The sequence below is a fragment of the Mangifera indica genome, chromosome 9 (genome assembly GCF_011075055.1).
Source record: "Mangifera indica cultivar Alphonso chromosome 9, CATAS_Mindica_2.1, whole genome shotgun sequence".
In the NCBI taxonomy this organism is placed as follows: domain Eukaryota; kingdom Viridiplantae; phylum Streptophyta; class Magnoliopsida; order Sapindales; family Anacardiaceae; genus Mangifera; species Mangifera indica.
The window spans coordinates 10,414,177-10,475,988 of NC_058145.1; the positions used below are offsets into that span (position 1 = coordinate 10,414,177).

General features: G+C 31.7%; 5 protein-coding genes and 1 pseudogene across 6 annotated transcripts; 2 read left to right on the forward strand and 4 right to left on the reverse strand.

The window, feature by feature from the left end:
* Positions 1 to 4,817: 4,817 nt before the first annotated feature.
* On the reverse strand, positions 4,818 to 7,031 carry LOC123226386 (IRK-interacting protein-like). Its single transcript, XM_044650898.1, has 2 exons — positions 6,516 to 7,031; positions 4,818 to 6,406 (listed from the first exon to the last, which is right to left on the reverse strand). The coding sequence occupies exons 1-2, from the start codon at positions 6,744 to 6,746 to the stop codon at positions 4,898 to 4,900; spliced, it is 1,740 nt and encodes a 579-aa protein (XP_044506833.1). The 5' UTR covers positions 6,747 to 7,031; the 3' UTR covers positions 4,818 to 4,897.
* A 12,634-nt stretch (positions 7,032 to 19,665) lies between these two features.
* LOC123226236 lies at positions 19,666 to 25,310 on the reverse strand (annotated as a pseudogene).
* Positions 25,311 to 29,961: 4,651 nt separating this feature from the next.
* On the forward strand, positions 29,962 to 30,766 carry LOC123226141 (histone H3.2). The gene has a single exon (XM_044650631.1). The coding sequence runs from the start codon at positions 30,033 to 30,035 to the stop codon at positions 30,441 to 30,443; it is 411 nt and encodes a 136-aa protein (XP_044506566.1). The 5' UTR covers positions 29,962 to 30,032; the 3' UTR covers positions 30,444 to 30,766.
* A 2,994-nt stretch (positions 30,767 to 33,760) lies between these two features.
* On the reverse strand, positions 33,761 to 37,131 carry LOC123226237. Its single transcript, XM_044650767.1, has 3 exons — positions 36,954 to 37,131; positions 34,603 to 34,869; positions 33,761 to 34,488 (listed from the first exon to the last, which is right to left on the reverse strand). The coding sequence occupies exons 1-3, from the start codon at positions 37,129 to 37,131 to the stop codon at positions 33,761 to 33,763; spliced, it is 1,173 nt and encodes a 390-aa protein (XP_044506702.1).
* Positions 37,132 to 40,718: 3,587 nt separating this feature from the next.
* Positions 40,719 to 42,978, reverse strand: LOC123226140 (F-box/kelch-repeat protein At1g57790-like). 2 transcript variants are annotated; one of them, XM_044650629.1, is made up of 3 exons: positions 42,737 to 42,978; positions 41,158 to 42,320; positions 40,719 to 41,017 (listed from the first exon to the last, which is right to left on the reverse strand). In XM_044650629.1, exons 1-2 carry the CDS (start codon positions 42,759 to 42,761, stop codon positions 41,194 to 41,196), a joined length of 1,152 nt encoding a protein of 383 aa, XP_044506564.1. In that variant the 5' UTR covers positions 42,762 to 42,978; the 3' UTR covers positions 40,719 to 41,017; positions 41,158 to 41,193. The 2 variants fall into 2 exon arrangements, with proteins under 2 accessions (XP_044506564.1, XP_044506563.1); XM_044650628.1 differs by lacking the exon at positions 40,719 to 41,017 and having other exon boundaries at positions 41,041 to 42,320; positions 42,737 to 42,977.
* A 17,054-nt stretch (positions 42,979 to 60,032) lies between these two features.
* LOC123226238 lies at positions 60,033 to 60,941 on the forward strand. Its single transcript, XM_044650769.1, has one exon. The coding sequence runs from the start codon at positions 60,033 to 60,035 to the stop codon at positions 60,939 to 60,941; it is 909 nt and encodes a 302-aa protein (XP_044506704.1).
* Positions 60,942 to 61,812: the final 871 nt, after the last annotated feature.

Below are 61,812 nucleotides of genomic sequence, written 5' to 3' on the forward strand. Positions count from 1 at the left end.
TGTCACTTATCGATGAAAGTTTATTTTTATGACTGTTTTGTTATCGATTAATTCATTTTATATATTCGTATAAGGTCTTTCTTATGAAGGCCTTTTGGTCGAATCTCTGGTTGTTTCAAATCCTCCACTTGGGGTATGAAAATTATTGTAGATATTATATTTTATATGAAATATCATTTACTATTTTGTCCTTTTTCATGCATATAGGGAACCCGCATTGAGATATTATTGATCAAGGGCTCTCCCCAAACACCTTCCCTAGAAGTTGAGGTTATGTTTTTTTAAGAAATGTTATTGATCGATTTGTCTTTCCAATTATAATGTTTATTTAATGATGTTTTGTCTCTTTTTGAGGATGAGGGACTATGGTTATTTGTTGATATCCCAAGCTCGAGCAAAAGGAGGATGTTTATTTAAGAAGTTAAGGACAGTGGATATTAGTTCACAGGAGGAGGACTTCCCAAAAGACGTTTTTGAGGCCATCCACATTGAGATATCGAGTATTTATAATTAGTATATAAATATGCATATATATTGGTCACAAATGAACAAAATTACAATTTTGCAGTCTGTCGAGGGAGCACGCACTATGGACTTGACTCTGATTTAGGATTCTCCAGCCAAACTTCCTCCTACATACATGGAGAAGGTAATATTAATCGATTAATGTCTAATTGTTACATAGGATGAAATAATGAATTATTAGTTTTTGGAACTTACAGTTGATTCGTACAGCACGCGGTCGGATCGTTCGAAAACGTCAACTGGTTCATACTCTGTATACAAATCCACTCAGAGGGAGGGCAAAATGGTAACTTAGGACCATTCCATCCTCTACCTTAGAGCGTGAGGAATCTTTCCTCATGTGGTACACTAGAGCTGCGGCTTCCGACGCGTATGATGTTTACTTCATCGAGTCGAAGTCGAAAGATAGGTTTTTGCAGCTTGTGGTAGAATTGCACAAATGGCTAACCGACAATGTAAGTTGTCTATACCATATAATTCAATTAAAAGTTTGATATATTTGCCAATAACTAACACATGTGAACTTGTTTATACCATTTTAGCATGTGGATTCCTTTTTGGCTATATTACGTTGACACCAGGATGATCACCGTGTGACTGTTTCACAACGTTGGATGATTGCCCACACATTCTTCGAATGTCATATTGAGATGGCCTAGAAGAGTTGGCAGACCACATCGTATGAGGAGTTTGAGTTTTCGAGGCTCTTTATGAGGATGGTTGAGACAGTGTACACCCTGGGGTTGTTTTACAAACCATGGGGGATGGTCGATAAGGTATAGTAAATATGTATTTTCATTAAATTTAACGTTGAATTAGTTTATAATCAACTTTAATTTGTCACTGTTTATAAGTTTACATCCCTATAAACTTCGACTACACGCATTGGGTGGTCAGAGTTATAGATTTTCGTGAGTGGTTGATTACAGTGTACGATTCGGAGGTATCATATTTGAGAAATATGGGGTCTCTCAAGCGACGGATGCGACCGTACATGACATTCATACCCACATTATTAGAGGCGACGAGTTTTTGGACAACTTCTGGACAAACTCCACGACGTGATTCATTCGCTTTACATCGAGCGATGGATGTCCCTCAACAAGGGGAGGGCTCCAGTGACTGTGGCGTGTTTATGTTATGTTTTTTTTAGTGTTTGGCGTTGTCATGGAGTGCCTATTTTCCTCGAGAGTCATCTACCTCTATACGACGATGTTTAGCGTCGCAGTTGTATTTCCACTATATTGAATAACTCACGGGTGTATATTTAGTTAGCTCATTGTTTATTTATCATTCTTCATATGTTCTTATGTATATATTTATTGTATGTGCGTATGTGTATGATGTACTTTATCTGTGATTATATATGGATATGTGTTGTATTTGATTTCATTTTTTAAATAATCTTGTCACGGAAATAATTATATGTGATTTGAGTGATGTTACTATCAAACGTTAGATGAAATAACTATTTCTTCATGAAACAATAATAAAAATAAAGAAATACTCAAACAACTCATTCTAACAAATATAAAATGAAGAAATTATTTACACTAAAATTATTACATCACATGTCAATATAATTACACATTTGAAACAATAATAAAAATACATCGACTATATATAACTAAAGTACAACAATGATGAATCATATAACTAACAAAACTGATTATAAACATGTCAAGATCTCATTCCTTTGCTTTTTTTAGATGAATGTTGCGAGGCGGAGCTCAGTACGGGTGTTGGGCTTTTACATTGGGTTCGTACATGTCCTGGTTCATGGCAATGACTGCAAATCCTAGGTGTAATATTTTCTCCTTGGGAAGGATGTTGATTTCTGTTGGAGAGGTGACCTAGACGACTTGTATCAATGATAGGGGGCAGAATAACTATTTCTTCAGGTGAGTGCAACCAATCAGATTGGTTTCTAAGAAGATTGACAAGTTCCTGATATATTGCATGTTAGATATCGATGCGGAAGAATGGATGAACCCATGCATTGACATTTGTGAGCCTCATATGTCGTGCAACAGCAATGGCATGCTTGCGCAGAATACGTGAAAGCTGAAACTTTCTACACATGCAAGACATTTCACCAAAGTCCACAATACTCATGTATGCACCAAAACCGATAACCTGATATCGAGTAGGTGTAATTGGTCAAACCTTCAAGCGTGCAGACTTGGACAGACGATTATTGATCTTCTCCTTTGCCCAAGGGGTGACAAAGTTAGGATATTCATCTGTAATTTGAAAAAATATTAACAACACATTTGGTAATAACTAAAACTAAAGGGAAAAAGTACATGAGAAATTTTTTTTAATTATTAACGATTTGATACTTATTTGCATGGTTTCTCCTTTCGTAAAACCATTGCCATATAGTACCACAAATAAACTCGATGAGCATTGTGATAGGTAGGCCCTGTGCATGTCTGACAAGAGTGTTAAATGACTCTGCAATATTAGTGGTTATGATATTGTATCGATATCCTGGAAAGTAACCTTTACTCCAACACTCAAATCCGACATCACGTAGATAAGCTTCAGCTTGAGGGTTCATCGAATCAAGAGATTGCATCATCGCCCCAAATTCTGCTTATGTGTATGATTTTACAGTTTTTCAATATGCACCCGTAACTTGTAAGGTGGTAAAAAATAAGAAAAATTATTATAATCTAAAAGTATAAAAAAGATAAACTTTTACAAATTTTAATATTTGTTTAAACATTATACCTTTGAGTCTCGTTTATACTTTGTTCGCATGTTACATAAAAGATGATGACAACATCTATGGTGGACATCTGGAAAGACTTCAGCCATTACCAAGGATATAGCATGATGTCGATCCAAGATTATTGCCAGCTCGGAGAGGTCATGGATGCATTCTTTAATCCTCGTGAGGAACCAACACCATGTGTCGTGATCTTCTTTTTTGTTGACACTGAAACCAATGGGATATATCTGGTTATTACCATCAAGAGCCACCGTAAAAACTTCGCCGTCTCTGATCATGTTAGCTCTCTCTCCTCGCTTAACTCTCATTTTCAATCACATCCCAACCACCGATGAAATATATTTCCTCTAACGAAGACAAAATTATTTTCATCCGAGATGAAGACAACTATCAAAGGTCTTAGACGACCACATTGTCTTCGTCTGAGACCTCTGACAGTGGTCTTCGTCTCGGACAAAGATGAAATCATCTTCGTTTGAGACAAAGATACTCTAATGAAGACAATTTCATTTTCGTCAAAGGAAATAAGTTTCGTCAGTGATTGGGATATGATCGACAGAGAGATTTAAGCCAGACAAGATAGAAGAAGACCTTTGGAAAGATGACTGTCTTCTCAAACAAAGATGACAACTTCATCTTCGTCTGGGAGGACAAAGAGCTTCGTCTTCCACCGCTCCTCCGACGTCGATCAGGCGTCCAAATGAGAGGAGAGAGACCGTCGGAGGAAGAGGATGTTTTGGGAGGGAGAGGTCGTCGGCAATGGAGCCTGAGATGATGCCGGAGATTTCAAAACAAAACCTTAGGGTGAAACGATCATTTTTTAAAACTTAGACTAGAGAAAACTTTTAGTTTTTAAAGTTTAGGGGGGTAAAAAGAGATTATATTTTTTGTTTATTTTTAATATTATAGAGAAAATGACGATTTTACTCTTATTATCGTTAATTTTAACTACTCATAAATAGGTATTTAGAATTATCAAAGTTAAAGGGAAAAACCTTGGGATTGCAGCATACCTTGGGTGGGAGATAGTCTTTTGTCATATAATATAAGGTTGAATTTGTCATTAAAAAAAAAACATAAATTAAAATTGAGGGTTAAAAAATAGTACGGCTGAAAATAACTTTCCTTAGCTCTTTCCTATATAAAAATTGAGTACTGTAAGATATACAATTTATTTATCCACAGTAGCCATATATGGTTGCAATGAAATCTCCTCTAGTTTTTTTCAGGTATTTTTATTTTAAAATTATTTAATTATTTTAAAACGGATTAATTTGAATAAGAAAACTTTATATATGTCATTATAGAGCAACAATAGCCAAAACTAAGTTTAAGAAAAGGAATTCTATGGATGTTGAGTTGATTAGGTGGGTTAGTTCACATCCCTTGTCCAAACCCAAATATAATATTAACTAAATAAAAAAAAAAAAAATTAAATCTCTTTTGCAAGATAGGATTCCAATTATGTCACCTAAACCTCCAACTACCAATTAGCCCTTCAATTACAAAAATTAACTTAAAATTCTTAAAATAAGATTAAATTAAAAACCCACCTGAAATAATTATTAAAACAACATCAATTTGATAATTACTATTTACTAGCATAATATTCTAAATGAAATTTAAGCTGCCGATTTATACTTTGCAAAGTACCTTACATCTCAATACTCTATCCTGCACATAAAATCCTGGCATCACCATTATTTTAACCCTGCTTGCCCCCAGTGATTTCTGCCTTTCCATGAACAAATCCTCCATGTAATGTCCATCAAAGCTCCTGTTTTCTTCCACCCTCAAAATCCCCAATGGCGGACTGAATGAAAACGCGAGTAAATGAAGTAGCCATATGCATTTTGCAGCCACAAAAAATGCCTGCAGAAGTTGTTCTGGCCATGGCCTAGTCCAATTTAGAGTTGTGATTATGCAGCTCATTTTTTGGTCACAGAATTTGCTGAATTCTTCACCATAATATTTAGTCCCTTTCCTTAATACTTCATTCCAGCTCAGATTTCTCAGCGAAACAAAGGATGAAAACTGTGCCTGCCGATCTTGTTGACGATCTAGATGCTTTGGTTTACCATTTTTCTGAAACACACAATTCTCAAAATCCATGTAGAGTGTTTGGTTTATTATTGCTTCCAAATGGCATGAAAACGCCTTTGAGAATTTTGAAGTTAGTGATAATTTGTAAGGTTGAAGAAGGGAATTCAACATCAGAGATTGATCCGTGTCTTCTATTTGCGCGATGAGCGTCTTGCAGAATTGTTTTACAGATAGTCTTGCCTCGGAAACTATCTGCAAGAAGCCTTCCACCATTACTTCTTCACTCACAGGCGTCAAATTTTCCGAATTCCCACCAATGGACTTGCCTCTCCAGGGAAAATTTCCAGGATTTTCAGGAAACTGGGAGCCCTTTAAATTTGTTGCTTGTCTCAAAGCTTTCTTCAGCTCTTCACAGTAGGATTCCAAGTACTCCAGTCTTTGTTTCAGCTCCTCAAAGGAAGATTTCATTTCAGAAACTTCATTTAACGCCGCGTCCCGACTCTCATTCGCCTTGATCAATTCTCTCTTCAATGTTTCAACTGATAATATACCCAAGTCCTTGAAAATCTGTGAAACTTCTTCGGATTTTGTCCGGTTTGGGGAATTCTCCCACTTGTGCTTCTTCTTCAACCTCGGAAACAACCATGAAATCACTCCCCGATTTTTCGATTGTGATCGAGCAGATGAATGTGAATCTGTCAATGGGACAACAATGTTAGACTTCTTGATGTTCCTGGTGATATTTTCAGGCTCAGTGGTGATGGTTGCAGGTTTGCATCTATTGCAAGATGACACTGATTTGAAGTCTCCCAAGCTGCTTCCCCTTCTCAATTTGTAGAATTCTGTTGCTCCTGGAGAGTTTTGAAGAACTTTGATGTGCTTAGAGGTTGGACCAGTGACAGATTTTCGGTCCTCAGTAGGACAAGTATGTGACTCTAATGTGGCAAAATCTGAAGGATATCCTTTCTGTGAAGTTGAGTTCTCCTTCTTGTAATCCAAAAAACCAGTCTCATTCCCTTCAAGTCCACAATCATCCCAGGTTCTAGAAGGATTCTTTGATAAGATTGGATGACACCCAGGTGCTGGTTCGTCGTCATAACTCTTCAAAAACCCCAAAAGTCATTAAAATACATCAAAATAGCCGTTAAATTACAGAAAAATGAAGAAAGAGAAAATCTCATTATAACGAAAATGGAAACTTGCAACTTACAGGAGTGAAAACAGGGTAATCTTGAGCGCAGAACTGAGAGACAGGGAGAGAACCAGGGGGACTAGAAGGGCATCGAGAATTGGCGGGGCTGTTGCCTTTCATTAAAGCGGCATGAAGAGCTCTCAATTCGACTGCTTCAGCAATGGCGGCTTGAATTTCGTGCCTGCTAACTGAAGTATTAGTATTATGATTTTGAAATATTTGAGAAGAAGCAGTGGTGGCAGCAGCCATGAGCAGGGGAAGAAACAGGATAATAAGACCAAAAAAGGGAACAAAGAAAGGAATGAAAGAGAGAGTCACAGCAATTGTGTTCAATGGAGGAAAATAACAAAGGGAATTGAGAAGGTGGAATCTAATGGATGGATTTGGCGTTGGAAGATTAACATGACATTTATCTTGTCTACAATCTTGGACGAGAATCAGAAGATATTGAGAGAGAGAAAGAGAAATTTGAAGTAGGTTTGTGAGGTATCTTGGAGTCCATGAAGTTTTGTGTTTGTTGTGAATGGAATTGAGAGCAAGTGAATCAGATAGAAAAGAAGAGAAAGAGAGAGAAGGGAGTTTATATTAATAGAAGGAGAGGCCATGTGAATTGACGGTAGTTGAGAAAGAAGAGAAAAGAAAGAGAATCAATGAGTATGATTTTACCAAAATGCCCATTTTACCGTAAATGATGATTATTCCATGCTTAATTCAAATGGTAGGTATAATTGTTCATTTTCCAATTGAGGATATATTTTTTATAATTTTTATTTCTTTCAAAAATAGGTTTTTGGGTAAATATATATAAAATTCATTAAAAAGAACATATAAAATTAAGAAAATGACCATGCATAAACATGTTTTCAAAATTCCTATAAACCTAAATGGTAAATTTTCAAATCTACTTATAATTTTTTCAAACTTAGATTAGTAGGTGTTCAATTTTATTTTTATTTTATTATTAGTATAATTATTAATTTGTAAAATGACTCATCATAAAATGGATCCACCATACAGCCAACAGTATTTCCATAATTACATATTTTTTTAGAGCAATACTATATATATTATTTTGAGTATATAAATACGTATACATTTATATATCTCATCATATAATTAGGTATTATTTTATTCTTAATTCAAAATCACTCAATTATGTGATGAAACATATAAGTATATACATATTTGTGTATCTAAAATAGATATAAATAGTTTTATTATTTTTTTAATTTATTTTGTTAGGAGTGTTGTCCTTATTATGGTACTATTATAATACTTGTAATTTTCATAAATTTATCAAATATGTGCATTATAAGGGTCTGCTTAGACCCACATGTTCACTTTTATTTTGGTGTGAATTGTATCTACACACCATCTACTTTGTTCCCTTATTTGAATAGGCCAAAGGACTACTTCCCACCCAAGGTATGCTTTTTTTCCAAATTCCCCCAACACCCCCCCGGTTAACTTTGAAGGCCGTTAAAATTAACTGAGTCCATTAGTCATATCATTTCCCCTCCCCCCCCCCCCCCCCCCCCCCCCAAACCCTAAAAACTAACAATTTTTTCTCAACCCAAGTTTTCAAAAACTGTATTTTTCCTCTAAGGTTTCCAAACCTTCAGATCCAAATTTTCTGAGGACGACCGGCGATCTCCAAGCACCTACTATTTCTCTCCTTTTGACCGTATATTTTTCGACGCTGTGTGGCATCGTCATCGACGAAGACGCTTAGCAGGGAAAGATGTCACACAGTCGAAAAGAGGAGATGTCAGGGAGGAAGAGATGTCACTTGAAGATTGTCGATCGTTTTTGAAAAATTCAATCCGAAAGTTTGGAAACCCAAGGGGGAAAATATTGTTTTTGAAAAATTGGGTTAAGAAAAAATTATTAGTTTTTAAGGTTTGAGAGAAAAATAAAATAAAATTTAAATTTATTTTTAATATTATAGATAAAATAATGATTCTACCCTTGAAACCGTTTTTTTAACAGTCTATGGATAAATAAATGAGATTTTCAAAGTTAACGGGGGAAAATTTAGAGAAAAAAAACATGCCTTGGGTGGGAAATAGTCCTTTGGCCATTTGAATATTTCAAAGGTTTGATGTGCTACCAGCTCAAAAAAATCACCCAACTACAGACATGAACAAATTGTTTAACATTAAAACATATTAAAGGGATGTTTGGCTCTGAAGCTTTAAAAATTATTTTGGTAATATATCTTTTATTATTTATATTACTTTGTTTAGTTTATTAGTAATAAAATATTATGATAATTTTCTATTACTAATGGTGATATAACATGTAATATAGGTGGTAATCTGATTACCACATTCACCTTAGATATTAAAAGTATATCAAGGTAATTTTGATTTTTAAGATAAAAATTAAGTTATTTGTAATTAAAATAATAAATAATATAAAAAAATTTAAAAATACATATATCTAAGGGTATTTAAGTAAAATAATTTATTAGTATTTTTTTATTATCTTTAACCAAATACAATAATTATTTATACTTATCCATTTTATTAAACATAATAATCATTTATATCCAGTAATCTTCTAAGTAATCTATCTTTAAAGTTATCTTTTTATTTTGGTAATAAAACATTATTCAAATCAAACACCCCATAAGAGTAAAATCTTCAATTAAATTACATATTTGTACAGTATGAAGGGTAAAACAGTCCAAGGAAAAATACAAATGTGCCCAGAAGCAGAAGCATATTTGGCCGAAGGGGGGATGAGGAATATATCCAAAGCCTTCGAAAGAGTCAAATACTCCTCGTCTCTCTTTTGTTTCTTCAACAGTGAATCCTGTGAGGGAGGATAATACTGCCACAGTGGGGACCAAATTGTACAATTTTAAAACTTAATTACTTAAAGAGAAACAACATGAGCTGCAGATTTTCAAGGAATCAACATGTACTTTACAGGAAACAAAACAGGGTTTAATTTCTTTGTTTGTTTATTCCAAATAGAATTAATGTTAGTTAGTATTCCCAGGAAGCACTTTTGTTAGATGATTATACTATTGAAAAATATTCATAAACTTTCTAAATATTAACTAAACACCCCATCAAAAAGCAGGTAAGATTTTGTCAACCTAAACATGCAAAAAAACTGCTTTTTTTCTTGTTTAATCAACAAGAAAATTAGAGATTAAGGAGACTGATTAATTTAATTATGTCTAATTAGCTATGATTCCGGCAAGTAAATTTAATTAATTAAGATTAAATGAAGATTAGGTTTCATTGTTTTGACATTAACAAGCAAAGTCAAGAAACAAAATTTGTGCCTTGTAGTTAGGTGAGACTTTGATTAAGAACGTATTAACTGTGAAAGCTTTTGAAATAAAATAAAATTATATGTATAAATAATGATTTGTTATCATATGATTAATTGTTGTTTTATCTTTAATTTTTAACTAACAAATCATATGATGACACATTATTGTTTGTGTATAAAAGTTATATGTAATCAACTCAAGAACAGTTGATCATATAGGATAGGCCAAAAGACTTCTTCCCACCGAAGGTTTGATGTAATCTCAAAGTTTTATTAGTCAATTTTCAAAAACTCAAACACTCATTTATGAGTCAATTTCTATTAAAAATTTCAGTTAAAGTTAAAGGTAAAATCATCATTTAATAAAAAATTTAAAAAACTAAAGTTTTATCACATCTTCTCTCCTAGGTTTAAAAATTTATTATTCCCCCCATCTAAAGTTTGAAAAATGAACATTTCCCCCTGGAGTTTGTAGTTTTCCCTTGCTGCTATATCAGCGCTCTTTCCTTTCTTGGACAATGATGAATCGTTAGCTAACCAAAGTTGAGTCGATGATTCGTTGGCACGAAGATGAAGCAAATTTGTGCATCACACATATCTATTTTGGTAGACACATAGGTCGATCGAAAGAAGAATCAATTCTAATTTTCAAACCATAGGTCAGGGGGGGGGGGGAATGATAGATTTTTAAACCTAGGGGAAAATGTAATAAACTTTAGTTTTTTAAAATTTTTTATTGAATGATAGTTTTATCTCTAATCATAATTAAAATTTTTAACAGAAATTTACTCATAGATGGATGTTTGGGTTTTTAAAAATTGATAGATGAGACTTTGCGAATATATCAAACCTTGAGTGGGAATAAGCCTTTTGGCTTATAGTATATATTTAAGTTTCAAAGAATCCCATCAACGATGAATATATGGTAATAATAAATTATTAAAATACATATTTTTGTGTTATAGTGGGCTATGACTTGCAAAGAAAGATTTAAAATCTAAGAACCCTTCACAATAAAGGAAGTCAAGAACCAACGTTTGGTGGGTGAAAATAGTCTATTAACATTAATAAGTTATACTATGAAAAACATTTGTTTAATGTTGACTAGTTAATTAAGTTGTGGAAATAATTAAAACTTTTACAATAAAACTATGTTATCTATTTTGAGTACACAAATAGATACACATTTAATGTATGTCATCAAGTGATTTGATAATTTTTAATTAAAGATAAAATAACACTTAATCATATAATAACATATCGTGTATACTTATTTATGTATCAAAAAATGGGTATGTATAACATAACTTAAAGTTTTATCCAATTAGAAGAGTTAAACAAAAGCCTTGAGAGAAACTGAAACTGTTAAGTGTTCGGGGTTTCAGTTTTGATTTATACCAAATAGTAGCTTATCCCATGTAGGTTTTTTATTCTGATTTTTGTGTAACCCAAAGTATCCATATTGGTTGTGGTTTCAACCCTCTAAGAAGCCAAAATCAATCCAAAACAAATTTTCGGTACCTTTTTTTGAAATTTTGTTATAATAAAAGGACATAGCTTTGTTACAACATATAAATCACCACAACCCTACACCTGGTTTGCTTGACTTCCCGCTAACCCTAAAATTAATTGCTCTACAAACCCTCCTTGCTTTTCTAATAGCTTCATCTGATCTCAAATTCAATAAATCAGTTATGAACTTAAAACTCTTGTTGAATGGCCAGAGAGTTTACCTTCTTTCCTCATGTCAAAGCCTCAAGGTGTTTACTTTTTGTTTGGTTGGTGAGAAATTGAGGGAAAAGGAAAGGCTAAGATCCAAGAGATGAATGTTTATGTTGAGTTATGATGCCATTTTTGTAATTTATTATGAAGTCTATAATAATAAAATTAATTTGTTTGAGTGAATAGTACGTGAAAAAATCGAAATCAAAACTAATCAGTTTTATTTTAGATAAAAATTTGTCTTTATTAATTTTGACCATAGTTTATAATCTTATGAACTGATCAGTTTTCGTTTAAAATCTTGGGTTTATTTTTATAATAGCATACCCGACCCTTCTGTCATATGTATCACAATATGAAAATTTGGAATATGTTCCATTTACGGTGCCCTAAAATTTATGACATAATATTTCAATTTAGAAAATAGATATTATACATTTTAAAGTAAATGTTTAACATATTTATTTACTAAATTTATTACAGATTCCTTTCAATGTTACCCTTATCTGTCTAATCAAATCTTATAAGTTAGTTTAGACCTTTTTTTTTCCCTTTAAATGTATGTGACACACTCTATAGTATCTCGAGTGGATTTTATTCGATTTGAATTTTAAAACAAACTTTTCTTCTACTCATAATTACTTTTATACATTGGTTACTTCATATTTGTCCCCTTTTTTATTGGGTATAAGTCCATTCATAACGAATTGATTTAATCCGATTACAATAATTACTAATATACAGTTATTCATAGTTAAAGCGATAAATGGAGTCATTTAAATATACCCCATCTCCTACCACAAATAAGAGAAAAATGACGCATATTTACAAAGAAAAGTTTTTCCCTCTTTTCACAAAAATCAAAAACACAAAATATATAGTCTCTCAAATATACAAAATGGAATAGTAGGGCATGAGTGCAAATGATATCATGAAAATAACTTACGTCAAACCTCGAATCGCTTAAGGATTACATTCATCATCAACATTAAGAGAATTAGAATCCAAGTACACCGACTTTATTGTTACAAAATTTCAAGGTTACAGAATTGGCATATTTGTTTTTTTTTTTTTTTTTAAATCCATCACTTTTATATACCTAGTAATATCTCCCTCATCAGGTCCAACTAAGTCCATATCTTTGCTTGTGACTCCTCCTAGATCAACATTCATAAAAAAGAAGAAGAAAACAAATATTTCCATTAATAAAAGAATATATCTTGTGATAAATCATTATTTCAATGAAAAAGTAGTCAAAATCACTCATGAATCCATGGCTATATCTTGATGGCTTTCATGCAACACATGTAAAGGCAATGATAATGCATCTCCCAAAATGGTCCCTAATAAGCATAAGAGACCAAAGGCTACCACATGCACACTCACTCATAATTTATTATTCCTATTATTATCGTACTTGAAGAAGAGCTCCCTAAAATCTAAAAGTCATCTCCAACTTTTGGTTGATGTGATGAAATTATTTTCCGCTTCAATATAAAAGAGAATATTTATATCTACTTGGTTTTACCTTTATACATGTGTACATATATTCTGTCCCCTCTAGCATTCGTTTTCGTTAACACATTTGCCTGATAGAAAAAACAGAGAGATGGCTTTAGTAATTGACTATTTCCCCACACTCATGAAGGGATATATTCTCACCAAGTTAAGAAAACAAAATTTTCCAATTTTTTTAATTATTATAATAAAGATGTATTTAAGTGTTATTTTGTTCTAAAAGATAAAAATATTATAATAACACTCCTGTTGGCTCATTTGTGAATAATATTATAGATGTATAAATGTCATTTTCCTAACCTTACTAAAGACAAATGAATATTCTCATCTAATCTTGTTTTATAAATTATCATTTTCACCCTAAATATTTTGAAAAAGCAACTATAACCCAAATGGGTATAAATAACATTTATACCCCTAAAATGTGTGTTATCTATAATTTCTTGGGGGTGTAATTGTCATTTTTTTAATTAGTAATGGGCATTTTGAAATTTCAACCCCTCAGGGGTAGCATCAATGATAATGGTGGGGGTTTCATATCTAAGATGATTTGAATTTAGATCTCTTCTTATGATATATTAAGATTAGACTGATTTATCTAATTTAGTATTTTTAAGGTCGATTATTGAATATAAGGTTTTACTTGCTTAATATAGTTGATTCGGCCTTGAAGGACAATTCGAATAGGATGAAATTTCTCATTACAAACAAATTTTAAATTGTAAAAATTTTAAAAACACCTCTAAACATTTTTAATTTCAAAATCCCCTCGAAAATTTTATTACCACTGATAAAATTTTCAAAAACTATCATTTACCCTCAAAAGATACAATTATACGTTATTAAAACTTCAATCAATGTATGTACCATAAATTTATTTTATCATTTTTAATTAAAATTAATATAAATTAGGGTATAAAAATTATTCAAAACATTTTTGGGGGCAAAGTGCAATTAGTTTGAGGACTTTTTTATCTTTTTAATAATTTTATAAAAAATTTTAACATATTTTGTTAACAAATTTAGTTTTTTCAAAATTAAATTACATTAACCCTTAAGCAAGAAAAAGTCATTTGGGCCTTTTTCTACCCTCAAAAAAATTAGCAATGAACGTCCAAGTATCAATAATACACTAATAATATTATGTATATTCATTTTATATACATAAATAGTAATATATTTTTTGTATCATCATATGATTAGATATTATTTTATTTATAATTTATTTTTATTTATCATATAATAACATATATTAAATATATATTTATTTATATATTTAAAATAAATATACATAATTTTATTGATAAGCCAAACTTGTTTGCTTCTGTTCCTCTCTGTAATAATTATCAACAAAATAAAACAACGTGTATATCAATATATTCGAAGAACCAGAGGGGAATGATAGTAACCCAAACTTTAAGGGGTTAGAGGCAATTTCCGCTATAATTATCACTTTGTGGTGATAAGTCGAATTTATTTATTGTTTTGAAAGTATAAATACAAAGAATAGACACTCTTGCTGGTTCTCCTCGTATTATGTTTTGATTTTTGTCTTGTTTTTGATCGTTCCATCTTTGAAGAGGAGGATTCCAATTATCATAAGCTTTAACCACCATTTATCCCTTATTGAAAAAAATAATAATAATGTCTATGCTAATTATGAAACTTTATCATAATTTTATCTTGAATTAATCAATCTCACATGTCTTGTCATATTTGTCCTACATGAAACTATGAAAGTTTGAAATGAAAATAATAAGCCAAATGATTTAATTTGTCATATTTGTGATGGCACTTGACCATTTCTTGCACAAGGGACAAGTAAATAATACAAATTGCATGTGTTTACACTTAAATTATTGCCTAATTTACTAGTTAAGAGATGGGTTTTGGACTAATTCAACATTATTAGTTGGCCAAACGACTATTTCCCACCCAAGGTATGCTGTAATGACAAGTTTCCCCTCTTTAACTATGGAAACACCAAACACCCACTTATGGCTGGTTAGATTTAACAAAACCCTAACGGTGATAAATTTAATCTCATTTTCCCCCCTAAAAGTTTAAAAACTAACATTTTTTCCCTAAGCTAAGTTTGAAAAGATTGCATTTTCCCCCCTAGGGTTTATTTCCAAACCCTTCCAATTTCCAAACCCTTCTCCGTCGCTTTCTCCGATGTCATCACCGGCCGTCTTACCCTCCCAACGATTTCTCTTCCACCGACGACCCCTCTCAACTCGACCTCAACGCATCCGATGCAGAGAGAAGCCGTCTGGGAAGAGAAATCGTCTTCCCAGACGACGAAAACGAGATCGACGACTCGTCTTCCCAGAGGACGACGAGTCATCTTGTCTTCGTCTGGGAAGACGTCATCTTCCCAGACGACGACGACGATTGGGAAGACGAAGAACTTCGTCTTCCACAGCTTCTCCGACTCCGATTGGAAGTCCAAATGAGAGGAAAGAGATCTCCGGAAGGTGAGGATGCTTCGGGAGGGAGAGACCGTCAGCAATGCTTCGGGAGGGTGAAACTACGATTTTTTAAAACTTAGGCTGAGGGGGAATTTTAGTTTTTAAAGTTTAGGGGGGCAAAATATATTCTATTTTAGTTTATTTTTAATATTCTAGAGAAAATGACGATTTTACCCTTATCACCGTTAGGGTTTTGTTAAATCTAACTGGTCATGTGTGAGTGTTTGGTGTTTCCATAGTTAAAGGGTGGAAACTTGTCATTACAACATACCTTGGGTGGGAAATAGTCGTTTGGCCTTATTAGTTTCTACTAAAACAGGAATTACTCTTGTGATTATAAATTAATCTCATTTATGTGGGTAATTAATTATGTCAAATTCTTCCTATTTAACTTTAAACTAAGTCCCATAACTTACAAGATTATGGATATAATTATATAAGATGTTGCACCAGACATTGTTTAGTTATTAATATAATTCTTAGATTGATAATATTACATTTTATAGAAATATGACATAATACCAAAATTAAAATATAAAGGTCAAAAGACTTTTTTCCACCTAAGATATAGTAAAATCTCAAACTCCCACTCTCTAATTTTAAAAAACTCAAACACCCACTCATAAGTAAATTTTTGTTAAAAATCTCTATTAGGGTTAAAAGTAAAATTATTATTTAATAACAAAATTTAAATTCTATTATATTTTTCTTCCTAAAATTAGAAAACTCACAATTTTTTCCTAATTTAAAGTTTGAAAAGTGACATAAATCCCTTTAGATTTCATTCCTCTCAACAGTTTTGTCTTTAACTTTAATTAAAATTTTTAATAAAAATTTGTTTATACGTAAATATTTACATTTTTAAAAATTAAAATGTGATGGTTAAAATTCTACTATATCTTGAATGGGAATAAGTCTTTTGGCCAAATATAAATTCAGCTCATTGTGTTTCTATAATACAAACATAGAGACAGTCTTTCAGCCATTGAGTGCCCATGCGCATGCAACATTTTTGGTTTCTTCGATAGACAGAAACTAATTAAGTTGTCAATTTAATTATTATTTACTTGTTCATTAAGCCCTAGAAGAATGTTGCCAAAAATCATTATGGAATGAGAAGACATGCTCGACGTTTCTCTTGCTTTGCCTAGACATGGCTTCACAAGGCAATTATGAAGATTGATCATCATAGACTTTACTTAATAGTAAGACAAAATTCATTTAATATTCTATATTTTTAAACGATTTTTCTACAATACACATAATCGTAAGATTGTTAAACTTAGACCAAATTACTATTTCTCATCTCAACTTTGATGAAATTATTTTTTTTACTATTTAAATTTGGAAAGTTGGTTTTTTTATTCATCTATTAAAGTTAAACATTAATTTTAATAATCAAAAGATATTTTTATTATATTATATAAAATATATAATAAATTTAATGTTACTTGTATTCTTAATAGTATAAACAATTATATTGTTACTTTAATTTTTTCTTTTTTTTGCATTTTTCCTCTTTTTCCTTTTTTCCATTTTCTGCTTTCTTAGTCGTTGAAAAATATGCAAAATCGAATGAGAATTTTGTAATTTTTGGCACCAATCACCAAACTTTAGTTATTTTGCACATAATCACTAACCTCTCAAAAACGGATGTTCACAATTGACTTCATTTGAACAGGTGACTTATCATTTCCCAAACACATTCTCGATCCAACATGAAAAACCAGAAATTTAAACATGTTTTTTGGCTAATAAATTATCAATAAAATTATGTGTATCTATTTTAGATATATAAATAAGTACATATTTAATATATATTATTATATAATTGAGTAATTTTGAAGTAATAACAATATAATATCAATTACGTAATGACACACATGAATATATATTTGTGTACTCAAAATAAGTACACATAATAAAACTTGTAAATTATATATAAGTAGAAAGGTTGTAAACTTCGTGAGAGTTTAGAAGGCGTTTGGTTTGGGTAATGTTTTATTACCAAAATAGAAATATTACCTTGAAGATAAATTACTTAGAAGATTACTGGGTTTAAATTATTATTATGCTTGATAAAATTTGATAGGTATAAATAATTATTGTGTTTGGTTAAAAGTAATAAAAGATTACTAGTAAATTATTTTACTTAAATGCTCTTGAATATAATTATTTTTAAATTTTTTTTATATTATTTGTCATATTAATTAAAAATAAATTTATTTTTATCTCAAAAAATTAATAAATAATAATATAATTATAATAAAATCAAGATTACTTCGGTAATCTTTAAATACCTAAGGTGAAAGTAATAATCAGATTACCTGTCACGTCAGGATTAGTAATAGAAGATTACTGTAATATTTTATTATTGACAAACTAAACAAAGAAATAAAAGATAGATTACTAAAGTAATCTTAAAAAACTCAAACCAAACGGCATGTTATATAGATGGTAGAAATATATTACATGGGTTTTTTATCATCTATCTAGAGGATCACTTGACATGATGATGTATCATATTATCATATGACTGAGTATTATTTTATCTTTATTTTTTAACTATCTAATCATATAATAATATATTATTATTTGTATATAAAAATTATGTGCATAATACTATTCTTTTTGGAAGAGGAGCTTTGAAGAAGCGCCTGATGAAGGAGTCAACAACAAGGTTTCTGGAGTTGTTAGGACTTTACAACGAAGATAAAATATTACTAATTGGGGTTTGTTTGGTTAGCCTAATAATGTTTGTTTTTTTTTTTTTTTAAATGATAGGTTGGCAAAGAGAAAAAAATTTTGGGATACCTACCATGAATTACTGTTTTGTCTTTTGTTATTACACTACAAAATACAACAATAATTTATACTGAAATCAGATAGAAATCAGTAATGAACATAAATGATAGATAAATAAAAAAACTTTTCAAACTGAAAAATGAAATATTACTGTTTCATTGTACTTGGGTGGTAAATAGTAATTAACTCGGAGTGAAAAGTTTGGGTGGTAAATAGTGATTCTATAATATAGTAATTAACTTGGAGTGAAAAGTTTGGGTGGTAAATAGTGATTCTATAATTTAGTATTGGTTTGTCTTGAGTGAAAAAGATGCCATGAAGCCTATTAAGCAAATCTATGAGTTAGGGTTACAGATAGGGGAGGATTCGAATTGAGCCAAGCTCAAATACAAACAAATTTGATATCAGCTTAAGAACTGTTCATTCGAGCTCGTCGAACGTAATGAAAAGTTAACTCATATTCAAGCTCGTCGGCTCACAAGCCTGGCTCAGAATAAGTAATCAGTCGAGCTACTCGCAAACATTTAATGAGCTGACATCAAATATGTTTAATGATCCGAGCTATCGAGCTAGGATTGATTATGCTTAATGAGCCGAGCCATCGAGCCACAGAGTCGAGCCAAACGAGCTTAAAGTTCACAAGATCACAGTTTCAAAACTCATATTATTGTCCAAGCAATTCTGATGCTATGCCAAAACTCAGTTTCTAATGAAAAACTAGGACTTTGTATTCTTCAATATTGAAAAGGAATTAAGTATCAAACAGTCTTACAAGGAGTTTGTTCAAGTAAAATTACAATTGATATCAGTTCTTCACTGAAGATTATGTGGACCAGCAAGAAGAGCATCTGCGGCAGAATCCAAGTCTTGAGGAAAAAAGACCCTGCAAAACAATAGCCATAATTTCTGAATAGATAAAGGGATTGTCAAACATAATGGTAAGCAATATGACAATGAGAATGCAGTCTAACTTGACTTAAATGTTCCTAGTTGAGACATAAACAAGTCTTAGTATCAGAATATAATGCATATAATGCACAAAAACCAAGTCTTAGTATAAGAATTAGAAACAAAACATACTCTGTAACAGAGGGAAACATTTTTACAGAAGATCTATGCATATAATGCACAAAAACCAAGTCTTAGTATCAGAATATGGCACACTAAAAGGATAAACAAGTGAGTTGTTTGACCTAAAAGATTTATATATGCCATGACAAAATCAAAATTGTGTATCCAAAGCTGTGCCATACTCATCTAGCAGCTTCAGATTGTAGAACTGCCACCACAAGTATAGTAGTGCAGAATACTCAATATCAAGAATGAATTTCATTCAAAGAAACTGATTTCCTAGTTGATTCTCATGCAATAAGATATTCGTCTTATTGAGGTGAAGAAATATACAATATTGCAGAAGAAAACATTGGCACTCACCGAACCAGGCAAGGTTCATTGCGGCCTTTTACTGTGCACTCTGGATCATACTTTTCTTTCTTCTTTGAAGGTCATGTAGACTTTACATAAGTAATCCCAGCATAAGTGTTTTTGATTTCACAATATAGAGAATCTGTCTCAATCATCATTCTTTCAACAGGTATGCCCCTTACAACATCAAGATTCTCAGTTGTCTTTAGTGAGCAACCATTTATGCCTGTTCACAAACAGATGAGATTTTATTATATAATTTCCCAACATTTCATCCCACCATTCCCTTTCTACAAGCTCTCTTATACTACATCATTCACCTTGGAGCATCAGTTTTATATGATTCTATCTCATTCGGCAGATTGTTAATTTATTTTAATTATCATGTATGTTACTGATAAAATACTCTCCAGTGTTCATAAATCTCATATCATCTTTTCAAATCCTCAGGAATTACAAACAGCCTGATCTTTACAGGCAATATACAGAAGATTTTTACATCCTAAACGTGTAGCTTTCAATTAAAGAAATTGGCCAATAAGAACCAAAAGTATTAATACTGATATAATCTTCTGTTGTTTTACTCAGCACAACTCTCATTTTCAAATCCATCAGGTGCGGTAGTTGACATTAAAGGGTCAAATATGACATGATAGACGCATGCAATGCAGCATTCAACAAAGGAATGGAAATGTGAAAAGGTTATCCAAAAAACAGCAGAATATTCACCTATATACATATTACTGAATAAAAGAAGCTTATCACGATCTTCTGCATTATTTGTAAATGAAAGGGTAACTCCAGCACTGAAACTAAAAATAAGAAGATAACTTATTAAAGAAGCAGACATGTAAGTCATACGATAATTTAACTATATATTGTGCAGAATGAGGCTATATGCACCTCTAAAAGAACTCTCCACTCCCTCTCTTCGAAGTACGCCACACTATTTAAAAAAGGAAGAATTATATTTTTACCCAAAATTTTTTTATAATTAGGTACATATATCAATTTAATTTAAGAGACTGACTCTTTAATTGAATGGAAAGATACCTTAAATAAGATTTTGTCAAAGATAACATATCAATGGAAATACCTTTTTATAAATTTCCCTATCAATTGTTACAAAAAAAGAAAAATTGTTTTAATTTCTTTTATACATAATTACATGTTGATCTATTAGTTTGGAATTAGCTGCAATATTAATTTTTCACATACAAAGTCAATAATGGTTATACTTAAAATAGGGGTGTCATGACTAATTTAAGGGTGCATATAGTCTCAACCATTTCGCAGAATTATGTTGGAGTTTCCTCTAAATATCCGTAAACACAGGTAAAGATTTTCTAACTGATAAAAGAAAATGCTGCACTTTTAGAGTGACATTTTTAGAGCTTCAGAGATAAGGTGGGGGTAAATCAGAGCTTAAATTTCTCTCCTATAGTCAATGGTAATAACAATTGTTTTTCCCAGTAAGGAAAAAAACCACAAATACTCTGGAAAGTAAAAAATCCACAATTGCGGCAATCATTCATTGGGTGCAAGTGCAAAAGAGTATAGTTCTGCAAAAGGAGAAAAGGGTTTTGTGATGATTTTCATTCTGCACAATTTTTCAAAGCTACAGAATCAACTAATCTCACCTGTCCTTATTTCGCTTTAAAATTTCACAGAAATCTTCAGCAGCAGCACGCATATGCAAGAACATTGGCAGCTTTGTTGCATACGCTAATTCAAATTGCTTCTCAAAATACCTAGTTTTTACATCACAAAAGGTGATGCAAACATGGATTATCTGAATGTAAGAAAGGACTATGCAACTAATAAATAACATGAAGAGCCTCAGTAACCACTTACTTCCTTTTGAGTTTCTGCTGGGCAAAAGTGAAGCCTGTCATAGTCCAATCGGCATTCACCAATGGCCACTACCTTATATGCATTTAATATGTAAGTTTAACATAAAATACAACTCATTTGGAGTCCAGATGTCTTATGTACTATTCAGGAGTACAAAAATTTATAACTATGATCTAAACATTTAACAAGTGGGTCATACGACTGAAATTGTAATCAAGAAATGGATCTTTATATCTAGATCGACAGAAACTTGTTAACAGATTCTGACTGCATGGATATTTCTTACAATTATTAGAATATAAACTCTAGTAGTATTTCAATCATCTAATCACGGAGCCACGCTGACCAGAGATGAATTAACAACTAAACTTCAAAATTCGGTACACATTTATTTATGAAAGATCTGGCAATGGCATACATAACACAAAGCTAATCACTCTCTTCAAACTAGAGTGCTAACTTTGGTAATAGTATCTTTTATATTTACAATTTATAAGTAAATATTTCCTTATTTTTTTAAAATACCATAACCTTCACTTTTCATTTAAATCATACCTTTCCCTTCTCAATTCCCTTCTTGGCCAATGACAACAAAGCCTGAATATGCCTTTCAGGATCTCCACTCTCTTCAAATTCCTAAAATAACATACAAAAACAACATTCACAAACATCTCGAAACAGCCCACATAATTACAAGTAGTCAAGTTACATCATAACAATCATACAAAATAAAATTAAAAAGAAACAGTAAGTAACCTTGCATCTTGTTGAGTCGACACCAACTGTAAAAAAAAGCCTTCCTGTAACAACCAACAGGCTTTCAAACAAGTAAAACCCAAGTTCATGTACAAAACTAAAAGTAAAATTTTGAGACAACAGGCAATTCAAAGCATGAGATCTGCTTAGTGCTTTCCATAGCTTTCAGATCAGCACCCCTTGGTCTTTATGATCCTTTGCAAAAAATCCATAAAATTTGGGTTGCTTCCAACAATAAAGGCACAAAAAAGTTCATAAATGCTATTAAACCCAACCGGATTCTATTAAGATAAAAAAACAACGTCACATACACTCTCAAAGTTACTCAACTATTAAACATTATAAAGACAACAACAATTAAGAATTAAATGCTATTAAACATTATGTTACCTTATATCTTTATTTATCTGGCAAGATAAACTCAGCAATCTCGTTTTCACCTTCTATCTTCAAGAAATTAAAAATGCATGAAACCTATTAATCATACTGCCAACAATTAAATAAAAAATCAATTTAAAGATCATGTCGTTGTGATAAGTAATTGACTACCTCATCTTGTTTCTTAATATTATAATGTATTCTCATCCAATCGGCTCCACACATAAGCATATTGACTGTTTCTAGTGATAGAGATGACCTGTACGTATCAATCACTCTACTACCCGCACTAAATGCGCTCTCCGAAGCCACTGTTGTAATAGGAATTGCTAAGATATCAACTGTCATTTGTGAAAGGACTTTATACTTATATTGATTGTCCCTTCACCAGTGAAACACATTAAAGTCACCTGAGTTGACATCGTCAGGTATCTCAACACTATGTTCTTCCAGATACATTTCTAACTCAGACTTCATGGTTTCTTCTGAGTATATTTTCTCTTTATGATCCTTCAAACGCAGCCAACTATATCTAGGACTATAATGTCTACTCTCTGAATATCGAGAGCTGGATGATTTACTTACAAATTAAATATTAGAACTTATGATATCTTACAAATTTTCATTTAATAACAATGATTTAATGTACGTGATGGTGCTTGTTTGGTCCTTAACTGATGTTATGGATGTGCAAATACAGTTGATGAATTTCCTAATGATAACATGTCAACGTATTCATTGTATAACTTTTCTAATGTTTTTTTGATATTTTCTATCTCTACAGGGGCATTTTCTTCACTATGTAAAATGGGAAATGTCAAAGTAATCATAAGAAACTTTATTCTGAAATCATCACAAGCCAAACTAATTAGTTAGAAACATGTTCTTTGTATACATATATATTATAATAAACTCAATCAATTGTAAATTAATTACTTAGGATCCATGATGCTAGCAATCGCCATAAGAAAATTCACTTCACCCCAATATTTTTAAAATTTTTCTGAAATTGCTCACACCATCATTGATATAAAATAATCTTCATCAAATTCTCACTCTTTAAGGATCTCTTTTATCCTAAACACTTCTTAAAAATACCTATTTGCAGTTATATACTGCGACCCAGAAATTAATTTTGTTATATCATTAAATATTTCTAAAAAGGCATAGACAACCTCTAATTTATCTCACTTTTCCCTTGTTGAGCAATATATATAACTTGACTCAACAAACATAAAATGAAGAAAGACCTCTCTGAACTATAGTGTTGTTATTAGCATTTTGTATGTATTATTCCATCGTGTAGCACAATCCAAGACTAGCTTCCTCTCTTTTATTCTACACTGCATAGTAATTTTTGTAAAATTTTTTTGTCTTGCCTTACTAGCTTTTATAAACTTTAAACTTTCCGGAATATTGTTTATGATGGGTTTAATCACAATCACCCCATCCTGAACTAACAAATTTACAATATGAGCAATACACCTAACATGGAAAAGTATTCCATCACACAACAAAAGTTTCTGCATTTGAAAATCTTCCTTCAATCTTCTAACGCAACTATAATTTGCAATAGCATTGTCTACTGTGATAGTTTCCACCTACACACAAAATTAATGAATATTAATGAAATTATATGCAATAAAATTATATGTGTATTTTGATAAACAATTTGTAAATTTGATTTTACCTTGTTTTCAATCCCCCAACCCTTTAGACAGTCAAAAATTGCTGCTGTAATGTCTATTTCTCTCCTAGGCAAAGGTAGGTGCACAAAATTTATAATTCGTTTATTTAAGGACCACGACTGGTCCACCCAATGTGCCATGAGTACCATATACTCAATATTTTAATAATCTGACTTCCAAAGATCAGTAGTAATACTAATCCTTCTAGTCTCCTCAAAAGTCTTTTTCAACCTCTCACGCTCTGTTTGATAAATCCTAATGCAATCAACTTTTACTTGTTTCCTTTTAACTTTTTCATAAAGAGGTTGCAGAACGTGACAAAAATTAATGAAGTCGGGGTGCTAAACTATATTAAATAACAATTCAGATATCATAACCAAGTGAGCTAAGACCTCTCGAACCTGAAACACCAACACCATAATCATTGTATTAGTTAATACAATTAATTTCATAACAATTTCATAGTAACAATAAACGTTATTAATTGAACTCAAACTGACTTTGGGATGCTCATAATTCGTTTTTGTTTTCACCACAGTTAGAATAGATAACCCTAAGGTTGAACGCTCAAAACCCAAGATAGTTTGTCCCCCCACGACTAAGTCTTTCCCCATTGCTTTCTTCCTTTCAACACATTGCCTTATATGTTGTGTCAAATGGGAAGTAGCCTTGGTCTTTTGCAATTTCAACTTTTTCTAGCAATACTTGCAAACCGCATATGTAACATCTCTAATAATAACAAACATATCTTCTGAAAAACACTCCTAAACAGCTGATGTTTTTCTCCTCTTAGTAGATGAAATAATAGAAGGTAGTGCTTCTGTTTGTCTTTTAGCACGTTCAGTTGCTTCGACTTCACTTGAAGCTGAGACATCAAAATCTCCTATTGCAGCCAAATCAATATCCATATCATCAATTCCACCCGTTTCAATTTGCACTGATTTTCTCTTAATGAATGCACATACATAATGAGCTATTGTGCTTGCAATAGATGTTTGCGATGAAGCTCGATTTGCTCTAGATGGTTATATTCTTCTTGACGTCATATTTTACATCACAATCACATGCCAACTGTTAGTCAAAGAAAACAACATAATAGTATAACAGTCCAAATTCAAGATACCCTACACTGTATCACATTAAACAATAAAATATACAAGCACTGATCTAAAATTTGAAATTATAAATTTTCCAAGGCTCAAATTTTAGAGATCAGATTAACTTCTAACTAAAGTAAGGGCATGTTTATACCAAGGATAAAAAAAAAATGGACAAGCAAGTATAAACAGATTAGAAAGATGAGTTTCCTTTTGCAAATAAAAACTCATCATTCATCTCTAGTATTGTAACAAAAAGAGATTTTGCAACTGTACTTCACACGTGTCCTCCCACCTAATCAGTCTCCATAAATAGATAAACCCAATCGGCTAGTAAAAACAGAAGAACCAGTATCAAAGTTCTCTTATTTGACTTGCTCACATCATCTCGTATTTTAAATGTACCCCTTAAACTACTTAATTTAAACACAATTTTCACATACCAAACACTGACCTTAATTTATAAAGCTTCATTGTAGTTTACAATCATTTTCAAAGGCTTGGTAATATCTAAGAAAATCTACTTACAAGCATGAAGAAGAAACTTTGAGAGCTCCGATATGATAAAAGGAACACAAAAGTTTACTTACAATGAAGAAGAGTAGTTTTTCGAACCAATTCAGCCAACAAAAGATATTAACATAATTATGTTTATTAAGAACACAACAAAAACCCCACAAATCAACCAAGCTATCAGCCAAAATATCATTAAGATTTCCTAAACGAGGTTGAACTCGCAAAGATAGTGCCAAACTTCTATCCAACCACAGTGAGTGATTACAATCTAAATAAATACATTAGGTATTTAGAGAATTTTGTTTTATTTCAGTCCTTGACACAAAAACGAGAATTTTGTTTTATTTCAGCCCGAACCTGAGCTAGAGCCAGAGCTAAAGCCAACCAAGTTTAGTTCCTACCTAGAACCAACTTGGTTAGTTTTGGTTCTAGGTCCAGTTCCTACTCAGAATTGTTACTATCCATTCATTTTGTTATTTCCAATTTTCTAGCAGGTTAAATTTCATATCAAATGGACAATATTGAAAACTCTTAGAAGGAAATAAAGTATAGAACAATACTTGTATATAGCACTAAAAGAAAACAAATGAGAACAATTATAATCAAGTATCCTTTCACAACAGAAAAACAATCAGAGTCTTCAAACCTAAGGTTGCAACAAGAGGAAGAATTATTCAATGTAGATTCATAAAATAATCCTTATAATCAGAAAATTTATAGAAAAACAGGGGAGAAAACTTAACAATAATCAGGCTTCTTTATATTGATTCAGTAACTTGCCAAAATCAGTAACTTGCCAAAATCAGTAACTTTGACATCAAGGCAATGGAACAAGTTGCAATCATCTATAAAATCTTAATCGACCAAATAGGTAATTAGTAATTTTAACAGGACAATATACTACCCACTAGGCAAATAATCAGGCTTCTTTATGTTGATTCAGGACATTTATCTAAACCCCTAGGCAAATAAAATTCGTGATACAACAAAGAAACCCCCAATTCAAAAACTTTAATTCCAAAGTTAAGATTCAATCAATTTAAGGAAAAAATTACAAAATTGAAAGTGAAAAAATGGAAAAACAGAAACCTAAAATATATTTGTGTCGTCCATGTCATCGTCGTCATCAAACTTCTCATCGTTGAACTCCTGATCGTTCGACAAATCTTCTATTAGCACATCAGAACACTTGAACTGAATCGTTTCACCTTGAGAAACCCTTGTTGACGGAGAAAATAGGTCGAAACTTATGATTGAGGAGGGTTGTACTCTGAAACTAGAACTAGAGAGCAGTTGCACATACTTGGAGTTTGGAGGAGAGTTTACGCGATTGAAACAAAAACAAGTGAAGGAAAGGAAGCAAATTTCATTCCCTTTTCATTTAACCAAAAACAACACCGTTTTTGGTTAAATAAGAATTAGCTCACGAGCTGAGTCAAGTTGCTTGGCTCACTAGCCTAGATATCTAGGCTCCGCTCACGAGCCTGGGGTGAGCTACTTGACTCACGAGCCTAGACGAGCTACTTGACTTACAATTCATATTCGGGCTCGAGCTCAGTTTCTCTGAATACTAAAGCTCGGGCTTGTTTCGGGCTTAATCAAACCGAGCTCGATTTCGAACTATAGTAGACTTGGCTCAAATCCACCCCTAGTTATAGAAGCCAGATTTTGTTTAAGAATTTTGGGCTGAACAAAATGGGTAGCCCCCAAGAAGAAAATTGATTTTCATCTCTGTTTTATAAAAAATTTAAATTTAAAACCTGAAACAGTAATCAATAACAGCAGAACGATAATGACACTGCAACATTATCATGTTAAATCGCATGAAAATGGTGTAAATTTTGTTAGAACCACACCTCCAATGTAATTACAGATTTGGGATTGGTTCAAGTTAGGGTTAAGGTTATAAATTTTTTTCTATTGAAAATAAAGGTTTAAATAATAGATTTTAATATTTGTGGGAGAAAATATCATTTATTTATATTTTAAGGATATAAGTGATAAAAATTTTATAATATTTATATATTTTATAAATTGAGAAAAATACTGTTTGATTATTAAAATATTTAACTTTTAACCAAAAAAAAAGGTCATTTTTTTGACTCAAATTTACTTGTTTGTAGTAACGCAGTCCTAATTCAGATTTTAGGATTGACTCTTGTATATTGAATATATTGAGTTTGAATATATTGAATTCTTAGGGTTAAACTCGAGCTAGTTTTAGACTCGAATTCACTCTTAATTCAAGCTATAAATAGAGTTTGAATAAATTCAGATTAAGTCTACCTTCAATTTTGTGAATTGGGCCAAATCATCTCATGTTTTATTTGATGTGACCCAACTGGGCTTATGGACCATACCAAGTCAAGACCCACAAAATAAAATATACCAATATCTGATGTGGTAATAAACTGTACACATTACAGATTGTATAGTTTAGCGTTTTAATCACGCACAATAAGGGTTCTTTTCCCCCTTAATTAAGGTTTTGTTGAAAATGTTGATATGATAACAAATTTTTATTTGGTTTAGGGTTCTTAGTATATCCGAATAAATTTTATAGTGATATCTAATTTCTATAATATTCTCTGGTATGACTATTTTTATTAAATATAATTAATAATATTTGTATTGATTTGTCTCAGGTGAAAAATATTTATAACTGAGAAATAAAAAATATATACAATAGAATTAATCATGTAATTAAGCCTGTGGCATTATTGGCAATAAAATCCCAATGGCCAAATGACTATTTCACCCCCTAGTTTTAGTGCACTCTTAAAGTCACACCCACGGGATTTGAAAAACTCAAAGTCTCACTCATGGGCTAACTTCCGTTAAAAAAAGTAAGGGTAAATTTTTATTTAATTAATTATATTTAAAAATATAAAATTCATTATATTTTTTCTCAACAGTTTTAAAACTAATAACTTCACCTCTACCTAAAGTTTTATAATTTTCAGAAGTAACATTCCCTCTCTCCCCCCACCCCAAAAAATAAAAAACCTAGGGATTATTTTCTAAACGCTCTCTGACCACCATCTTCGACAACGCTTCAATCCACTATTTATCGACCACCAGATCTTCACTCTCCTATGGAAGAAGAGGCGACAAAGACTTTGTCAATTCTTCTGGAATCAACGAAGACCTTTGTCTCTGTCAATTCATCTAAAATCGACAAAGACTTCGTCGATTCCAAAAGAATCAACAAAGATGGGTCTTCATCGATTCTTTTGGAATCAACGAAGATGACTCTTAGGTGGGTCATTTGGAAGCTTCAGAGGTGGCTAATGAGATGGTGGGTTGAAACTCTTTCTCTGGTGACTGGAGAGCTTATGAAAAATAAATTCTAAGTTTTGGGAGAAAAAATATTACTTTTGAAAGTTAAAAAACTTTAGACAAGAATAAATTTATTAGTTTTCAAAATTGTAAAGAGAAAAATTATGAATTTTATATTATTTTAATATAATTAATAAAATGACTATTTTATTCTTATTATTTTAAACAAAAGTTAACTTATGAATGAAATTTTGGGTTTTTCAAACTTCGTAGGTGTAGCTTTAGGTATGGGCTAAAACTTGAAGGTGAAATTGTCCTTTGGCCAATCCCAATTCCATGTATTATTGTGGTGATCACAATCCGTGGCATTTACTCCAACAAAGAATATTAGCCGTCAAATTCTGATAACAATTCAACGCTTCAGATTCACTTTCTACAAAAGATTTTGAAATTTTCACCAATTAGAAACTCCCGCCCAAATAAACCAATCCTCTCGTCATTTTACATTCTCAGGGATCACGATCCCCGTCATTCTTCGCTAAGTCATTTTTTACCGTAGATTACGAAATATCCACGGTCCAAACTCGTTCTTGAGCTGTCAAAACAAACCCAAAGCTACACATCTCCCCCTATAAATAATCCCAGATCCGTTCCCCCCATTCGCAGTCACTTCAAACTTTCTCGAATTTTCTCAAAAAACAAATATCAACACAAGCTTTTAAGTTCTTAATATCAGAAATGGCTCGTACTAAGCAAACAGCAAGGAAGTCTACCGGAGGCAAGGCGCCGCGTAAGCAGCTGGCCACCAAGGCTGCTCGTAAGTCAGCTCCTGCGACCGGAGGAGTGAAGAAACCTCACCGTTTCAGGCCAGGAACAGTTGCCTTGAGAGAGATCAGAAAGTACCAGAAGAGCACTGAGCTTCTGATCCGGAAGCTTCCATTTCAGAGGCTTGTCAGGGAGATCGCTCAGGATTTCAAGACCGATTTGAGATTTCAGAGTAGCGCAGTCGCGGCTCTTCAAGAAGCGGCTGAGGCTTATCTCGTCGGTCTATTTGAGGACACCAATCTCTGTGCGATTCATGCCAAGAGAGTCACTATCATGCCTAAAGATATTCAACTCGCCAGGAGGATTAGAGGTGAGAGAGCTTAGAAGAGTATTGTGAGTTGAATATCTAGATCTGTGTTGTTTTCTAGGGTTTCGGTTTTGAGATCTGGAAAATTATGTGCATCAATTTGAAATCTAGTAAAAAGACTCTGATTTATCTTCCATTTATGCATGAAGCTAAATCCGTTTACTTCTATTGAAGCTTAGAAGTCCTCGTTGCTGCAAGATATTGTTATAATTTTGATGCATTTGTCTTCTACACTTGTATCGTAGCTTGATTTTGCGTCATCCATTGTTAAGTAATTCATCGATAAATAGTGAAAATCTATGGCGAGGCTGAAAATAATGCTTAGCCTACATATTTGTAAGTTGCTGATAAATTTTTATTGAGATTGCTGCAGAATTTTGTATGCTTTAGCCTTTTTATCTTTCATGCTTGTTAGAATTTCTTATTGCCAATTGAAAAATGTTACTTCATGTGTATGTTGATAATACGGTGTAAATTACAAATATTCATCTTTTGTGTATAAAAACTGTTGAATGTTGCAGAGAATTGGAAACTGATTTGCTCATCCATTGAGAATATCATGGTTGAACTTTTTCCATTGGTACACATGTTCTCAGGATTATCTGGAATTGCATTTTGCAGAACTTAAATGATAAAAGATAATGAAAATCACATAACAGAACTGTACAGTTAATTCTGCTACTATCATCATTATTCACATTGTCTATGCTGTACAATTGCTCTACTTATTAGTGCAGGGGCAAAACCAATATGATCACACCACAATACAACTAGAGAGGTAAAAGGAATACCAAGATCAACCAAGAGAGATAGATTGAAGCCATAATATTTTAGCAGCACCATTAGTAATGACCTTGTATTCACTCTCTATAGAGAAGCAAGATACAATCAACTATTTCTTAACCATCTAAGAGATGAGATTGGACCCTAGATAGATTGAAAAGCCAGAGGTTGAACATTGATCATCCCAAAAACCTACCAAATCGCTATAAAAAATAATGAAGTTTCAATGTCTTGCATTATGCTGAGGCTTAATTTGATTTGTGTAGGAGTTGTGATCTGGCTTGCATAGAGTCTGTCTTGCTTTGGCTAGGTTGAATAATGGTATATGAAATAGGTAATTCAAAATGAAAAGAACACTTTGGATAATTATTACTGATTTTAAAGCTGTATGAAGTTGTTTTTAGCTCAAAAAGGCTCTTAGCCATGTAAATTTACTAAATGCATCAATGAAGGACACATAATATATATATATATATATATCTCTTTCGAAAGAAAGATTAAAAGGTCCCTATGCATCTTAATACACCGTTTCCAAGGGTGTTTTGCACTGAGTATTTGATTTGGAAATTGGAAACCAATAATGTTTACCAAGCTGAGAGGATTCACAGAAAGATACTGTGAAGAATCAACTTTTTCATTAACAAGCTTGAGTACATTATTGAGTACCAAAAGTTGCGGATGGCCTAATCTCTAGTGCTAGACATCCACAGACTTATTTAGTAGCTAAATGAATAACTTTATTTGTACTACAGAGAGAAACCCCCGGGCCTTTATGTTGGAAATCACTACATGATGAAATCTGAACTAATGAGTTGTGCAAAAACTTTTCTAAGTATAATTTTTGCATTATTAGAACAAATAATTATAATTGATCTTGTAGAAAGAATGTTAAAAGAGTTATCCATTAACTACTGTAAGTTCAATAGGAGCACCAGGTGACTATGGGAAGAGTAACCATTATTTCTACTTGTGGCAGCATAAACTTTTATACTACCAGTTTGTGTATCAGTAATACACAATGCACTTTGTCTATTTAACCTATTTTCATATGTCTTTAATTCAAACTATGCATCTTCAAGGGGTATACTAGCTTGAGATAGTAAAGAGGTCAGATTAACAATAGTTTCATCAAATTCAAAACATTGTTCACTTTAGATATAAAAAATTATCTTACTTCTCACGAAGCAGATATATTGCTTCTTTCATCTTTTGAATGTATTTGTAAAAAGTTAAAGATCTTTTTTTTTTTTTTTTTCAATTGTTTGAGATAGATTTTGGATATGCATAATTTGGGATTTAGCTTGGGGAAGAATTAATTTCTCCAATGTAACCCAAAATCTTCATGTGAGTTTTGACATATAACAATATGTCTAAGCATACTGTTAGAATTTGAAGACAACCCAATTCATAATCAGTTGATCTACTTGACACCAAACAACAAAAGCAGAATTGTGGTAACTTGCAGTTTTAGATTCATTACAAGTAGTAAGTGTGATGAATTAAGCAGGAATTGACTTAAATCTGTTTAGAAAATGTCCCAAGTCAAAAGCTCTTACAACACAAAACAACTTGAGAGTTCAAATAAGAAATAATTCTTTTGAACAATGAGGTTAAAGGTGAGAAACAGGAATATTGAGTTTCATCAGTGTGTTCAATGCCATGAGAAACTTTTGTTTTGGTGGAAGATCATGCGTTTGGAAGCTGAGAATTGTTATGAAAGTTACCCATAAATCTAGTTAGAAAAATGAATTTTGACAGAGAAAGACATCATTTTATCTAAATAACATTGAATTTCATTCTAATAACAAATTTACAAGTTTCATTTTCTTTATCTAAGTAATTAGTCTTTTACAAAGACAATTTTGACAGCCACTAGATTAGTTTTTGCATTTTGAGGAAGAAGATGAGCACATAAGTTAAAATCTCGCTATTTAATTTTGAATAAAGTACAAAAAGCAAATTTACACAAATTAAGACTCAAAACAAACAATTTCTACTTATTTGCACCCATAATTTAATAATTATTTATTTTTATATTTTTTAATATAAAAAACTTATTAATTGTTTGTGCACACAACACTACTCTATAGAGAGAGAGAGTTACTAGTGATGTGATTGTTTCTTAAAGATCTCACTTGTGTGAGTGAAATAGGTTTGGTTAGTTTAGTTGAATCTAACAGTGCAAAAATGTAAAGGGACAGAACAAATTTTACATGATCTAGTCCAGCAAAATCCAATTGACTATAAATTAACTTAAGCTGAAATTAAACAAACAAACAAACAATGCTTATCCATTCAACTAATTTCTAACTTCCCCTAATTTGAAATAAAACAAGCATCGCACTCAAAAGGGTTCCCCAAAAGAAGGATGAAAGAAACAAGCACATAACAAAAATGCAATACTAAGTTGCAGAGATACAAGAACCTGACCAAGCAAAAATCAAAACCAAAAAGGCAAAAATATACTCAATGGTCGGTCTTTCCAATATGTAATCAACACTCTTAACTCTCTTTGAACCAAGACCACCAAACCAATCAATCAATCAATCAATCAGTCATCCCTTATATTGTCAATACTATTTGATGTGTCTACAAAATACCAGCAGTAGGTTTTGGCTCTAAATTTCCATTTACAACTAAGAAAAGTTGTATGTTCAGCATCATTGAAAGGGTATATCTTACATTCATAGTCTGAGAGCACATAAACATGGTTACTTCGTCCTCCAGACTTCATTAACTTGAAACATCTCTCCCCACGTAAATCAATGAACAAAGCTTGGCCACCCAAATCTTTAACCCCAACCCATTCCATAGTTGAAAAATCTATTCTGTAAACTTTAACTGGGCACAAGGTGATAAAATCTACTACGAAAAGCTGATCATTTGAAACCACCAACCTAATTCGCCAGCTCAAACTAGGAGCAGATTTTAGATTCAGAAACTTCACAACTAAAGATCTCACATTGAATATCCCGATTTTATTATCAATTGTTACAACATATATGCTTCCATCAAAGACAATCATATCCAATATACGCCAATGCTTGCCTGTATAAGAGTAATCTTTCCACTGGTCTTCTCTGGATGTATACAATTCTAAGCTTGCCTTCGAATCAGACAGAATCACTAAAGCAAAATCTTGATCTTGATCTTGAGACCCAATGGAAGCAAAATCTTGATCTTGATCTTGAGACCCGATGGAAGCAAAGATGGCACGATCTTTACATATTCGGACACTATCAGAAAATTTGGGCGTGCGATAGAATTTGAATTGTTGTCCTGTAAGAGGATTTACCACCCAAAAATAACAACTCACATAGTTTTTCATGATTAAAAACCCTCTTGAAACACCCAGACAGAAAATGAAGTTGTGAAAATATTCTGAAAGGTTACTTTTGTATCTGATTCCGGAATCTAATTCGACGAAATCGCAAGATTGCCCAGCATTTTTTGAGATATTAAGGATAAGCGGTGATTGTGATGCCATGAAGTTTTGCTTGTATTCTGAAAAAAATGATCTCCAACTTCTGCAAACTTCACCGAACCTGAGATAGTCTGCTATATTCAGATTTTTGGAAATAATCTCAAGAAGTTCTGTTGGAAGATTAGCCCATCTACCATTTTCAATATCTTTCTTCCTGACTCTTTTCCGCACAGTGGCTGCAGAATGTTTCATATTGACTCAGAGATGAAAAATTCTTTGTCAACACTGAGTCAATACAAATCCGGAAAACAAAAGTAGGGTTTGACATGGATTTCAAAAAGTCCTAATTCAAATTGGAAACATATAATAGATTTCTAAGGAAACAAAAGAACCACCAAAAATAGATATCCCAGTCCAAATACGAAGCATACAATGATTTTGCATTTATCTCAAACAGATTTTTTTTTTTCTGAAAATTAATTTACAGTTGTTATTTTAGTAGAGGATACGTGTGCCTACAGAGTAAGATTAGATTCGAATAGACTCAAACTCGAGTTTAATTTTGAAAAAAGTTGAATTAGAGTTTTAAGTTTAGTTTAATATAGTAGACAAGTAAAAAAAAGTTAAAACAACATCATTTTGATACCTATTAATTTAAACAACTTCATTTAATTAATTTGTATTGAAAATTTTCAAATTCGTTAGCTTGATGAGCTGAATTTATTCGAATTTGAAAATAAACTCAATTCAAATAAGTATAAAGTGAATTTAGTTCAAACAAACTTTAGTTTAAACTCGAATATAAGAATTTATTTTTTCAATAAAACTATGTATGTCTATTTTTGATATACAATTTATATACACAGATGAGGAGTTATCATGTGATTGGATGTTTCTTTATCATATGATGTCACATATTTTAAAATCATCTTATTACATTATGACACATCACTGTGTACATAAATTGTGTACTAAAAATGGGTACACATAACATTACTCTTATTTTTTCATGCAAGCTCAACTTTGATGAAATTTGCTGATTGTTTATTGAGTAATGCTATGTGTACCTATTTTTTATACATAATTCATGTACACAGTAATGTGTCATCATTTGATTAGGTGATTTTAAAATATGTCATCATATGATAAAGAAACATCCAATCACATGATAATACCTCATCTGTATATACAAATTATATACCAAAAATAGGTATACATAGTTTTAGTGTTATTTATTTAATATATCATATTGAAATGAAACTATATACAAAAAAAAAACCAAGAAGGGTAAGGTCAAATGGCTACATTTCCTGCCTAAGGTTTGATAAAATGACACATTTCAACCATTAAGTTTGAAAAAACTAATTTTCCACCCTATACTTACACTTCATATTATAATATTTGAAAAAATGATATAAATATTGTTCTACTCTACCAAAATGTGAGACCCCTTTGATTTAATGACAATGAGTCAATGACCATTTTCTCTTCTTGGTAGGATAATCTCCTTCCCATCCCATCCCTCACCCCCTTCCACTAGTTTCAAGTGAAAAGTAAAGCAGTTAAAATTTCTAGTTTCTCATATTTTAGTATCACTTTTAGAAGTAATTCAATACCATTATCGCAATATAGATTTCCAGGGGAAAAATTTATGTATGAATTAATGCATGTAATTGTGGTAGAAAACTTAAGAACATCAAAACCGGTCTTTGTTTTCTTCTTTTTTGATTTATAAATATTAGTTTTCATGTGTAGTTATGTCCATGCGTAACAGGAAGATTTTGATTATGTTTCATATTCCATGCCACCAATCACCATTGAATTCAATAAAGTATAGGCCAAAAGACTTATTCCCACCCAAGGTTTAGTTTATCTCCCAATTCTCATCTACTAAGTTTTGAAAACTCAGTTGCTCACCTATCGACTGATAAAGTTTATAAAATTTGTTAGTTTGTAAAGTATAATTGTTATTTAACATTTAATATTAAAAAAATGAAATTTCCTTTCCTAAATTTTTACAATTTCCCTCAAGTCTAAATTTTGAAAACTTTGCTCTTTCTTCTTAGGGTTTAGTTTTTTTTCCTTCATTCTCTGTCACCGGTTGACTTTGGCTTCCCATCCTTCTTCTTTTTTAGCACTCTCCCCCTCCCGGTGATTTCCCTGAAGAATGGTGGTTGAAGAATTATCGAATCAAAGCATGGGTCATGCACTTTGTCGACCCATGTTTCAATTTGATAATGGCCGCCATTGTCTATCTTTGTCAACTCTTGAGTCATAAAAGTTCGCCTTCGTTTGAAGCATTCATTGATTCATCCATTACCATCATTGATTCGTCCCATTACCATCGTTGATTCGTCCATTGCCATCATCGAATTGATTCGTTTATTGTCAATTTGAAGATTCTTCAGTTGTAATTCTTCAGGAAGATCACCAGGAGGTGGAGAGGTGTCGGATAAAAAGATGGGTGGGAAGTCAAAGTCAACCAATGATAAAGTCATTGCAGAAGGAAAAAAAAAAAAAAACCTAAATCCTAAATGGAAAAGTAAAGTTTTCAAAACTTAGTCTAGGGCAAATTTGTTATTTTTTAAAATTTATGGAGAAAAAAAAGATGAAATTTTATTTTTTAATATTAAATATTAAATGATAATTATATCCTTCAAATTAATAATTTTTTTAAATTTTAACTGTGAATAAATGAATATTTAGATTTTTTAAACTTAATATATAAGAGTTTGGAAATAGATTAAACCTTGGGTAGGAATAAGCTTTTGGCCCAAATTATACCAAGGTAGCAAGTAAAGTTCATTTGGCATGAATGATGCAAATTAAATGTTGGGAAATTATATTAAATACCCATTTTACCCTTTTATTAAGCAAAAATGCCCGTTTGACCAATTCTTAAGCAAAAATGTCAAATTTTCCTATTCCTAAGCAAAAATGCCCTATTTTTTTTAAATATCAAAATTATCCTTCACCACATCTATATAAAACTTCTTAGTCACTCTTATTACATACACTTCTCATATCATTTAAACACTCACTCTTACTCTCATTTTTACTTAATATCAATTACTATGAGTTCGTTCGGAAAGAAGAAGTTCGTATTTCTGAATTTGAGTAAAAAAAAATCAATTTGTGAAAAAAAGGTATTTATACGAATCTTAACTCAAAACTTAATTTTATTTATTAAATATAATTTGTATATCATGTAAATGGGGCATTTGGATATTTGATAATAATTTAGGGGCTAAATAAAATGTTTGAAAAATATGGGACGCATTTTGATATTACACAATATATAAAGGATTTAAATAACATGTTAAGAATAAATATATTGAAATACCTTAGAATGTCAACAATAAAAAAATCATTCGAAAATATGAAAAAACAGATCTAAATTTCGAAAACTATACGTTCAAATAGCATAGGAATGAGAAAACTGAAAAATCGATCTAAAATTTCGTAATTACATCATAAAACGTGTCTAAAAAAGCACAAAACTAAAAAGACAGATGTTAAATTTGAAAACTCCATATAAAAAAAGTCTAGCCCGGTCACAAACAAGCTTAAAATCATAAAAATCGAAAATCCTAAATTTGGTAAAATAAAAAACTGCATAATACACACTGAAACAGTTTTATTTGGGCCTCCAAATTGGGTGCACCGACAAAGCAGATTGTCATTATAGAGCTCGAAACGAGCTTCGCGTTGATATATTACAGACCCTATAACTTCTCTTGGATCAAAAGTTATGGTCGTTCAACATTTGCCTTCTACAAGCTCTATAGTTTTAAAAAAGTCAATTTCACCCAACCCACGATTTTCACGAACTACCCCACGGACCCCCGTGGATCTCCCCCTCTTCCCTCTCCCCCTAAAATTTTGAAAACGTTAAATTTTCCCTCCACCCCACAAGCCCCCGGGAGAGATTACGTAGTGTTGGTAGATCTAATCCATTTTTCGGCAAAAAGGCATCATTTTAGGCTCTAATTTCAACACAAATCAAATTTACACATCCAATATTACAAAACCTCTCAAGAAGTTCCAATAAAATAACCAATAATCAAAACATTTCATGCATTGTTCAGATTTGAAACGCTAAACATTCAAACCACAAAATCTTCTTCAAATTTCAATAATCTTAACAATAAATTGATTCAAACAATAAATTGGATGATTTACTATCCTTATTTATCATTTTAGGTTGTTAGAAAACACGAAAAGTCGACGGAAAATACGAAAACCCATTGCACATGTGGAAGACCTGTGGAAGATCCAAATTTTCTCTAAATTTGAACAGTAAATTCATGGGAAATGTGGTGTTTATATATAAGTACAGTTTGGTCATTTCTCAAATTGAGGGTATTTTTGCTTAATCTTTAGAGTTTTGGATAATTTTGTTTAACAACCTTTAGTTTTGGACATTTATTATTATTTCCATTAAATGTTTATTTTATATTAAGAGCTCTAATTGAGATACTGTCATATTAATGGGTGCAGTTCCTGTCTCAGCAACAAAGTCTCATGTTCTATTTTATATCCAGAAGGCATACGAGAAGCTGTCTTGGCATAGAGAAAAGGAATCGACAGATTTTAACAACAAAACAATGGAACCTAGCGAAACTATTAACCCGATGACGGACCAAAAAGAGGATTGATAGCTTCTAAGGGTCAAATTGTGGGCAATAAAAGAGGAGAAACAGTAGATTATGACAACATATCCAGTTTGACAGAAGTCGAAAATGTTAAATTGATAGGATTCGTTGACATCCAACTGCCAAAAGTCAGTTGTTCATCCCAAGTGATGATAACGGAGACGATCCAAAATGTTCCTTTTGTTGTCTAAAGATGAGAAGGGATTGAAATTAGAAATGACTAAGGAAAAACGATTGAGAAACAAGAGAGAATATTTTTGAGACCCAACCCGATCAAGAAGCTTGACCCAATCCAAATCCAAGTACACAATTTTTTTTTTTTTAAACACCCCAACTCATCTAAATACGGCTACAAAACACTAACCCATCTTTTAAGGGACAAAGTGTTTTCATACTACAAGTTTACTGACTTTTATTTCATCCTTTACCATGTTTTAGACTAAGGAGGATATCATTGCACAAATGTAATTTTAGACTATATTTAATAAAATTGTAAAAAAAAAAAAACTTATTAGGAGTTGCTATGTTTCTTGTTGATTTACTTGAATCACAATCTTTTTGGGGAAGCCACAAGTTAAATGATTGAAGGAATGTTCTAGGGTCTGATCAGCAGATAGCTTGAAAGAGAAGGAAATTGACGGTGAGTCCCTTTCGGATGCCAGTGCATTGAAAGCTTTGGGTAAAGCCTTCTACAAAGATTGCTATTAAATATGTGTGCATACATTATTACAAAGGCAGCTTTAGTTCGTCTTTTACTTGGCATGATTAAACCAGAGGTTGAAGGTTCTGTTAATGGATTGGCAACAATTGATTCACAGAGGCTTTATGGCTGTTCACAGTTGTTGGATGGTCTTCCTCCACTGATATTGCATGGAATTCTTTAAGATTATGTCTTATCTGGCCACAAACCATTCTGTTGTTACAAGAATGTTGTTCTACCCTAGTCCTTCAATTGTGCTGGAGTTTGCAACTCCAAAATACTCTGAAACCAACAACACAGGCAAAGTGAAAATATGTGTTGACCTCTCGAAAGCTAGAGGTGTTTGTCTTGTTTCCATATTTTTCATTGTAATTCTGTGAGAGACTGTGGTTGTAAAGATTGATTTCCATCAATGCCAACTCTTCAACATATCTCTAACTTTACAACACAATTGTTTCATTTACCTCCACTGAATTCTGCTTTCAAAGTTTATCGCACTGCTTTGAATAGTGGTGGCATGAGGAGAATCAAACAGTGGTGATTCAGGGAGAATCAAACAAGACCTATCAGTTTGAATGTGATAAACTATACCAGGCCAATATATTTGCAAAGAAACTTGAAACAATTCTGTTGACTAGACTATTGGTAGAAGGGAATTCCATGATTTGGGTGCTCAACACTAGCTTTTATGTTAATATAATTAAACATAACAAATTAAAAAATAAAACTATTGACATCGAGAATCTTCTCCAAGTTTACAACTAAAGAAAGAAAATTAATGCAACTCATACAAGCTAGAGGCAGTTTGACTACTAATAGGCCAAAGGTAACTCACCTCAGCAAGAAAATAACAACACAGATAAAAAGTGTTCTACCTTGAAATCTTCTGCTCCAGTTTTGAAATTTTGTCTCTCTTCCAATTCTCTCTTAATGTTTTTAATGAGGTTTCAGGATTGGTAACAATGCAAAATAGTAGCGGTATGCTCCGGATTATAATGCTAATTTTAGAAGCACAGAAAAGATAAAAACCTGCTAACGGAAATATACCGGTGTTAGCAAATTATCAACAATATTATAAGTTTACTGTCTCTGAGCATGGTAACAACTATAAAAGAGTTGGAATTAACAACATATAACTCTTGACAAAGAAAAAAAAGTTCACACTTGACCTTGTCTAAGCTTAGAAACCTTTACAAACCATTCCACTAATCATCCCTTACATTCTCAATACGGCTTGACTGGTGTAGAAAATCCCAAGAAAGTATTTTGGCCGAAGCATAACCTTTCCCAAATACTTGTGGTGGCAGATCAATGATAATAGTTTCCTGTGGCTCCTCTGGGTTATATGGGCGTAAATAAATAATGCAAGAAGACACGAGACCATATATGTAGTTGCTTTGTCCTCCCCATTTTGTTGGGTTGATTACCTTGGAACACATCATGTAATCAGAGCCAAAAAACAAAGCTTGATCATCAAAATTATACATTAGCACCCATTCCTTCCTTGACAAGTCTATTCTGTAAACTTTAGGAAAATTAAGTACAAATAGCTGATCATTTGAAGCCACCAATCTAATTAGCCCATGGAAGGAATGGCTGAAATCAGGTGCGAATTTCAGTTCCAATATCCTCAAATCACAAGATCTCGGGTTGAATGTCCCAATCTGAGAATTACTGTTTAGAATATATATCCTACCATCAAATACAACTGTATCCAATAAACGCCCGTTGATATCATAGTATTCTTTCCACTGGTTATCTTTAGATGTACAGAACTGCAAGCACCGTCTATCCATATACATAATAAGAAAATCTTGAACCTGTGACCCAAAGGTAGCAAATATGCTACGGTATTCATAATATTTAATACAAGGAGGCTGCGGCATGCAAGGGAATTGGACTTGATGTCCTGTAACAGGATTTACAACCGATAAACAACTGCCCGAAACATCATTTTTCTTGAGACAGAGCATGATTAAGTACCCACTAGAAACACCAAGACACAACTTGAAGTTGCAAACAAATTGAGGCAGCTTAGTCTTGTATTTCATTCCAGTAGCTATGTCAAAGAAGTAAAAATACTTCTTAGCTCGTGATGATGCATAAACAACAAGTGGTGATTGAGATGTCAAAAATTTCTGCTTAAATTCTGAACAAAACAATCTCCAGCTTCTGCAAACTCGACCAAGGTTTTGATAGTCTACAATATTCAGACTTTTAGAAATAATCTCAAGAAGTTCATGCGGAAGATCAGCCCAAAATGATGATCTTTTATAGTGAAGCCTTCTTGCCTGATTAGATCTTCTATTATTCTCTCTTTCCAGCAATGTGCCTGCAATTTATGTCATTGTCGCAGAGTTATAAAAGAATCAGCTGAAATTTTATTCATTATATGCAACAAAACCCAAACCTATCTTATCTTAATCAATTATAAAGCTAAACACCATTATCCAATATTCTACGCAAACATGCTCTTGCAGAATCAAACATCAAAAAGTAAAAAAATTGAAATTTCGCAAAATTAATCCAAAAAATGGCCAATTTTAGTTCAATTTAATCAAAACAAAACAAACATTAGCCCTAGATTTTCGGCACGCTGATAACTAAAGTGCGTGTTACCACTGAAGTAAATAAACTAAGCGCTCAAACTTCATTGCCACAAGAATAGTTAATCACTCATAAATTGCTCTAAATTATCATTAAGATACTAATAATTTGTAATCGGCTAAGCTATGAGCAGTTGATTACCTGAAGTGCTTGACGGTGATTGCATATTTTAGAGATTGAAGAAAACTGTTATCCCAAGCAGAATTTGTTATAAAAGAGTTGACTACAATTACAAGAAAAATTATTAGAATCACAAAAGAAATTCTCAAACTTTATTGATTCGGCGGCTGGAATACATCCTGAATCTCTCCAACCCTAAATCCCTCCTCTATCGCAATTTTATTTTTATCTAAGCTCCTTGGTTTCCTCGCTTTTATTCGACATATCTCATTTCCCACTGCCATCAATTCCTCTTGACTCCTTAAGTTTATCAGAATAACCCAAAACCCCTTTGACTTACAGTAAACTACTGAACTTTGAAAAAGTCACAGAAAAACCCTTAAAGATAAGATGACTCATAACAGATTTTTGCGGCTCCGTGGATGTTAATTATATTAAGAAAAGAAATCCAATTGAGAAAGGTGTCAAATTTGTTCTTACATCTGGAGGTTTAGGGAATCTTGATGTTATATGGGTTGTTCAATTCCCTCCAAAACAGAAAATCATTCTTATTTATTAATTTTTTTAAACGAAAAATCTTATTTAAATCAAATAATTATTTTTAGGATTAAATCTATCATACTAAATAGGACAAACCCCGAATTTAATAAGTAATCTTATAACTACTGAATCAAATTAATCAAAAATTTGATAAAATTTTTGTTTTTGTCTAAAACTAAAAACTTGATTATCGATATTAGTCATTAGATTACCTTTGCAAAAATATTTTTATTTTTATTTTTAATTCTGTCATTCTCATTAAAACTTTGATCCTTTTAACATATTTAACTCTCAATTTCACATTTTGATTTTATTTCTAATCTAGCAGACAAAATGGATACAACAAATAAAAATTAAATAAAATTATTTACAAAATTGAAATATTTGTGGTCATACTGATATTACATTTTATATTTTTAATCACTTTGTTTTGATTGAATTTTGGGTTTATCAATCTCACAGAACTGCTATAATTTTGTTAATTCTATTTTGTATGTAAAAGAGTAAGTTTGACAAGAAATTGAAGATTGTGGCTTTTGGATTATCAGCATAGCAAAAATTTGTAGAAGCCACGAGTAAATGTCTAGGAAGAACATGCATTCCTAGTGAGGAGAAGTCGTTCCAAGCATGATGACCAATTCAAGGTAGAATATGACTATTTTAGATTGGAACGGGTTTAGAGCTAAATAAAGAGATGTTCAAAAGTTCGGTAATATTTTGGACAAATTAAGAAATTTTATAAAAACATAGAATAAAACACAAAATACGGAGGACATATCTCAAACAAAGTCATATGAGTCTTATAAAATAAAACAAAATAAAATGAGTGTATAAACTTCGAAAAACAAACTAAGTAAAAGTTAAGATAAGATAAAAAAATACGTAGAGTCAAAACAAAAAAACTAACTAAGTAGTTGTCATATAGCTCAATGTTATATTATGATGCTCTTCTAGCCTTAACTAGACAGAGTATACTTTCGGAGCTATTACTTTGAAGAAATTAAAGTGTTCAAAGTAAGTGTATACTTTATATACATTAACATAAAATAACATAATAGGATTTCAGTCATATTATGTTGGAACTTCACTAATATACCACAACATGACGTGTAAAAACCATTGAACAACCAAGAAGAACAAAGGAAGGAGTGTTATTACAGACCAAAGTGGGCATTCTATAGCCAATAATGCTTGTTCCATTGAGTCTATATATTGAACAACTTTGCTATATATTTTGCTTTCATTTAGGCGGCAAGATATAAGATTTTCACATATTTTTCTCGAATTCTTTTGCTTGAAAAGATCCAAGAAGGCTAGATTTATCAAATTCCTATCTTAGGTTGAATTGTCGAAGCTTTCTCCCCTTCTTTTTGTTCTTAGTTTTTATCGTTTCTTATATGTATGATGGATTTGATGTTGGACTTCATAAATAACTATCATGTATTGATCAATCTACGTTAGTGTATAGATGTCTGGTTTCATTTTAATTAAATGATTTGAATTTTGTTAAGTTGCACCAAGTGCATGTAAGACTGCCCCAAAAATTTGTTGATTGTTTAAATAATATATCATATTGGAATGAAACTGTATACATACAAATAGAAAATAAAAGGTTAAATCACTATTTCCCACCAAAGGTTTAGTTAAATAACATATTCCCACCTGTTGTGTTTAAAAAAACCAATTTCCCACTTGTCTGTTATAGTTAACCATTAATTTTAACGAAAAAATTATTTATATTATTTTATTCAAATATTATAATATGAAGAATAAGTGGGGGTGTAAGTCTCATTTTTCAAAACTTATTAAAAGCCAATTGACATTTTCCCTATTGTATTTTGAGCATTATCATATTCATTTCATATATTTTAAAAATATTATAGTACTAATAGTTTTTAATATGACATTTAACCCCTTAAAGTGTAATTATAAATTTTAAAATTATTGAGAGAAATATTAAAATTCCAAATTTCAAAACTCCCCAAAATTTTTAGACTTTCTAAAAGCCCCTTAAATGTTTCATTATCACCCTAAAATTTTAAAAATTCATAATTTATGCTAAACATAATATTATATGTCATTGATACCTCTATCTATATTTGTATTAGTAATTTTTTATTTTTAATTAAAATTAATATAAATTAGAGGTAAAAAATTATTTAATATAAACTTTTGGGGGCACAATGTTGTTTAGTTAGAGGGCTTTCTTGTCTTTTCAATATTTTAATAAAAAAATTAATTAATAGATTTTTTTAACAAATGAGTGGGAAGTTGTCTTTTTCAAACTTTAAGGGTATGTCGTTTCATCAAACCTTGGGTGGGATCTAGTCATTTGGCCAATTTTTTTTGTGCATATAATAAAATAATATCCATGTCAATAATATATTAAGATTTTTTTTATACTGTCAAATAATAAAATTAATTAATTTTAATTCATCATAATGTCAAATAATGAAATTAATTGAATTTGGTAGTTAAGTTGTTTATTATTTTAATTAAAGTTGAGGGTACTTTTGCTTTAAAAATTTAATAAGTGAAGGCAAAGTTGTAGCAAAATTAATATTGCCTTTGTAATATCTTTTTATTACATAAAATGAAATTGATTTAATAGAGTAACTCTTATATTATATGTCATGTTACCTTGCTAGTGCAGATGATCAAAATTTTTTGTTAACTCTAGAATCAAATTTATGATATGTGAGTAATAAAAAATAGATTATTAAAGTTATCAAATACTATTCCAAACCTAACACTACTTAAAAAATCATGATGTAATTAAATAAACAATAAAACTAAGTGTACATATTTTTGTGTTAATTTTCAAAATTGATTTATATCATATATTCAGTCAATATTCACAGAATAAAATCAACAAGATTAACCAAGATAAGGCAAACACACAAGAACATAATGAAATTGCAAAAATAGAGAGTTACTTGATATGGGTTCGAAAACCAAAACCTTATATCTATGACAGAGATAATTGTAATACCCTTAAGTATGTTTCAGGGGCAATTATGTCTTTTGACCTTGTTTTGAGATATTTTTCATTTTAAATATATATATGTATGGGTGTGTTTATATATGTATAAATAACTATATATATACACAAAAAGAAAAAGAAAAATAGATAAATAGATAAAGATATATATATATATATATATATATATATATATATGAAGAGAAAAGTCAAAAAAGGCAACTTTTACACTTTTTCTATCATTTTCTTGTCCCTTCCACAAAAGGCAGCCTTTTTCATGCTTTTTCTTTGCTTTTTGAAGAAAAATGAAGGATTTAAAGGAGTTTTGGAAGACAAGTAAGGAAAGAAAAGAAAATGAAGCACTTTGGAAGCCTTGGTAACCAAAAGATCTCTTCCTTTTCCCTTTACCTATGCTTATATATGTATTAGATGCATATTATATGAATATGTTAGTATGTTATGATATTGATTTAAGGTGATTTTGGTGATAAAGAAAGCAAAACAAGAAAAAAGGAGCCAACTTACAAAAAAATTGGCTTGAAATAAGGTAAGGGGTATCATCCTTGATATATTGCATGTTTTAAGCTTTTTGGTTCCTTAGATCTATGTTATAAATGATGATTTTGAAGTTGAGAAATGTTATTTTGCCATTTTGGGTGGCTATATGTGTGATTTTATTGATGACAGAGAGTTAGACAATATTTATAGTTTTGCCACTGAGTTTGTCTCATGTTTTTGCTGTCTTATCTTATGAATCATGGGTGTTATTATAGCTTGTTGGAAATCTCTTTGAATTATCTTTTCAATGATATATAGCTTGTATGAATTAGAGATCATTTGGACTGTTAAATATTGTATGAACCAAAAGGACTGTTTTACCAAATAAATAGTAAAGACAATTTTTGTCACTGATTTCATCCATGTTTTGACTATCTTACGTAATGAGTTATGAGTGCTATTATATCTTGTTGGAAATCTCTTTGAATTATTTTTTCAGTGATATATAGCTTGTATGAATTGGGGATTATTTGGACTGTTAAATATTGTATGAACCACAAGGACTACTTTACCAAATAAACAAAGGAGGCAGTTTTTGCCACTGATTTCATCTCACGTTTTGACTACCTTATCTAATGAACTATGAGTGCTATTATAGCTTGTTGGAAAGCTCTTTGAATCCTCTTTTCAAAAATATATAGCTTGTATGAATTAGAAACTGTTTAGACTATGAAATTGTATGAAAAAAAAGGTTGTCCTATCAAATGAACAGGGTTATGAACAGTATTTCACAGTTTTGGAAAGGAAAAGAAAGACAATAGAGAAAAGGAAAAAAAAAGAAAGGAGAGAAAAGGAAAAGAAGAAGAAAACAAAGAAAAACAAGAAAAGGAATTTGAGGCTCAAGATTCAGGGGTCGTCCCAGGAGTATGGTCTAGTGAGTTATGAATAGATTTAGATGGAAGCAAAATTATTAAGATATAAGGCCCGCATGCATGCTATGAACTATGAGGGGGCACTTTACACTATACCGTCCGCAATAGGGCACGTCCGTAGTAGGACATAGACCCACAGTACGGTCTGCTCGCAGTAGAGCATGCGCATAGTATAGCTCAATTCAGATTCAAAAATGGTATAGTGAGAGAAAGGAAGAAAACTCGAGCTTAGAAAAGTGTCAAATCCCTATAGTTAGCTTCCAAAAAGTATCAAATAGATACCAGATGGGACAAAGTATGACCCAAATATAAAGCATGAACTAGATTATCTTCTCGATTTCTTATGGGGGTTATGAGTGAGGTTGAGTCTTGAGAGTGAGTTAGAACAGGAAAGGAAATAGTTTACTTAATTATTTCCCCTTACTGAGTGTTCTTATCACTCACTTCCTTTTCTTTCATGATTGTAGGTATAGGTGATCGAGGTAGCTGCGAGGCAAGGTCAAGTCAGTGTAGGTAGATTCGACTGGAGCAAATTATCTCTGGTTTATATTACATGCATACAATGGCATGCTCTTATCGATTTTTGACCTTTTTGAGATGATGGTATAACTATATATGATTACTCCACATATTCAAATGCTTTTAGATGAGTTTTTACATGAGTATATACATCTTTTGTTCATTTCCAGATTTTCAGTTTTCTTAAAATAATTTCTAAACACTTTTAGTGATGCGTTCATGTTAAAGTATTTTAAAAGTTAAAAAAATAAAAAATAAAAAAATAAACGCTCCAGATATTAATTCGTAACATTTCTCCTTTGGTAGGTAATACTTCTAGAAAGGATGTTACAATAATGTTCTAATCGAATGCACTATAAATCATAAGAAAATATAACTTACAGTATTAAACCTTCAATCTAAGTACATATACGCAAATCTGTTGTAAAACTAAATTCTAATACAAGCCTAATACACATACTCATAAACTCACATACTCAATTGAAGAAATCTAGAGGATTTCTCTTAGGAATTAAAACCCTAGCAACACGTTTAAGAGAGAAAAAGAGAAACAAAACAAAAAACAAAAGGAATTCAAGAGAATTCCATTGACCTAAGGTTTAAATACTAAGGTCAAGAAAGCACTCTAAATGACTAAACTAAACTTGATGCAAAATGACACTTGAACCCTCTCATGATTATAGAATTACAATATTGCCCTCAACCAAAGTTTATGACACATTTTAGCATTTTACTATATAATTTGAATACATAAATGATGTGTTATCATGTGATTAGATGATTTTGAATTAAAGATAAAGTAAAATCTAATCATATGATAATACATCATTTATGTACGTAAATTATATATTAAAAATGTGTATATATAACATTACTCTTAAAGAACTTAAATAATGAAATTTCGTGAGATAAAATTTCACTAGAATGGTTAATTACTCATACATTAATTACTCTAAAATCATCAATAAAATGGTGATAACTTTGGATAAATCGTAATCAAGGAAGGGGTACATGGCTGAATACGTGAAGTGCTTGACTTTAGTTTCTTATTTTCTTTCAAATATGAATCATCAAATGTCAATTTATGTTACCTATAATTGAGGTAAGGGTTTGTTTCGTTCAATTTGTGTAACTGCCAAAAAAACTGATTTCAAATGATAAGTAATAGTTAATTTTTTTAAAATTTTTTTCTTTTTTAAAATAAACTATATGTTTGGCCTTTCTTCTAGGCTGAGCTTATTTCAAGATTTGCTTTTCTAATAGTCCTCGCAAGCCTTTCCAGTTGTTTGACATTTATAAGTAACAAATTAGCAGACTTAGAACATTATGATACAGTCAAATTAATAGGTGCAGTTCCTGTCTCAGCAATAAATTTATTCAAATTGATGTCTTCAAAGTCTCATGTTCTATAAGTTGTCTAAACTTAGAGAGAAGCAATCAACAAATTTCAACAACCAAAGAAAGTAACCTAGTGAAATCTTTAAGCCGATGATGGACCGAAATGAGGAATTGATAGCTTCTAAGGGTCCACTGGTAGGCAATCAAAAAAGAGAAACAATGGATTCTAATAACGTATCTAATTCAATATGAGTTCAATATGTTAAATTAATAGGATTCAATGACATTCATCTATCAAAAGTTAGTCGCTCATCTCAAGTGATGAAAACAGAGATGAACCTTAGAGGTGACTTCAATGTGTTTCTTTTGTCATCAAAAGATGAGAAAGGGATTGAAATAAAAAATGACACGAGTCACCAGGGAAGATAACTAGCGTCAATACTGAGAATACAATAGAGAGATCTCATCATCGGTGCCAACCTTCCTTTCTAGTGACTCGCATTGATTCGATTTTGTGCCGATAAGAGTCACCATGTGAAGGAGAAGGATATTGGTGGCTTTGTTTCTGTAGAGGAGGATGTCGAAGAATGATGTTGGAATCAATCTGCAAATTGAAGTTGAAAAAGGGTGAAATTAAGATTTTTCAAAAGGGAGAGGGTGATTGTATATGGAAAAAAGATAAAAGATTAAAACCCTAGACTTAAGGGGGGAAAAAGGGGGAATGGGGGAATCAATTTTTAAATTTTGAAAATATGAGGTTAGCAAGTAGATATCAAATTGTAAAATTTAAGGGTAATTCTTACATGATTGTTCTCACTCTCTAGCACTTCTTAACATTTCATTGATCGTGCCATAAACATTCTCAAAGTTCAAGTTATCTTTATGAAAAATTAGATTTTATTCAAGTATACATACCCATTCCTGGATGAGTGTACACATTAAGATTAACGAGCTTGCATATATCTCTTATATGCATAGGCTACCTTTTATGGGCATATATGGTCATGACGCCATGCATAATCATGCATACTTCTTATTCATAGTCGTGCATGCCTTCTAGATGTTTATTTTCTACATGCTTTTATGTCATATTGAATCCTAAGTTCTTTCATACTAATATAATCTACCATTATGCATACTTTAACAAGATCAAAATGCCAAAATCACCGTTTCATAATCATGATTCAAATATTTGATTTCATATGCACTGTTTATTATAATAAAACATATATCACCAACATATTAATCATACATGTTTTAAACACAAATATTATTCACAATTGAGAGCTAAGACAAATATCTCATATCACTAGATCACTAGAATTTAGTAATCCATAAGCTTATCTTAAATACTATTAAACTAAAGTACAAAACTCAAGATCATGGTACTCTCTTTATATTAACATACAGAAATTCAATTCTAGCATGTTCTAATCTTGGATTCAACCATAATAGAACTATAATAACCATAGATTAACTTCTCTTCAAGAGATTACTTGTAGGGTAACTAAGCTATCTGATGGGTCTTTTTTCAATATCACTTTTATCTATGGTTTTTCTTATTTGAGTATTTGGCAATAGTTATGAGATCCACTTTAAGCTCAGTCTTAAGCTTTTGGCTCTTTACCATGGCTTTTTATAGGGGATTTTAATGTTATTCTTTGGTATTTTGATAGAGTAGGGGGTGACACTAGGTGGTACTCACATATGGATGATTTTAGGTAGTATTTATATAATGTTGAGTTAGTTAGGGTGTCTTACGCAAGATTGAGGTATCCTTGGAATAATAGTCAGTAGAAGGATAATACTATACTTAGGAAGCTTGATTGGGTATTTTGTAGCTCCTTACAGTTAACAACATGGCCAAATACAGTGTCTCTGGTCAAGGATGTTTCTGATCATAGTGTTATGGTAGTTTGTTTATTGCTTCCACAAGAGTAGATACCCACATTTTCAAAAATTTTAACCTTTGGGGTGGTTGTACAAATTTTTTGGAGACTATTTAAAGCATGTGGGAGTCAACTATAGAGAATAATCTTATGTTTCATTTGACTGAAAAATTGAAAAAGTTGAAAGGTGAGTTGAAATCTTTTCACGTCAAAGACTCTAGTCACATTTTAGCAAAGGTGCGGAAGGCTAAGGAACATTGGTTGAGACTCAGGCTAATCTAGATGCATACTCATTGTCTAATAAGTATGTCACTTTGGAGAGAAACCTTGTAAAATGATACTATAAGCTTTGTAAGGATGAAAAGACTTTTTATAAATAGAGATCTAGGATTCAATGGTTGGCTTTGGGGGACCAAAATACTAAATTGTTTCATAAGTCTCTAATTCACAGACAAGTTAGGAACAGGGTTACAAATCTGAAGGATGAGGGTGGTGTCATTATTTCCTATCAGTAAGATCAGGGTAGTTTCGTCGTATGATTTTTTTAGGGCTTACATAGTACCCTAGCATGACCATTAATTGAAGACATCTTTAGGTACTTTTATAGTTGTATTCCAATGGGTATGGCTAAAAGTTTGATTACACATGTGATTGATGCAAAGATTAGAAATGCCTTTTTCTCTATTCTAGATGATAAATCTCTTAGGTTAAATGGGTTTACTTCATTATTTTTCAAGAAGTTCTGGGATATTATTGGGGTTGACTTTAAAATTGTAGTGAGACATTTCTTTGCTACTAGCATACTACCTAGATGTGTCAATTCTATGAGTTTTTTTCCTTCATTCAAAGGAGTTAGGCAGGGTGACCCACTATTACCATACTTTTTTTTTTTACATAGAGAGTTTAAGCGATATCTTGTGAGAGACTACTCAAGTTCTCAGTTTTCAACACCATTGGTGTTGTCACAAATAGGTATCACCCATCTCTACTTTGTTGATAATCTTATGGTTTTTTGTTACGCCAATGTTCTTTCTATAGAAGTTGTTAAGTTTCTCTAGATAAGTTTGTCAAAGTCTCTAGCTTGGTTACTAATTCAAAGAAAAGTCATCTTTTCCTGTTGAGGGCTAGTGAAGAGATTCAATGTAAATCTAGTCTATTTTGGGCTTCCAATTAGGCGCTCTACCTATTCATTATTAAGGGGTGTCTTTGGTGACACTCAACTTAGGCATTCTAACTGTCAACCATTAATAAAACAGATTTTAGCTAGGATCAAACTTTGGACATCAACCTCACTCACTTATATTGGTTGATTATTGTAACATCTCTCTTTAGAATTACTATCCACCGAAAGAGAAATGTTACGAATTAATATCTGGAGCGTCGATTTTTTTCTTTTAAAATAATTTAAAATAAATGCATCATTAAAAGTGTTTAGAAAATATTCTAAGAAAACTGAAAATTTGGAAGCGAACAAAAGATGTATATACTCTTGTGAAAACTCATCTAAAAGCATCTGAAAATGTGGAGTAATCATATACAACTATACCAACATCTCAAAAAGGTCCAAAAGAAACAAGAATATGCGACTATATTCATGTAATACAAACCAAAGATAACTTGCTCCAGCCAAATCTATCTTCGCTAACCTGACTCTGCCTTACAGCTACCTCGATCACCTGTACCTACAATCATAAAAGAAAAGGAAGTGAGTGATAAGAACACTTAGTAAAGGGGAAAGAATCAAGTAAACTATCTCTTTTCCTGTTCTACCTCACTTTCGGGACTCAACCTCATATCCTAACCTCTATAAGAGATTAAGGGGGTAATCTAGTTCATTTTTTACTATTTGAGTCATATTTTGTCCCATCTGGTGTCTATTTGATACTTTCTGAAAGCTAACTATAAGGATTTGGTACTTTTCTAAGCTCGAGCTCTCTTTCTTTCTTTCACTACACTATTTATGAATCTGAATTGAGCTCTACTACGAGCGGACCCTACTAAGGGTCTATGTCCTACTACGGATGTGTCCTACTGCAGACATGCCCTACTACGAGCGGTGTAGTGTAAAGTGCCCCCTCATATTTTATAGCATGCATGCGGGTCTTATATCTTACTAATTTTGCTTCCATCTAAATTTATTCATAACTCACCAGATATTACTCTTGGGACGACCCCTAAATCTTGAGCCCCAAATTCCTTTTCTTGCTTCTTTTTATTTTTCTTTTCTTCTTTTCTTTCTTCTTCCTTTCCTTTTTCTCCTCCTATTCTTTCTTTCTTTCTTGCCCAAAACTACGAAATATTGTTCACAGAATAGTCATTTGGCAGGGTAGCCTTCTTTTTCACACAATTTGATAGCCAAAATGTTTTCTAATTCATACAAATTATATATCGTTGAAAAGAGGATTCAAAGATATTTCCAATAAGCTATAATAGCACTCATAATTCAATAGATAAGGCAATCAAAACGTGACATAAAATCAGTGGCAAAAACTGCCTCCTTTGTTTATTTAGTAAAGTAGTCCTTGTGGTTCATGCAATATTTAACAGTCCAAATGATACCCAATTCATACAAGCTATATATCACTGAAAAGAGAATTCAAAGAGTTTTCCAACAAGATATAATAGAACTCATAAATCCTTAGATAAGACAGTCAAAACATGAGATAAAATTAGTGGCAAAACTGTCTCCTTTGTTTATTTGATAAAGCAGTTCTTTTGGTTCATACAATATTTAATAGTCCAAATGATCTCTAATTCATACAAGTTATATATTATTGAAAAGAGGATTCAAAGATCTTTCCAACAAGATATAATAGCATTCATAATTCATCAGGGAAGGCAGCCAAAACGAGGGACGAAATCAGTGGCAAAACTATAAATATTATGTAACTTTCTGCCATGAACAAAATCATACACATAGACATCCCAAATGGCAAAACAACATTTCTCAACTTCAAAATCATCATTTATAACATATATCCAAGGAACCAAAAGCCTAAAACATGCAATATATCAAGGATGATACTCCTTACCTTGTTTCAAGCTAAATCTTTGCAAGTTGGTTCCCTCCTCTTTGTTTTTCTTTCTTTATCACCAAAATCACCTTAAATCAACACCAAAATATACTAATATATTCATATAACATGCATCCAATACATAGATAAACATAGATAAAGGGGATATTTTGGTTACCAAGGCTCCCAAAGTGCTTACTCTTCTTTTCCTTCTTTATCTATCTTCCAAAACCCTTCTAAATCACTTACTTTCCTTCAAAAAACACAACAAAGAAAGGAAGAAACTGCCTCCTCTGGAAGAGATGGGAAAATGATGGAAAAAGTGTAAAGATTGTCTTTCTTTGACTTTTCTTTCTATATATATATATATATATATCTATTTACATATTTTTTAATATATTAATATATATAAAGCTTTGTTTTTCTTTGTAATTGGTTTGTATATAACAAACACACACATACATTTCAACATATAAATTTAAAACTGGAAATGTCTCAAAATAGGATTAAAAGATACAAATGTCCCTGGAACGTACCTGAGGGCATTACAATTATAGTCAGCATTCTTTTCCATGCAAGTGTACCAGTCATCCATATTTATTCTTCTTACAACAATTATGAGAAGGATTGAGAGTATATTGCGAGACTTTTTTAGAGAGGCACCTCTCTTTCATATTTGAGGGCAAAGGCGGTTTAGACATCAATATGTTACCCTTTAAGGGATAGGGGCTTGAGGATTTCAAGAGGTGTAAGGATTAGAATAAGACAACAGTTTTTAAGAATATTTAGAATTTTCTCATATATCGCACTTCTATCTAGTTTATTACATATCAGAAATAAGATCACAATCGAATCTTGATATAGTAAAAAGTTTTTGTTTTATATAGTTAGAAAGTGACATGAAAATAATGTCAACTTGTAGATTAGCTCCCTAAGTGAAAAATGTCTATATGGAGATTGAGGTATGGGTAGTTGTTTTGGTAGCTAGTCTCTTGTCAATAAGTTACTCTACAGGTCGAAGTCTACTCTATAACATATTTCAATTTCAATTCCAAATAGTAACTTTCATATTCATTACATATCAAAGATAAAATAATGATTGAATCTTGATAATATAGGAAGTTATTGGTTTTCATCATCATACATTGTGCTGCATATTCTTTTTCTATAATTACTAGTTTCTCAAAAAGTTACTCTACAAAATCATAAAACAAAAAGCAAAATCTATTCAATAGGAACAACATCGCTCTCTTCTCTCAATATGGAGCCCAGGTGTATGTCTCCAATATTTCAACAATTTCTATTTTGCACCATCTTATTACTCATTGGCTCTACTATTCCTCAAATTCATTCAGCAATCTTATCTCTTCAAAGTGTTTCTCAATCTCACCAAATAGCAGGAGACATTTGCCTTTACTTTTATATTGAAATTATTTACATAAAGTGATTAATCTCGTAAACAAATGCATTATAAAAATATCAATAGCTAGTAATTGTTTTCATTTTGAATGATATTATGATGCATATCGATCTTTATATAAACTTTATATTAAAATTTTATATTTTTTAATGTGAAATTAAGTTTTATATCTTATACTTAGAATTTAAGACATGAATCTTAAAAAAATCATATCACAAAAGTTAACTATTAAGATTGAAGAGTTTAAGACTATATAAATCTTATAATAAAAATTTATATTTTCTAATATAAGATTCAAATTTTATTTTTTATACTTAAGATACTAACAATTCATTTTTTTGTTTAACCCATGCTTTCAGTTTGAATTTGTTCAAAGTTATAGATCATGTGAAGAATGAATGGGGTGCTAATGTTTCTATTGATTTCTTAAACATTAAAATATTATAACAAGTTCATCACATCTCTCAACCCATACTTGATTAATGTCTATGGCGACTTCATCACTATCATAGAGTTGCCTTAGATTGCTAGCTACATGATGACCATAAAAATTTGCACCTGCCTAGCACCGTGTTGCCGATATGATTATCAATAGCACATCTCTACCAGAGAATATATATAAAGCAGAGAAATCTCACATCAAGAAATTATAAATAAGAGAGTTACAATACCTCATATACATTGATGATCATGATTGATCGTACGGTCAGGAACCTCCCACGTGCCTCATCAGAGTAGATTAAACGTGATACAAAAAATTATGCATGGAAATTAATGGATAAGAAGAAGGTTGCATGGAGGCCTATGCTACCACTAATTGAAGATTGTAATATAAGTAACACTATCCTAAGGTATATGATATGTTATATGATATGATATAATATAAATAAAAATTATATATATAATAAAATATACATAATTAATATGATATAATATATATATTTTACAATATAATGCATATCATATGATATAATATATATAATTAATATTGATTGATACACATTTTCAAATACAATAGACTTCTTTAAACCAACACATCTTGAGTCCATTAACAATACAAATGATAACACAAATTCAACTCACAACATAACCTAACTAGCCCTCTTATTTCATCCACCAAAATCTAACAAAACCTTCCTACAAAACATGATTACCCTAAACAATTACATCAAAAAATTCTTGGTCTATTAGCACTTTAGAATTTAATATCTTTATCGTACCAAAATCTGCTTTAAATTTTCATCATTCTTTTACTCATACCCAAACATATACCAACACAATCAAACATCCGATGCTCACTCGATGGGAGACTTATACCATTCATTCACTCCACTTTACTACACTAACACATCAAACATCAAATCTTGAATCTATCACCAAACAGAACCTACCACCATTAGTAAAGTTCTCTTAGATCTTGACTAGAAGGATACAACGATAGTTAAGTATGAGGTCTTACTAACTAATTATACCTAGTCCCTTGTTCCTTATACAATTTATATGCATTTAGTAAGACGCAAATGGATTTTTGGGACAAAGTATTATGTAGATGGGAATGTGTAAAAAGGTATAAGGCCAAGTTAGTAGCAATGTGGTTTTAAAAGACTTCAGAGGCGGATTACTTTGAAACTTTTAGCCTATGGTTAAAGTTGCAATTAATGTTATTAGAAATGAATCAAATATTAATCTAAAGGAGATGGGTTATTTGATTCAACCAATGGTCAGACCGGTTAACTATTCAACAATAATATTAAAAAATTTGTATAATTTATTATTAAACATATAATTTAACTTATTTAACATTATTTTAAACATCGTTTGATGTGGTGTGTTTGTGTATATGTGTGTGTGTGTGTGTGTATTCAAATATGATAAATAAGGTTTAAATTCAAGTATTTTTAATGAATTTTTGAAAAAAATTAATTGTTTATGTTGATCAAGTTAAACCAATTTTATATATAGTCCAATCTGTTTGGTTAGTGGTCAACGGTTCAACCAATCGGTTTAATCCGATTTTTAAAACTATGGTTGCAAGCACCAAACTCATGTTAAGCTTGATAGTTTACTATGGTTAGGATATTAAGCAAGTTGATGTGAATAATGTTTTCTTGAATGGCAATTTAGAGGGAAATGTGTTCATGAGTCAATCTAAGGGCTTTCAAACCGATTCCAAATGAAACCATTTATGGTTTAAAAATCGGCTAGGGTCTAGTTTGACAAGTTAAAAGTCAACATTACTCGATTGGAAATTTACTAGTCTAGTAGTAAACACATGGTTGTTCATATACAAAACTAATCATAAAGTTATCTATGTTTCAAAATATGTTGATGACATACTTTTAACCAGGAATGTTACTAAGATGAAAATACTAGGCTCCTTGAAATATTTTCTAGGTTTTAAGTAACCGAAAATTTACTTGGGTTACATTTGTGTCAAACAAAGTATGCTAAAGACTTAGCTGAATAAAGCTTACATGTTAAAGTCAAGCCATGTACCACTCCCGATGTAAAAGATACTAGAATGTTTTGTGAAGATAAGTGAAGCTTTTGAGCAACTAATAAACTATAAGAGCATCATAGGAGACTTGAAGTATCTCGCTTTGTCCAGACTTAATATCTCATGTCCTATTAACAAACACAATGAATTTTTGTAAAGACCATATTAAAAGGACATAATAATTTGATCTTTGCTTACAGGCAGGTTTTGTTTTGCAACTTGATTAAAGGCACATGGAGAGGAATGCGCCAGTGTCGGTGCTAACAAAGATGGGGTTTTGGGGGGTCCTCTTTCTGACAGAGATAGACCATGAAGCCATCAAAGGTCGAGGAAATTAACCTGCCGCACATGGGGAAATTTTTGCCTATGCGGGGCGCATTCATGCGAACTACTTGGGTGCCTCCGATGAGACAGGATCCACTTGGGGAATTATAGGCGCCTTTGAAGATGACGAAAAGGGCCCCAAAAAAAAAAAAAGAGAGAGAGAGAGAGAGAGAGAAAGAGATGCGAAAAGGAAAGAGAAAATTGAAAAAGAAACACCGGGAAGAAGAATATGAATGAGAGAGATTTTGACACCAGACAATTTCGGATAATTTTATATATGAATAATAATAATTATTATTATGTAATTAAATATTATTTTATTTTTATTTTTTAATTATTTAATTTTATAATAATATATAATTGTTTTTATATATAATTATATATATAATATTATTTTTTATTAAATAAAAAATTTATATTTTTAATTAACAGTAAAAGATTGAGTTATATAATTTGATTTAAAAAATGATATTTATATTTATTTTAAATATATATTTATGTATAATATATAATTAAATATTATTTTATTTTTAATTTAAAATTATATTATTATAAAATTATATATATATACATATTTTAAATGAGTATACTTAATTTTATTGGATGATTTATGATTAGGAGGTGAAATATTTCAGGCGAAAACGTTGAAAACGTTGGGTGGCAATAAGTTTATCCTTTTAATAAAAATTTTGAAACCCAAAAAGCAAACGAAACATTCAAATCATCCATCTCGTCAAAACAAAAGACGACGACGTACAAATCTTGCCAGAGATCCACGTCTCCATCTGACCATCCACGCGTCCTCATTTACGATTTGCCAATTTTCTGCCCACTCTCAACTGGACACGTAGCGGCAGTAACAGAAACAACAGGAGAATAAAGAATGAGTTGTGCTGTTTACGGTACAAGGAGAGCGTGGAGATGGAAAGTCTCTGGACTGTTGAAACCAAACTAGGAATGAACCACGTATGCCCTTTCTCGAACCTACCAAAAAGTTTTTTTTTTTTTTCCCTTCAACGTTTGATTCCCTAGAAAGAAGGACACGTGTCTGCTTCTTTCGGCAGTGCTAGAAACGTTTCAGCAGATGATTGGGTGCTGGCAGAGCCCACATCGACTAGACATATCAATGAGCAGGGAGCGTAAACACTTTTTGAATGGGCCCACGTGAAAAAAATTTGACCAATCAGAATTCACCACTGTTCAAGTGTTGCCCTAGACACGTGTTGCTTTTACACCCGATGACCTGTTGCTGCTGTTTTGATTAACGCCTGAACCGTCTCGAAGAGAGAAAGAAAAGTAAAAGAGAGAGAAACAGAGCGTGAAGAAGAGGAAGTTGGTAGCCTTGGTGGAGGAGGAGGAGAAGATCATGCAGGGAAAAGCTAAGGAGAGTTGGTGCATGATAAGATGCACAGCTGTTGCGCAGAATAATAACGAGGTAATCAATCGGACAGCGCTCAGATTCCGGCCGATAGCACCGAAGCCAGCCTCCAACGACACCGTTTCAGGTTTCTTAGGGGTGTATAACAAGAACTTGCTGCTAAGTAGCAAAAGATCTAAAAGAAAGTATGTTAGGGTTCGCAAGAATAATGGATACAAGAGAAAGAATCAAATCTCTCCGCATGAAGAAGGAGAAGATGGTGTAAACAAGACAGTTGTCACTCTACAGTTTTTTCCTGAAAAAACTGATTCGAAGAATTCAGATTCAAACTCCAAAATCCAAGATCCGTTATGCAATATTATTAATGATAGAAACAATCTTAATCCCGTGGTTGCTTCAAAGGGTCGTGATGCAGTAGAATTTTATCAACCAGAGCTAAATCATCGTATTAAAGAAAAGGAATTTGAATTCGGAGTTTCAGATCAGACGACGGTGGTGGAGTCGTGGGTGACGGTGGAGAGCATGAAGGAGACATGCATGGAGGGGAGAGGATTACTGGGGAGTACGGACGTAGAGAGAATGAATAATCTAGAGAGCGACACGTGTCCAGGGTTTATATCAGACGGTTTAAACAGGGTTCAGTGGGTTAACGGAGCGTACAGAAGGATGGTGATGGGATATAAGGATGGAGACGAGTCACAAATAATGGTGGGTTTGATAATGAAAGAACAGTTTCCGGTGTGTGTTTACTCGTCGTTTACGACAATGGTAAGAGTCCAGTACACGTGGAAGAAGGAAAAGTACTCAAAAATGGTTCCATGTGATGTGTACAGAATGGACTGCGGAGGCTTTGCATGGAGGCTGGACGTTGAAGCCGCCCTTAGTCTGGGTCGTTAATGAAGAAGATGATGAACAAAATCAACATCAAGGACTGGAATAACCAGGTAATATGAGTCCTATATATATAAATATATTAAACAGATTACATATGATGAAGTAATTTGTGCCCAAAAAAAATGAAGACAGTATTCTGAAATAATATGTGGTATGTTTGTTCTAGAGAAGTGGCAAGCTGGTGTTTGCTGCCAAATGAAAGGGAAAACAAAAACATAAAGAAAGTGAAAAGAGGGAAGCAGACGATGGGAAGGGTGCTTGGGGGGTTGGGGGTGGGGAATAAGAAGAAAGGACAGGTGGAGGGTGGCGTGCTATCTTAGTACCATAAGTCTACGTTTAAACTTAAAAAGAATCAACTTTCACGTTGATCGGGATTTAAATAGTGTAACGAAGTAAAAGTGTCAAATCAGAAACATTTGTAATTGTAAGTGTGTGGTAAAGAAGATAGGTCTTTCGGGTCAAGCTTAGAAAATGAAATGATTGGATACGAGAATGTAAAACAAAAGGAAAAATGGATTGAACATAAAATAATGCAAACCCAAAAAGCTTAAATGGCAATCTAACATATTGAAATTATAAAAATAAGTATATCAATTAAAATATGACAAAAAAGTTACGTATAAACCTGTTTAAGTAAATTTTTAATGATTTTATTTTTTAAGTTAACTTAATATTTATTTTAATAATATTTTTATTTTTTAATAATTTTTTTTGGTAATATTTTTTTAATGATATACTTTAGTTTTATCATATTGATTATAAATTTAATAATTTATAATTCAAAATATTTATAAACTTATTTTGAAATAAATCAATTTTTGGTTTAATTATTGATATATCTAGATTAAAACGAAAAGTCAAAAATAAATGTGAA

Bases quoted from the DNA above. Each gene is read 5' to 3' on its own strand.
- LOC123226141 (XM_044650631.1), top strand. From the start codon at position 30,033: ATGGCTCGTACTAAGCAAACAGCAAGGAAGTCTACCGGAGGCAAGGCG.
- LOC123226386 (XM_044650898.1), bottom strand. From the start codon at position 6,746: ATGGCTGCTGCCACCACTGCTTCTTCTCAAATATTTCAAAATCATAAT. The intron at 6,407-6,515 runs GTAAGTTGCAAG...GGGTTTTTGAAG, and splicing joins ATTACCCTGTTTTCACTCCT to AGTTATGACGACGAACCAGC.
- LOC123226238 (XM_044650769.1), top strand. From the start codon at position 60,033: ATGCAGGGAAAAGCTAAGGAGAGTTGGTGCATGATAAGATGCACAGCT.
- LOC123226140 (XM_044650629.1), bottom strand. From the start codon at position 42,761: ATGCAATCACCGTCAAGCACTTCAG. The intron at 42,321-42,736 runs GTAATCAACTGC...CATAAATTGCAG, and splicing joins ATCACCGTCAAGCACTTCAG to GCACATTGCTGGAAAGAGAG.
- LOC123226237 (XM_044650767.1), bottom strand. From the start codon at position 37,131: ATGACTTTATCATTGGTTGACTTTGACTTCCCACCCATCTTTTTATCC. The intron at 34,870-36,953 runs GTAATGGATGAA...AACATTCTGCAG, and splicing joins AATGGGACGAATCAATGATG to CCACTGTGCGGAAAAGAGTC. The intron at 34,489-34,602 runs GTAACCTTTCAG...ATCCTCTTACAG, and splicing joins TTCCGGAATCAGATACAAAA to GACAACAATTCAAATTCTAT.